This window comes from Gracilinanus agilis, chromosome 3, assembly GCF_016433145.1.
Source record: "Gracilinanus agilis isolate LMUSP501 chromosome 3, AgileGrace, whole genome shotgun sequence".
In the NCBI taxonomy this organism is placed as follows: Eukaryota; Metazoa; Chordata; class Mammalia; order Didelphimorphia; family Didelphidae; genus Gracilinanus; species Gracilinanus agilis.
The window spans coordinates 501,043,111-501,111,097 of record NC_058132.1 but is presented as its reverse complement, the minus strand read 5'-3'; the positions used below and the strand labels follow the sequence as shown (position 1 = coordinate 501,111,097).

Sequence of the window (67,987 nt, the reverse complement as noted above, 5' to 3'; positions counted from 1 at the left end):
TCTTAAGTCTGTACTATGTGTCAGGGGGATATGGGATGTTCTGTCAGGACTAGCATCTCCAGTGTGAGGGCTTGCTGAGTGCTTTTAAGGGTGATTCATTTACCTTTGGTGTTCACCTTTCAGTCAGCTCTCACCTGTGGCTCCAAAAAGCTCTAGCAGATGCAGTGTTCACACCCTGGGAAATTGTTTCACAGATGGGCTAAACCAGGTTGAGGGTAACTGGCAGGCCTCAAACTCATTGCTGAATTAAGAGAATTTTTACCTCAAGCACATGAAGACTTCTCTGTTGGAATGGGATGAGATGAGAACAATTTATTCCAGTGCCCCTGGAAGCAGCTGAAGCAGGTGCCACAGAGCACTTGGTCAAGGCTCTGAAATCACCAAGATCATCCACTGCATCTGAGGTCATTACCAGTCACCCTGACTTTTGTCTCACCAGTGGATTTTGATGACTATGGAAAGAGGGAAGCTAATGACTCTTTGCAACTCTGCCTCAATTAAATCCATTTCATGCACAATAATTCAAACCATCACCCCATTATGCCATTGGTTCTCTTTGAAAATGAAGGATGAATGACTATGTCTCCAGCATGGTGCTAGGTATTGGAATGATTCAGTAATATTACTGTTGTAGTTTAGCAACAGCATGGTTTTAATTGATTCTAAAAATGCTAATGTGATTTTAGACTACGTTAAGAAGTACATAGCTTCTAGAAATAGGGAGGTGATAGTTCCACCCTTCTCCATGTTCTTTTGACACCTTCTGGAATGTTGTATTCAGTTCTGGCTACCATTGTTTGAAAAGTATTGTATAAGCTGGTGAGTGTACAGAGGTAGACAATCAGGATGGTCAAGGCCTTGAGTCCATGACAAAAGAGCACCAGTTGAAAGAAACAGGAATGTTTAGTCTGGAGAAGAGAAGACTCTGGTGAGAGAAACTGTCTTCAAGCATTTGAAAGGCTATCATATGTAGAAGGGATTGGACATGTTTGATTTGGCCTAAAAGGGCAAAACCAGGAGCCATGAATGGAAGTCCCAAAGAGGCCAATTTAGACTTGAAAAATTTCCCAACAATTAGATCTTTTCATAAGTGGAATGGGCCGCCTTGAGGGGCAGTAGGCTCCCCTTCATTGATGTTCTTCCAACAACAGAGGATAGATTCCTTTGGTGTATGAGTTGTACTAGATGACCATTGGGATTCTCTTTAACTCTCAAATTCTGATATTGTGGACCCTTGAGCAGGGTTTTTAGGGAACTTAATCTTCTACTTATATTGTTTTTTTTAAGGGAAATATATTCCGAATTCTAAACAACAAATATATGAACAAACTTTGTTTACAAATTTTATGAAGCTAAGATAATCAACATTGCTATTGTTTATAATAGCAGGAAAAGTTAATTAGCTAAATGCATAAATTGCACTAGACCATATAGTTAATTTTTTGTAGTTAATTAGTTTAAAAAATTATGGTCTCTTCATTATTATGATTAGTAAATTAAAATCTTTCTGTATTTCCACAAGTATGCTTGAAGTAACAGAATCACTGAATTTTAGAGCTGAAATTTTTGTGAAAGAGCAAATACTTTTATGTAATTAAACTATTGATAAAACAAGGATAGTTAACGAAGAGATTTCTAAAAATTTTTAATGATAACTTTACTTTTCATGCCTTAAGTATTTCTGAATATTCTGAATGCCCCTTTCCTCACAAGACTTTCTCTTATGACAAAGAAAAAATCAGTTCAATCAACATAACAACCATGTCACAGTATATGCAATATTTCAAGCCCCAAATCTCCTATCTATGTGAAGAATGGAAGAAAATAAGTTCCCTCAATTCTTCTCCAGTATCAAACTTAGTTGTTATAATTACATAATACTTACTTTTGGTTTTGTTGTTATTTCTGTGTACATATCTATTTTCTTCTTTAGAAAATAAATTTTTATTGATATCTTTTTTCTGTTGTTTGCATTTACTTTTATATTACTATCCTCTCTTCTCAGAGTGCCATTCCTTGTGATAAAGAATTTTTTTAAAAAAAGAAAAAAAGAGGAAGAAGAGAGACCAATTCACCAGAATTTATCAACTGATGCTGGTTTTAATGTTCCACACTCCTATAAGGCTCTTACTATTGCAAAGGGCTAAGGGGAAGGAGAGAAATAGACTCTATAGCTAAAAAAATTTTTTTAAAACTGATATCCTTATATCACAAAATTTCCTCTAGTGCTACTCTTTTATGCTTCCCACAGAGCCATCTGTAGTAACAAATAATATTAAAAAAAAGTGAAGAAATCCAGCAAAATTGACCAAAAATAAAATTCTGAAAATGAATAGAAAGTATCACATCTCTGCAAAGAGTGAGGAGGGGTGTCTTCCTTAATTTCATTCAAGTCATGCTTGTTCTTTGTAATATCAAAAAATACTCTTTTAATTATTTTGTTGTTCTTTCATGGCATCTACTTTGTTTTCACTTCTTTTCTATCACAAAAAGCACTGCTATAAATATTTTGGTATGTATAGAAGCTTTCTTTTTGTCAGTGACTTCTTTTGGGAATTAGCCTAGTAGCAGAGTCTCTGGGTTAAAAATGTGTGGAAATTTTACTCATTTCATAGCACAGAGTTTCAATAACTATCAGTTATTAGACACCTATTATGTTAGACCCAGGGAAGAAATAGTTAGATATGAAACAGCAACTGTTCTCAAGGAGCTTCTAATCAAACAGAGGTAAAGATGGAGACATAAAGAATGAGTGCAGAGGACACTAAGGTGAATATGAAGGGAAAATGCTATGAGAAATAGAAAGAAATAGAGATTTCTATCGAGATAGGAGTGGAAGGAAGGGGAGAGATGGAAGAGATGGAAAGAGTTCAGTGAAGGCTGAGTGGTATCTCAAGGATAGATGTTCCTGAATGGATGGAGGTAGGTGGGGCAAGTCTCTTCCAAGGGATAGGGAGTTAATGTGGAAAAAAAAAGCCCAATGAAATCACAGATATAGGAGAAGAAAGGTCAGGAAAGTAGATTAGAGAATAGCTCAGTTACGCTGGAATGTAGAGTTTTTAAATGAAGTCACAAGATGGTCATTGCTTCCAGCATCAAATAAATACAAAATACTATATTTGTCATTCAAAATCTTTCATAACCTGGTTCTCTTCTTCCTTTTCAGTCTTCTCACACTGAACCCTCTGCCATGTACTCTCACCCAATGACACAGGCCTTCAGACCATTCCATTAACAAGATATTCCACCATGGTTCTATGTATTTTCTCTGACTGTATCCCATTCCTAGAATACTCTTATTCCTCAACTATGCCTGCTAACTTTCTTTAAGTCTCATCTAAAATCTGACCTCTTACTAAAAGTCTTTCTCAATCCCTCTTAATTCTAATGCCTTCCCTTTGTTAATTTTCTATTTTTAATTAAATTAAATTAATTTAATAAATTAATTTATTTTTAATATAATTTTAAATAGAAATTTAATAGAAATTAAAAAGAAAAAGAAAAAATGGAATTTAATAGAAATATTTATTTTCTATTTTTCCTCTAGATAGCTTGCTTTCTCTATATTTGCTTGTATGTTTTCTCATCCATTAGACTATAAGCTGCTTGAGGGTAAGAGCTTATAATCTTTTGCTTCTTTTGGGGTCTCCAGTGCTTAGCAAAATGCCTGACATAAAAGGAACTTAATGTTTATTGATTGATATACTGGTAAAGTGGCTTGGAGATTTTATAATGTAAGGATTAGGAGGTAATATTTTATTTGGAAGGCAATGACTAGTTACTATACCATTTCTAAATATAGGATGTGATACCATTTGGAGGATTATTACTTTGGTAGTTATGTGAAGGATAGATTTAAGTAAGAATAGCCTGGAAATGGGCATTTATGGAAGGAAGTGTGATACTGTACAAAGGACACTGGGCTTTGACTCATGAGTCTGAAAATTTGGGTTTGAGTCCTGGCTTTGCCTGCTCCTAACTAAATAATCGTGGGCAAATAAACTTTTCTTTTCTGAGCTTTAGTTTCTTTACATGTAAAATGACTAGAGTTGTGGGGCAGGTAGGTGGCTCAGTGGATAGAGAGCCAGGCTTGGACATAGGAGGTCCTGGATTAAAATCTGACCTCAAATACTTCCTAGCTGTGTGATCTAAGCAACCTAAGTAACCTACTTAGGGTTAATCACTTAACCCTAAGCCTAGCCCTTACTACTCTTCTATTTTAGAATTAACACTGATTCTAAAACAGGAGGTAAATGTTAAAAAAAAATAAAATGACTAGAGCTTGACTAGCTTTTAGTAGGTCCCATTTAGGTGTAATATTTGCGATTCTTTATGACAGTTAAATAGGTAGGAAGAAATGAGAGACTGAGTTAAGGTGGTTGTAGTGGAAAAGAAGAAGAGCAGAAAGATGGAAAAGACATTGATTGTGGAAGTCAGTTTCATACTAGATATATAAAGAGAATTAAATAAATCACTATATCATCCTTCATTCTTCCTTTCCTAGTGACTCCTATTGGATACTCAGGTACCATATTTACATGGTATGTATGCCAAGAGATAGCCATGGTATAGTGAACAGAAATAAGACTTAAGAGCCAGTAGGACCTGGGTTCATTTTCTGCCTCGGATAGACTTGCTATGGAATGCTGGGCAAAGCATTTAACCTCTCAATGTTCTAGGCAGATTTCAAAGATCAAGTTGCAGAACAAGTTGCAGAGAGTTCTCCTATATCAATGAAACCACAGTTTCAATCCTTATCCCTATATATGTCTAAGTGAAGTGCATTCATTAGAGGGGTAGGAGGTGACAAGAATGCAGTGTGACTCAAACCCAGAAAGTATAAGATTGAACAAAAATATCTTTCCCTCCCATTTATTCAGGAAGTGCCAAGGAAGAAGTAAAATTTTAGTCACAATTTGAATGTTGAAAGGATTCCTTTGAGGGCTTGGGTGGAAAAAGAGCTCAAGGAATGTGATACAACTAGGAAAAAGGCAAAAAAAAAAAAGTTTCATTGGATGAAACTTTTACCTAAGGTAAAAAGAATGCATTTGTAGGGAAGAGGTGGGGTGAGAAAGGAGAGAAACAAGGGAAGAGAACTATTTGGGGTCAATTTATTGAAGGACAGTTTAATTTTAGACAACCCTGGGATTTTGGTTAGTATAGGTGTAACACGGATTTTTTTTTTGAGGGAAAACCATAAAAAAATTAGACATTAGGAAAGGCCCTGGAAGAATCTGACTGAATTTGACATCATTATCGATGATAGGTCAACAGGAATTATATATGGGCACCCTGTGCATTTTAGGTAAGAGCAATGGACATCAAGAAAATCTTAGTTCAAATCTAGTTTCAGACTAGTTGTATGACCTTGGAGAGGAAACTTAATCTATGTGTATTTTTCTAACAGTAAAAGAGAAATGACCATATATATGAATTATTTTATTGTTCTGTATTTGATAAATAGTAAATTGAATTTTTGGCTGTCATATTTCAGCTAAGTTACCTATGCCCTGTACAGAAAGGACTGAGTTCTCCTTCCTATAAATATTAAAAATGATAAAGGCTGGTATAAATATATATATTAGTAATTTAATTAAAGCCATGCTGATAGATAATTAGACCACGCACTTGTAAGCATTCAAAACTGCCGCTCCCATTTTGTTACCTCTCTCCTCCCCAGTCTGCTGGCCAAGAGGCCACTCCCTCCTAACCCAGGAGATTTTAAACCCTCTCTGCATCGACGTAGACCTCCCCATGTGCCCAAAAACCTGGAAACGGAAACCAGTTGGACTATGTTGGATCACGGGAAATGTAGTTTTGATACATTTCCCATGTCCATAGAAATATATACACTTTTAGATGGCATTTTCCAAATTTCACTTTTACATTCCTGATATATCAGAAACATCTGGAGAAGGAAAACTATATGGAGATTTTAGTTTTTAGCTCATTATGATTGGTAGCATATGGTAGCCCTCAAAGCTAATTCAGTTGTGGGCTTGGTTAAGAGAGGCATAGTTTCTAAGAAAATGGAGTTAGTTATCTTCAGTCCTAGTTGGTCAACATCTGGACTATTATGTACATTTTTAGACATACAATTTTAGTAATAACCTTGATAAGCTGGAGAGTATTCAAATAAATCAACCATAATGGTTAATAGCCATAAGTCCATGTTGTATGAAGATCCATTGAAGTAGATGGTGATATCTTACCTGGAGAGGGGTTATAATTCCTTTTTTTCCCCCTAATTTGTTGGAAGGTTGTCATGTAGAATGGGGAATAGATTGTTATTGGCCTCAGAAGGCAGAATTAGGAATGAGTGGCAAAAGTGAAGGTGTAATTTAGACTAGATATTAGTAAGAACTTTCTAATAAGTGATGTTAAGTGGAATGAACTGCCTCAAGAGGCTGAAGGTCTTTAAGTAGGAACTGAATAATTCTGTGCCAGGTAGTTTGTAGTGTGGAAAAGAATTCACTTTGGGGTACATATTAATTTTGAAACCATATTGCTGCTCAAGATCCTTCCAACTTCGAAATTCTGTGATTCTATGTTTTATTCCTCAAGTTAACTTTGGTGGAAAGTTAAATGAAATCAATATCCTTAAGAAAAAGATGAATTAGTCTATATATTTTTTGCAACATAGGGAACTAAGGAATCTCAAATTTCCAGTCTCCAAAATTTGGCAAATTTAATTTGGCAAAGTAATTCTGCTTTGAACCAGGAGAACATTGCACGCGGAGACAGAGACATTATGGCACAATTGAATGTAGTGGACTTTTCTACTAGCTGCAAAGCAACGATCCAGGACAATGCAGAGGAACTAATGAGAAAGAACCCTATCCACATCCAGAGAAAGAACTGTGGGGGACAGATACACAGAAGAAAAACACAGGATCGATCATGTAGGTCGATCAGTATGTGATTGGGGTTTTAATTAAATTAAAATTAAAATTAAATTAAAATATCACTCTACTGCAAATAAGAATAATAGGAAATAGGTTTTGAACAATGATACATGTATAGCCCAGTGGAATTGCTTGTCAGCTCCTGGTGTAGGGAAAATCCTGAATCATATAACCATTGAAAAATATTCTAAATAAATCTTGTGAGTCTATAGCTACAATATGTAATATATGGATTTTGTGGACTGTAAATTATGGTGGCATAATCAAATAGAAGAGCAAGATAAATACAAATGAATATATATCAACACAGATGCCAGACATATACTAAATTCATTTTATTATGAGTAGCATCATGGAAATGCAACTATATTAAATATATATGGAGAAAGGCATGAAAAAAATAGGATAGTTCCTGAGATAGAAGGAGCCAGTGGAGAAAAATTTAAAAAGAGTTTCAAAAAGTGAACCTAAAATTTTTCCTATTTTTCAGCCATTGTTGTGAGAATTTTTTATAGTTAGTGATAAATTGCTTTAACTTTAGAGTTTGGGTGAGTTCAGAATTCTTCCTCATTTTGCCTCAATCCCAGATTTTCCTTCTTAGTAGTCCATGGAGAAAGAGAGTGTAGTATCAGCCATTTTCGCCTTATAGATTTCATTAAATCTCTCATTCTGAGCTACTGTGAAATAATTTTTCCAATCTCCAACAGTGCCTAAAATACAACGATGGAATATTAGTAAGCATATTTAATAAAAAAATAGATGACACCAGATTCACATGCTATTGGAGATAACGCTACCTTGATATCAGGAAGACAAAGGTTCAAATCCTATCTCTAACACTAGGTGTGTGATGATGAACAGGTTTTGTAAACTCTCAGACTCAGTTTCCTTGTTTATAAAATAAGAATAATAAGAGTGAATCTATATATTGTGAAGATGGGATTAACTCTCTCCTGCCCGTTTTTAGATTTAATCAACAGAACTGTATACACTCCACCCCAATCTATTAAGTGGGGTGTATACATGTATATATACTAGCTGGTAGTGTCCTGAGCAAACTATCTTACATTTATTTAGTGCATTTTTTATTTACTTATATGTACACTGCCATACCAGAGGGTAAATTCCTTGAAGGCAGGGATAATTTTGTTTTTATCATTGGTTCCTCAGCATCTATCACAGTATAGGATTCCTATCATAGATTATAATATTAATCATACAGTAGGTGCTTAATAAATGCTTGCTGGTTGTTTGAATGGTTGAAAATAATCAAGTGTGGTGAACTGACAAAATTGTATATGGGATAAAAAACATCTTTGGGCACATAAAAACTAGCTCATAAGCTCTTCATTGGCTTCACTCTCACTGGTCAGTGTTATTGCTTCTCTCTAGTTTCATTACAGCCCATAATGTTAATATAAAAACACAAGATATCACTATTAACTACTAAATAGCTTTCATTAATACCAAGAGCCCAGCATACTAGGATTTAATTTGAAATATGATGATTGTATTGTAGGAGAGGGAAGGGAACAAAATTCATTAAGCACCTACTATGTGCCAGTCACTGTGCTAAGCATTTTATAAAAATTAATTCATTTGATCTTTATAAGAGCACTAGGAGGTATGTGTTTTATTATTCCCATTTTATACTTAAGGAAATGGAAGCACATGGAAGTTTAGTGACTTGCTCAGGGTCACATAGTCAATAAATAGCTAAATCTGGATTTGAACTCAGGTTTTCCTTACTCAAGGTTCTGCCACTTACTTGCCTCTATTTTAAAATTTAGTTCATTCAAAAGTTCAGAATCTTGTTTGAGGGATGTCAACATTTTTTTTCACAAGTAGAATTTTACCAGTTTTCCTATGGAAAATTCATGCAGAAAATTATTCTATGGATGTGTACATAACAAAGATGTTTTATTTTTCACTCAACATGAGTGATATGTTATGATAACAATTAATTAAAGCATGAGAAAAGCAGTCGAGTGGCACAGAAATACTACGATTTGATTTGGGAATAGCAAACTTATTACTGAGTAACTAAATATCTTAAGGAACGTAGTGAAAAGGACTTGTACTTTCTGGATCTGATTCCTTGTACATACAAAATATTTTAAAATAAAATTAGGCTGGTCTATCTGTGGGAGGTCTTTATGTTAGTTAGAGGAAAGGAAAGGATTATTTTTCTACCTAGTGGCTAATTAAGAATAATTTACTTCACACTCTATACTTTGCTTTTTGCTGTTATAACTCTCTCCCTATGTTGGTTCCTTGGGGAAGAAGAGGAAATGAACCATGAACTCTTTGTCTCGGATTAGCACTTATAAAATTTTTGAAGTTGTTGTTATTAAGTCATGTCTGACTCTTCATGACCTCATTTGTGGTTTTCTTGGCAAAGATACTGGAGTGGTTTGCCATTTCCTTCTCCAGCTCATTTTACAGATAAGGAAACTGAGGCAAACAGGATTAAGTGACTTGCCCAGAGTCACACAGTTATTAAATATCCAAGGCCAGATTTGAACTCATGAAAACGAGTCTTTCTGATTCCAAGCCCAGTGCTCTCTCAACTGTACCACCCAGCTATCCTATTTGAACCTTCCCCAAATAACATAGGCTGTACAAAGTGGCTGCATGGAAGGGACCTCAAAGGTCATTTGATCCAAACTTTTCATTTTACAAAAGAGGAAACAGAGGCATAGAGAGGAGAAATGAGGTGCCCAAGGTTACAGAATGTATCTAGAATAGGATAGGAAAAGCAGGTCTTCTGACTACAGACACAATGCTCTTTCCTTTGAACAATGCCACCTCCTCAGTGTTTAGACATAGAAAAACCGAAGGGCTCAAGAGTAGGGTATCTGAATTGTCCTGATGGGGAAGGGTGGAAAATAACAAAAATTCTGTAGCCATTTTCCTGTGATAAGGTGCCATTGATGAGGGTTTTTATACCTTCTGAGGGGAGTACATCAAGGAGGTCAATGGTGAGGCAGGAGAGGCTAGAAACAAGATGGGAGCAGAGAACTAGCAAGAGGGAAATGTGACCACAGAAGGAGTTATGGTTGCCACCCTTTTGAATGAACCAGAGGTGAGGAGAGGCGCCTCTGTTTTCTGAATTCCTCATCTGACTTAATTGTGACCCTTTGGTAGTCCCCGAGAAAGCTGATGAGAGACAAGCCCTTTTCTAAATTAAACACTGAGGATACTTGGGTGAGAGTTCCTTAATACAGGTACCTGAATGAGGTCAGTCAGGTAATTTCTGGGTTTGGGGCATACTTATACATAGGCTGTATTTGATGGATTTGAAAAAAGTTATAGGTGAATAGCCTATGTAATAGTCATTTTAATCTATTTTGAGTATATTTCCTTTTTAATTTTGGCACAGAAAATGTTATAAAATTAAGTCATATTTATTTGTAAGAGAATTAATTTTTGATCCTATATTTTATATTTGATTTTATTTTGTAAGTGATTGTTCTGTAACCATATTCTATATTCTGTGTAACAAACCTAAAGAATCTTCTCTATCTCTGAGTGAAGAAGCTTGTGTATGCAAAAGTTCAGTCTCCTTTCCGTATAAATAGAAATTTTGTACCTTTGAACTACATCTCCCAGCATCCCTTTACTCCTTCATCCCTACCTTGCATGCTTACGTTGTTTGTGTATAGTTGGTGTAACTATACCAACTATCTCTTTGAAGATAGACACCAAACAGCTATAAAATTTTGATCCAGGAATATCACTTACTAGGTCTATCTCCCAAAGAGATAATAAAAAAGGGGAAAGGACCTATTCATAGAAAAATATTTATAGCCTCTCTTTTCGTGGTGGCAAAGAACTGGAAATTAAGGGGTTGTCCATCAATTGGGGAATGGCTGAACAAATTGTGGTATGTGATGGTGATGGAATATTATTGTGCTATAAGGAATGATGAGCAGGATGATTTAAGAAAAAACTCAAGAGACCTATATGAACTGGTGCAGGATGAAATAAGCAGAACCATGAGAATATTGTACAGAGTGACAACAATATTGTATGATGATCAACTGTGAAAGGCAGCTACTCTCAGTAATACAAGGATCCAGGATGGTTCTGAAGGACTTATGACAAAGAATGCTATTTACTTCCAGAGAAAGAACTGTTGGGAGTCAGAATGTAGATCAAAGATTGATTTTTCACAGATCAATTTTTTCACATTAGTATATTTATGTATTATGGGGTTTTGGTTGTATATGATTATTCCCTTAAAACAATGACTAATATGGAATTATGTTTTACATGATAATACCTGTATAACCCAGATCAACTTGATTACCATCTCCAGGAAGGGGAAGGGAAGGGAAGGAAGAGAGGCAATTTGGATCTTATTTCAGAAAAACATATGTTGAAAATTATTACATATAATTGGGAAAACAAAATATATTTAATAAGATAAATACCTAAGATGTAAACTTTCTCACAACCACTGTTAATGAAAAACTTTGTTCCCAATATTTAAAAAGCTGGACTAACTGACCTTGTCCCATCTTTAGCAATTAAGGTGGACTTATCTAATCTCCAGGTACCAGTGAGTCTGTATCCCTGGACCCCTGTCTTTAACTTCAGGATACAGTTGGAACCCATAAAATTCACAAAAGCATTCCTTTAGAGATAAAGATTGTCTCTATTTCACGTGGGGGACTATCCTCATGTTCTTGGATGTACCCAATCATGATCTCTCATCTCTGTGATGCTGCCTGATAATATTCTTTGTTCTATGCTTATAAAAATGAGTTGCATCTTCAATTTGAGGTCATCTGTGCAGAGGCAGTGTCATTTGACCTCTTCTTTATTATCAGGTCACATGCTCCTCTTAATAAATTATATCTTGCTTGAAGAATTGCCTCAGTTTACTCCTTTGTTAAATTTTTCACATGACATGGTTCTAATATGCCATATTCCCATGATAAATGTTCATTGTTACACAATAGACTAGGGATGATAGATAGTGCAGTTTCCCATGTGAGTTGGAGCCAAGAATCTAATTGGATAAATTTATATTTACCCCTACTTTCCCTAGAATAATGCACTGAGCATCTACCACACAGAAAAGTGCCAGAACTGGGGAATAGAGGCAGTTCTATGTAAAACAGAACTTAGTACTCTCCCTAAGTACCCTATGACTGGTACTGGCTGAAGCATTCAACTGCTAGAGTGAACCTGACATATCCAGCACTTAATTAAGTGGCATAGTGAATAGAATGCCAGACCTGGGGTCAGGAGGACTCATTTTCCTGAGTTCAGATCTGCTTCAGATACTAGCTGTGTTACCCTGGGGAAGTCATTTAAAGCTGTTTCCCTCAGTTTCCTCATCTGTAAAATGAGCAAGAGAAGGAAATAGCAAAGCACTACAGTATATTTGCCAAGAAAAAGTACAAATGGGGTCATGAAGAGTGGAACATGACTACAACAACTGAACAACAACTGAAATGTTGAGTAATTGGCCACTCTAGTGGCTAAACTCCATTCAACTCTTTGTAATTTTTTATTTATAAATTATATAATTTATTAATAAATGTTTTAATGTTCAGTGTTTTAATATTAATAAGAAATGTTTTAATCCACCCTTCTGAGATTTATTTCTAATATTGTATCTTTTTGATTTCTAAGTAATCATTTCAAATTGAGGTTTGGTGTCTTTCCTCTTCCTTTGTCCTGACATGCTCTTACATTCCCTGCCTCAGAGCATCTTCTAAACTGAAGAGACTGAAGTGAAGTTTGTGAGTTCCATCTTGCCCAGAAAACAAAAACTAGTTCAAACCGAGTATGCCTGTGGGCAGCAGGGCAATATCCTTGGATTCCCCCCTTTGAAGTGAATTGGAGTGAATGGGACAATGTCACTCTTAACTAGCCATAACTTGATTTCTTCTTCTAGACAATGGAATCCTAGGATTGGGCATGTGATCTTCCATTCTCATGAAATAAATGAGGGAGAGACTGCAAAAAAACCATTTATTCCGCTTCCTTGTTAGGAATTCACCAATTGGAGATGTTTAGGGATAGATAAATAATGAGCTTCCAAAATTGTATTTGATGACTCAAGATACTGAATGTCTGTTTTTTATCACTGAGATTACTGATCGATTAATTTATTGATTATTGCTAGCCTGATCAATAAATGGATTTTTTAAAACTTGAACCCAGTCTCTTAGAATTCTTAATCATCTTACTTTCCTGAGTTGAAAAAGAAGTATCTATCCTAAGTTCAGGATCCTCATTTATCCCATTAGATAGTATTCACAGATGCATTATTAAGCATCCTTTTTTTTCAATGTCCTACATGACTGATAATTCTAGTGTAATGTTTTCATGGAAGGAAAGCCATATTTTATACATACCATCTCTATCTAGATTGAAAGACAGAAAAGTGATTATGAATTAATATTGGTATTTAAAATATTGAGTACTCTAATGGGATAGATAGTTGGTCTCAAGAGAAAGAGACCTGAGTTCAAGTCCTTCTTGTGACACATACTGGCTGTGAGATGTAGGGTACTCTAAACAACTCTCTGAGACTCTGAGAAAGTGGTGAATTACATTGCTGGAGGGGATTCTTTCAGCGGATAGTTTTCTGTCAATGAAATTGCCAGTGTAGCACTTAGTACAGTTCTTTGCACATAGCATTTACTATCGATGGCACAGTGGATAGAGCTCTGGGGCTAGAGTTAGGAAGACCTAAGTTCAAATCTTAGGTGTGATCCTGGCTGTCACTTAACCCGTTTGCCTCATTTTCTCATTTGTAAAATGGGTATAATAATAGCACCTACCTCCCAGGGTTGTTGTGAGAATTAAATGAGATAATAAAGTGTTTAGCCTTGTGCCTCACACTTAGTAAATGCCATAAACATGTTCATTATTATTATTATTATTATTATTATTATTATTATTATTATTATTATTATTATGGCAGCTAGGAGACACAGTGGATAGAGTGCCAGCCTTGGAGTCAGGAGGACCTAAGTTCAAATCCAGCCTCAGACATTTATTAACTATGTGGCTATGGGCCAGTAAATGCAAACTATTTGCCTTAGTTTCCTCATCTGTAAAATGAGCTGGAGAAGGAAATGGAAAACCACTTCATTAGCTTTGTCAAGAGGACGCCAAATGGGGTCATGAAATGTCATACATAACTAATCAACTAAACAAATTCTTTGTGTTTATTCCCTTCCCCATCCCAACTTAAAGCATTGACACTAATGAAGAAACAGTTTTCTTAGTGAAAGAACATATACATTACCTTTCCTCATGAATGGGGAAACATTATGATTCATTTCTGGAACAAATGTGTAGTTTGCCATGGGATTCTTCTTCATTACATTAAATGAAGTGTAATGGACAATTTTGGCTAAAATATTTTCATCCAGGTTCTTCCCCAGGAACTGCATCACCTTCTCAATTTCGTGTTTGGGGTTCTGCAGGGAGAGTGGAAGGAGAAACGAGAACTAGTAAATTCTATGTCAATATTGAGTGTCCTTGTGGGCACAACAGCAGAGCAGTTAGCATGGGGATTGTGACGCAATCTGTTTACAAACCTGTGGGCTCTACTTAGATGTTTTTCAGAAGATGTAAGTCGATTCTGAGGGCAGCTGAGATTTGTAAGAGGAAATTCTATTGAAAAAGTCCCAGGTAATGCCAATCCCATCGGTGGCAAGATTCTGATTCTCAGTTAGTGCTTAATTTGTAAACTCTACAATTTTATTTAGACTTAGATCCTATTTCAAGTGGCTTATTAGTACTAAAGGAAGGGGTTCATATTACTGACATATAGTTAAAAGGCTTCTATTTGATGGACAATCTTGTTTTTTCTGTGTTGAAAAGAAGAAGCAATCCTTAAGATTTTAAAGCAGAGACGTTTGTTTGGACTTTTCAGAGGTACCAATTAGGTGGCAAAGTAGATAGAATGCTAATTGGAATAATAATAATAATGATGATAATAAACATTTATATAGTACAATGTTCTAGGCTCTATGCTTAGTGCATTCCAATTATTATTACATATGATTCTCACAACCACTTCTGGAGGTAGGTGCTATTATTATTTTCATTTTACAGATGAGGAAACTGAGGCAAATAGAGATTAAATGACTTGCTCACAATCAAACAGTAAGTATGCACCTGAGTTTGGACTAGAAGTCAGGTCTTCCTGACTCTAGTTTTGGTGCTCTATCCATTTCATCACCTATGTTTAAATTCAGTCCAAGAAATAGCAATAACTGTGCAATCCTGAACAAGTCACTTAGCCTCTGTCTGCCTCAGTTGCCTCATCTGCAAAATGAGGATCATAATAGCACTTATCTAATTGTGAGGATCAATCATGATAATATTTGTAATGTGCTTTGCAAACCTTGTTCAGTTATTTTAGTGGTGTCTCACTCTTTGTGCCCTCATTTGGGGTTTTCTTGGCAAAGATACTGGAGTGGTTTGCCATTTTCTTGTCCAGTTCATTTTACAGATGAGGAAACTGAGTCAAAGAGGGTTAAGTAATTTTTCTGGCATCACATAGCTAGGAAATCTGCCTGAGGTTGGATGTGAATTGAAGCAGATATGTTTTCCTGACTTCAGGACTAATGCTTTATCTATTGCATGACCTAGCTGCTTTAAAAGCTAACAAGAATACCAGCTAAATAATAATAATAATAATAATAATAATAATAATAACAACAACAACAATAATAATAGCAGCTTGTATTCTTGTTAGCTTTTAAAGCGGCTAGGTCATTAACAATAAGAATAAGAATAATAACAATAATAATCCCTTACTCCATTCCAGGCTTTACCTAATTTCCATTACCCTAAGGTAGCTAACCCTGTCTGTCCTATAGATCCAGGGTTAGCCATGCTTAGGAAGCCTTGGGATTCCCATGAATCTTAAGGTATCCTTGGCACTGGTACCTTTGGGCTGCCTCCTGACCTGCTTCCCATCTTTGGATTAATTTTAGTTACCTATTACTATTCTTTATTCTACAATGTAGGCAGACATGGGCTATAAAAACAACACTGAATCCCTGCCTGTTATTGGTTATCCATATTAGCTCATGAGTTACATTTCAGACCTAATAGCCTCCTGTGAATTTTCTGAGAACAGTTTATTGTAGGATTTAGTGATCTCAGCAGCATTTCCTCTTGGAGATCAGCTTCCTTATTCTTGGTATTGTAAGGCCTTTAATTTTTGCCCCAAAGGTTAAGGCACTTCCTAATGAATGAGTCTAGGGTGTGAAGCTTTATGGGGTTTTTTATTGAGATTCCTGTGTTCTTGGGAGAGAGAGAGAGAGCTTCATTGTGGATTAGGTGAGTGGAATGCCTGGGAATGAAAGGTGGCTTGCAAAGAAATTACTGCCAAGATTTCCCTTGGAGATAATATAATTTTGATTCCCTATACTCATTTACTAATAGGAAGGTTAATATCAGAATGCAGCCTTTTGATCAATAGAAGGAAGCACAGCCCTCCAATGAGAATGTTATAAAGTTATTTGGAGATGAAGGCAGCAGGAGCTGGGGACAGAGACAAGAAGGGAGGAAAGGAAAGAGGAAAGAGGAAAACTAAGGAGATAATAATGGAGAACAATGATTTAGGATATGGACAATTACTACATCATTCAAAAGTTACAGCAAAAGGTCACAGAAAAGGGTTTAAAGAGTCAAAAAAATTAGAACTAATCTAAACATGAAAGAAGACAGAGATGCTCATAAACCTCCAAACAGGAGACATGAAAATGCTGTGTTAGTTTACATGGACTGAGTTGAGAGTTCATAGGAAAGAACCAAGTAAATTTTCTCTCCCTAGAAGATATATAATGAAAGTAGTGGCAAAGGGGTAACTGTAGGCTACTTTGTTGTGAGTCACTAGTAACAATAAAGGCTCTTAAAAGGTTCAGAAATGTGGGTTTTTAGAACTTTTTTGTTTCTAGTTTTTGCTGTCCCTCTTTGAAGAAATCTTTTGTGGGTGCTAATTGACATGTAGACAACTAAAAATTTTTAGCAAGATACTGATTCAAAGCAATGCAAGCCGCTTTGAATATATGTCTAATTTATACTGATCTGTTTTTGGATAAGTTTTTTCACCTCAGAGCATCAGTTTCCTTATATGTAAAATGAGGAGATTTAGATTAGATCAGTGATGGGCAACTGATCTTGAACTGAGCTTGGTGTGTCAAAATTTGCCAAAAAACCAAGAATAACTTGGATGGTGTGTCACTTTGAGAAAAAGCCCATAATTTCATGATATTTATAGTTTAAGTAATAAAAATGTATAATTGTAATATATAACTATTTAAGACACCAAAATAGGTAAATTAATATAGGTAGAATAGGTCATCTATAGAGCACAGTGTCTATACTACACTATAGCAAATGTTTCATCCTCAGCCTATGGCCCCATACGTCTCTGTATGTGGCTGCATGCAGCCATGTGCCATCGAAATAGCTATGCATGTCAGTGCTGACACGTATGTCATAGGTTTGTCATCACCGGATTAGATCTTGGTTTTCAAAGTGTATCTGTGGACCCTTAGAGGTTCTCAAAACCCTATTAGGGGATTTGTGAGGCCAAAATTATTTTTATAATAATACTAAGATATTACTGACCTATGAAAATATTCTTCCCTTTTCCCATTACCTATCTGTGTGATGCCAGATTTTCTCCAACCAAATGTCAACCAAAACAACATATCATGACAGACTGAATGCAGAAACGACTATGAGAATCTAGCTGCTTTCTATTAACTGGACATTACTTTGATTTGAAAAGGTATGTAAAAGAATGCCATCCTTTTCACTACTTTTTTTGGTTTGGAAAATATTGTTTTTTTAAAAAGAAAACCATCTTATTTAAGTTAATGTGTAATGGTTTTGTTATTTTCAAATGCTTAAATTTCTTAAAATGTATCATTTATAATGTCTAAAATGTTGAATAACAGTAGATACTACTCATATTAAATAAAAAAGTTCTTTGAGGTCTTCAATAATTTTTAAGAATGTAAGGAGAGGGGCAACAAGGTGGCTTAGTAGACAGAGAGCCAGTTCTGGAGTCAGGTGGTCCTGAGTTCAAATCGGGCCTCAGACACTTCTTCGCCATGTGACCAAAGGCAAGTCACAACACTAATTTCCTAACTTTTACCATATTTCTGTCTTAGAACCAATACTTCGTATTGATTCCAAGATGGAAGGTAAAGGTTTGAAAAAAAAAAGAATGCAAAGAAAGAGTGCAACTCACCTATAACTTAGATAAATGTAAAAAATTTACTAAGGCTTAGAAAGGTTTCTTGACTTGTCCTTAATCATACATTTAAAATCAGAGGCAAGATTTGAACTCAGGCTTTCCTGACTCCAAGACCAGCACTCTATCCATTGTAATATGTTGCATCTTAGTCTTCTTCATAACTTTCATAAAATTAAAAGCTAGGTAAGATAGCTTTATGATAAAAATCACAATTATTTACTTTCTTAATGTCTTCGTAGAAGAGGTAGAGAATGGGATAAACATCTTTTGCTTCCCACCATCCTTTAACATGGCTAAACCAGGAGCCCCACAGACCTGAAAGAGAAGAACATGGTTGTCTTGATCACAAGAGTCAAAGACTGAATATCCCCTACTACTTTCTGGGACAAAAGGTAAAAGAGTGCTTGGTGTAAGCAGACATAGTACAAAATCTGTTCCTGCCTCATCTGGGTACTGTCTTGTTTCAGCCTCCCTGTAATGGTCTTCTGAAGACTTGCCATTTGGCTTTGGGGACTCAGACTTTCTCATTTCAACATTGACCTTAATTCTGACCATCTTGTTGCTTTTTCCTTCTTTTTTCTTGCATCCCACTTCTGCTTCTGCTGTTTAATGTCCATCTAACTCCTACCACCTGGCAACTTTGATGGTTAAACTTTGCCTGTCTGACGTCAACTTACTGGGCTTGAAATTTGAAATATCTACATTGAGATAGAGTTGAGTCTAGATCAGGGGTCGGCAACCTTTTTGACCGTGAGAACCATAAACGCCACATTTTTTAAAATGTAATTTTGTGAGAGTCTTACAGTGCTCACAGTGCAAGCTCTTGTAACAGCATCTGAAAAAAAAATGACACTATGGCTTCTGCAAAAAGAGCCAGATATGGCTCGAGAGCCATACGGTGCCAACCCCTGGTCTAGAGCTTTAGCTGTAGAGCAAAAGATGTTTCATTTTGATCTCATCTCTTATTTCAGAGCATCTCACTATTTTCATGGAAGTACCCTGTGTTTGGTACAGATAATATGACTCCCCTATTAAAATGTCTGTTTTGTATCCTAGAGGGTCATTTTTTGTTCTGTCATATTAGAGAACAATACAATAGTGTTGTTCACACTAAGATATTAATGACCTCATCCCAGAGGAATTTGTATTTCAATGAGGGGGAAAACTAATGGGTCAGTCCACTTGCCTTCTCTCTGAGATTACCTTTAATTTGCCCTTCCTATATTTTGTAGGCACATAATTGTGTGCACGTTGTCTCCTCCTTTAGAATACAAGCACCATGAGGACAGAAATTGAGTTTTTGATTTTCTCTGTAGCTCCAGCATTTAGCAAAGTGCCTGTCATATAGCAAGTATTTAATAAAGGCTTGTTGGCTGGCTATAATGATTAGTGAGTCCTATGCCATCCCAAGGAGTGGGATGTTTTTGACCATGGGGACTCTGGCCACATCTCATAAATCACAATATGGAGGTGGTTACCTATTTCACCCAAATACAAGTTGGTCTTACATAACTGATATTTTTAACTCATTATGTCCAATAAAAATATATTTTTTGGGGTTGATACTGCTTGGTCACCAGCTTTCTGACCCTCTTCAAGGAAGTCATGGCAGTTCTAAAGGCATGGATGTGACTTAGGAAAGAACCAGGAAGTTCATCTTCTTCAAGACCTCAATGGATGGGTCTCTTCAATCTAAACAATCCCTTTAAAAAGGCACCTGGCAATTAACCTGTCCATCCCTGGACATACTTTTGTCTACGTCCTATAAACATGATACTAGGTGGTCTACTCAATGTACTGAGTAAAGGGGGTCTTTCCTTTCTATCTCTTTACATTTGATTATGGATCAATGAAGTATGTGGGCTGTTCATTAGTTTACCATTTCTCTTGTTGTGGATGGATCCACTTTATTTTTTTTTCTGGTCATACATTTTTCTCACGAACACCTCCTATGCAATTACTTATTTCCAGTGTTTTGTAGCCTGTAACCTATCATGTGTTCTTTCCCCCCCCCCCATTTGCAAATTGTAAAATTTACAAAATTTGTAAAAAGTTTCAAACCCTAAACCTCTGAAGAAATGCTAGCAATTATTATCCTTATTATAATTCTATTCTGATGGGTGAGTTTGTGGGTTGTCTATTTAAGTGCATATCATATACTGGACTTTGGACATTCTCTATCCTCTATCCTATGCCAGTGAGGATTATTAGGCTAATCTTTTGAATTATTAGGAATCATATTTCAGAGGCCCTGAATTATTCTAGAACTTGATGATAAACCGAAGGGAGAGAACATGGTGTAAGATTTTCAATTTGTAATATTAGTAATCAATAGCATTTATATAGGTCTTTAAAGTTTGCAAAACAACTTTTCAAATCTTATCTCATTTTATCCATGCAATGTCCCTGAGAGGTAGGTGCTATTATTTTTCCCATTTTATAGATGAGAAAACTGAGGCAGATAGGTTAAGTGACTTGCTCAGGAACATATAGCTAGCCCATTGTCTGAGACTGGACTAAAGTGAGGTCTTTCTGACTCCAGGACTAGTACTTAATCCATCCTGCCACAGAATTGTATTGGAATTGAACCCATGAGTGGAAACTTAGAATAGATAATAATCTTCTTTTGACTCATTTAGGAAACCTCACTCCAAATCTATTATGCCCTAAGATGTCCTTCCTCATATATGTTCACCTTGGTCACCTATTCAGGTTTTCTATAGTCAGAGTGATTTAATTAGCTTTACTGTTGTCACTAGCAGAAAGAAATTAAAATTTAAACTGTCATTAAATAGAGTATAGAGATGTTTTCTATCCCAGATGTATTGTATGAAAAACATTTTTATAATGCTAGGACATATTCATTATTATAGCAAAAGAAAAATAGGTAAGGATGGAGGAATGTTTCTATTCTTTATGCATGTGAGGGGCATCATTTTAGCAAATTCATTGATATCTGTCTTAGAGAAACGAAGTTTAAATACAGCTAAATGTGAAGTGGCAACATATATTAGTAGACTCAATATGAAAGCAAGAAAAAAGGTGTTCAGGTATGATTTTTGTATCTGAAAAGTAAAAAAATTAAATTCTAATGTGGCATTTCATTTTATTTGTTACACAAAGCTACAAATTTGATCTTATAATGCAGACAAAATTTGTCCTACATAACAGGTCACACTAGTTGTATTGACTAAATGATGGATTATCTTAAAAGTATTAAAATTACACATCTGGAAAAGTTAAAACAACTCAAATCATTGGTTAGTTGCAGACAAGAAAAAATGGATATAGCCAATGGTGCTGTGACAGCACAGTTGCATATTAAAAATTAATACCAACTGGAAAGTTGCTGATTTTAAATTAAGTATTGGCTTTTGCCACTGTCACATTTGTTTATACTAACTGATGTTGCTGGTTAAATACTTTCTTGTAGAGAAAACGAAAATGCCCCTCAAATTGCATCACGCATATACACATCCTTTTATTAAGAACCTAATGCCTTGGTGCTCCCATTGGTTGAGGTCCTGATCCCATCCTCTAGCAAGTTGCAGCATTCAGGTATGTTCACTTCAATGTAGGACTTCCTTTAAAACAGAAGTGTTGTTCCTGTGACCCAGGTGGAGAAATTGCTTTTGCTATACCTCACTTACCCTTCCCTGTCAAGAATGTTTCAAAATACTCTTCCCAAGTTCCTGGATCTGGAAGTGCTTTATTCATCCTTTGGAAATGGAAAAAAGACACCAGGTTATCCTTGGCATTTCTTGCCACGTAGATGATCTGGAGTAGGGAGAAGAAAGGAGAAAAAGAAAATGTAAGAGAGAAAGATAAGCCCAAAGTATTGCATTTAGCATTTTAACAACTGACTCTCTAGTTCTGAGTTTATTATGAGTTTAATTTGTATTAGCTATGTTTTCTACCACTTTATTGAGCCCGGACAATGTATAAAGTGATAAATCAAACCTCAGTTGTAGCTGTTGCTGATTTTTGAGGTACAAATGTCCACACTAAAAATTTAACAATCTTTTCTCATGAGTGGGTAAAATGAGGGATGCTATTTTTAATGTGCACTAGACAAGCAGGAAAAATTAGAAAAGGTCTCTGAAAACCTTAAAATTCCTTTGTAAATTATAAATTCAGTATCTCAACTTAGGTTTATTTGTTCAGCAATATCCATGGTTTGTCAAAATCAAATTTAAAGCTATTTATAGAATGCAGTCAATTGTGCTACAGACTATTTCTTGTATGTATTTTTTCTCATAAAAAAGCAGATAACTGACATAATTTCTAGGACATGAACTTGTTCATCAATGTTTTTACTTTAGGATTTGCTACAAATATTTAAATTTCCTAACTTTTATTTCTTTGAATCACAGGGCTAGAAGAATCTGAAAAGTGATATAATTTAACTCCCTGTGCCTAAATAGAACATCCTCCCCACAGAAAAATAATTGTTACCCTGACTTTGTAATGTCCAGAGACTCTTCATTAACTCTGACTTATGTTCCTTAGAATTGAATGTTTCAAATATCAAACTCAAATGCTATTTTTAAAACTTGTAACTTTTTTAGTGAAATAATTGATATTGCTATTTGAATATTAATATTTAGTTCTTGCTTTGCCTTCTTTGTTAATAAACCTGGGTTGGTTAATCAAAAAAAAAAAAAAAAGCTCTAGTACAATACTATGTGGAGCTATCCTTGAAGCTCGGTCTTTTGGATTTGGCATTATCTTGTAGCTCCAGCCTTATCTTCAATCCAACCTAACCTAAAGCAATCCAATAATCAATTCTCAAAGGTCTAATATGTGCATGGCCCTATGCCAGGGATACAAAGGTAAAATAAAAATTAGTTTCTGTACTCAAAAAAATTTACCAGAAGCTCCCAGATCAAGGAAGGGAGAGAGCACTCTCATCTAGGGGCATCAGGAGAGACTTCCCATAGGATGTGGTACCTGAGCTGAGCCTTAAAGGCATCTAGAGACTCTTAGAGGCAAAGATGAAGAGAGAAAGTACATTCCAGGAATGGGAGACAGCTTCTATAAAGGCATGGAGGTTGCCATGGAGGAGGCTACTTGACATTTGGAATGCTAAGTTTAGGGACTAGAGAGTCTGTCTACAATATAGATTTTATTAGGGAAAGTGATGTTTTCCGTTTGTAAAGGTAGGCTAGAATCATACTGTGAAAGACTTTAAATGCCAAGTTAAGGAGCTTGTTTTTCATCTTAGATGAAATAAGGAACCATTTAAATTTCTTGGATAGAAGAGTGTCATGGTCAGATCTTGTCCTTAGGATGGCTCTTTTGTCATCTGTGAAAGATGGACTGGAAAGAAAAGAGACTGGAAGTGCAGAGTATACTTGGGAGACGGTTTTAGTTGTCAAAAAAGGAGTGTGATAAAGTCTTGATCTAGAAAAGGTAGACATACAGTATCATGGAAAATAAAAGGACAGATATGAGAATTGTGAAAGGTAAAAATCTATAATTGTGATTATATATTAGAGATGAGAGGGCAAACAGAGTAGAGGACAGTGTTGAGGGTCTGATCATGGGTGCCTGGAAGGATGAATGCCTCTAAAAGAAATAGGAAACTTTGGTGGAAAGATTATGACAATGGATTCCATTTTGACCTATTGAATTTGAACATAGCGAATTTGAGCTATTGATAGAATATATAGTTGGATATATCCAAGTAGGATTTGATGATGGGGAACTGGATCTCAGGAGAAGATTAAGGCTGGACACACACACACACACACACACACACACACACACACACACACACACATACACACAGAGTTACCTTTTCCACATTACATGGATTAGGGAAATGGTGCCTTAGCTAACTAACACCTGGTAACAATAGAAGTTCTGGAAAGTCTGTGTAAAATTTTTTGCCCTTCATTTCATACCAGAGAAGTCTGAATGTTTTCTTTTTCTTTTATGAGGTGTTTATAGTATCTTACTGTAAATTTTGAGTTAAGTAGGCATTTTTAAGTTTCTAAACTTTTTCTGCGTTTTCTGCTGACTTTTATATGTCATTTGTAGCTTCCATGAGATTTCCCCCAAATTTCCATTTAGTTTCTAATGCTGACCAATTCATATATTGAAGCTGCAGTGGGGAAAGTCAGGTGGATGGGATAATCATATACCCAGGAGTTATTTGCATGGATATTATAATGAAAGCAACAGGAACTGAGTGAATGCAAGAGAAAGAGGATATAGACAGAGAATAGAGGACAGTTCTAGAATGAGTCTTATGGGGACATACTTATGCTTAGGAGGCAGGACAAGACTGATGACTGAACAAGGAGATTGAAAAGCAGGCAACGAGCTAGGAGAGATCAATGTTAGCAAAGCAAAATGAGGAGACTATCTGGAAGGACAGGATCTGAAATGCTATTGGATTCAGTAATTAAGAGATCTTTGGGAGCCTTAGAGAAAACAATTTTGTTTGTGAGATGGGAAGTCAGATTGCAAAAAGCTAAGGAGAGAGTGAGAAGTAGTAGAAGCAATGAATGCAGATTTCCTCTCCCCTTCCCACACTCCCAAGAGTTAGGTTGTAAAAGATAGAAGGAATATAGGATGATACCTTGACAATTGAACTTCTATTGTTAACTAGGTGCTAGTTAACTAAATTCTGCAGCCAGGAAAGGGATGAAGATCTTTTCCTCTGTGCCCCTTTCTCATCTAACCATCACCTTTCTCCCCTCCAGGCAAGAGTGACTAGGGAATTTTCTCATCCTTTTAGAGCTGGTGGTGGATGAAGCTTAGTTCCAGATAAAGAGGAGAAAATATGAGAGACTCTCTGAAAAGGAGCAAAGGCAGTAGGAGCTTGAGATTACCTGTTTATGTGAGTGCATATGTGTATTTGGTGTGTGTGTGTGTGTGTGTGTGTGTGTGTGTGTGTGTGTGTGTGTGGCAATGGAAGAATGGAGAGGATTATTCGTAGATGATGGGTTGAGAGTTTATAACACTAAAGCTTCCATGAATCCTCTCTCCAAAGTTCCTAGCATGTGCCCATGCTAGCACCTTAAAGGCAACCTTCAACTTCTCTTAAAACTTACTCTTATCTCTAGAATTCTACTATTACAGTTGTTCCTTCTGGTCTTGTACCTCTTCTAATGGGGTTGAGGAGAGGCCATGAATCTCTTTGAGATGGCTCTAGAACATTCCTATCTCAGTTTGGTACTCTCTAAATTCAGCCACACCTAGGCTAATATTCTACTTCCCCCATTCTGGTGATAGCTCAGCACAGAATGTTCCTGTAGACTGCAGAATCATAATTGCTCACCTTCCTGGTTACAGCAGCCCTCTAGACTCAAACCCATCTACCCTTGGAAGCTATGGCACAGTAGACTCTAATTGGACCAAGTTTTCTGCACAAGCAAACATAGACCCATCTGCAACACCTTCCTAACTTCCACTTCTTTCTTCTCACCATGTAGACACTTACCTTACTGTTTTCTTCCCAAAAGGATGGAGGTAGAAGTTGCACTGGAAGATGGGTTTTTAGGACTCTTGGTGAAGGCATATCATTAGCTCGGGTCACTCCTGAAAGACAGTTTATTTTCATTCTCTCATTGCTTTGCTTTTCTATTCCATTTTCCTTTTGTGAATAACTAGGAACTCAATTAAGGAGCTCAAAGCTAGTTTCTGACTTTCTGGTCCACTCTCTTTATACAAAGGGTACAACATTTTCTTTATGAGAGTTCAAGAGGAAGAGCATCAGCTATATTTATAATTTATAGCTATGTGTATATCTCATAAAACATAAAGCTTAGGGTTGAAAGGTACCTTAGAGGCTATCCAATCCAAATACCTCACAGGCAGATATGGGTGTGGAATAGAATAGAAGTCTGGACCTGGAGTCAGGAAGAGGTGAGTTCAGCTCCAACCTCAGGTCATTACTATATGTATGCCATTTAACCTCTGTTTGTCTTATCCATGACCCCATCTGGAGTTTTCTTGGCAGAGATACTGCAGTGGTTTGCCATTTCCTTCTCCAGTTCATTTTACAGATGGGGAAACTGATACAAACAAGGTTAAGTGACTTGCCCAGGGTCATATAACTAGTGAGCATCTGAGGCCATATTTGAACCCCGAAAGATGAATAGTCTTGGTCCCAGAACCCTATATACTGCACTACCTAGCTACTTCCTTAGCTATGAAATTGGAATAATAGCACTTACATTCTAGGCTTGTTTAAGGCTCAAATGCCTGGTTCATAGGAGATCCTCTACAAATGCTTATTCTCTTTCTCCATTCCCTTTCCCTTTGTCTATTTTAAAGTATTTGGAAATCAGAAGAGCTACTTGTACAGAACTGGAATTTTTCTAACCTAGCTAAATGAAGCTTATTACTTATTGAAACCCTAAGGAAAATAGATTGTGTGTTTTAGGCAAACAAGTAAACAGAAGTCAAATTTACTCTTTAGATTTCATTCTCAAAAGATAAAAAAAATGTGCTTAAGTAGATCTGCCTAGAGTGAGATTCCATAAAATCTGTTGCAGGTAGCCTTTGGCTCATAAATGAGGCGTGCTCATGGGCTCATAGATTCAGAACTAGAAGGAACCTTAGGGGATATGTCAGCCAATTCATCATTTTAGAGATGAGAAAACTGAGGTCTAGAGAGGCTCAGTGACTTGCTCAAGGCAGTAAGTTGCAGAGCTAGATTTCCAGATTTAGGTCCTCTCTGCTTTCCATTGCACCATGTTCCTCCAGAAGTTCATCTCTAAGTAAGGTGTTTGGAATTTGGAACTATTTTTTTTCCATAGAAATAATTTGGAAATGACAGTTATTATTAGGTCAACTTTCAAAAACTTATTCAGTCTAAAACATACCCAAAACATGGTACAAATATGATATTAAAGTGGCACGGTGGATAGAAAGCTGGTCTCAAGCCAGGAAGACCTGGGTTCAAGTCTTTTAATGACATTTACTGGGTATCTGACCCTGGGCAAGTGCTTAACCTTTCAATGTTCTAGACAACCCTCTCTGAGAGGGGGTTCTTAATCTTTCCTGTGTCATGTACCCTTTGGCAGTCTGTGGAAATTTCTAAACTTCTCAGAATATTGTTTTTAAATGCAAAAAATAAAATATATAGGATTACAAAGGAAATACTGAAACACAATGAGATTGCAGACAAAAAGAGTTATACTGAAATATAATGAGATTATAGAGGAAAAATTATACTGGAATGCAACTAGATTACAGAGGAAAACAATTATATTGAAACACAATGATTAAAATTAAAAAGAAAAAGCCTATGTTCTTATAAAGGTTAAGAATCCCCATATCTAGGACTATAAAGAGATCTGTGATGAAAGCCATTGTTTAGATTGTCATAGTTTGTTTTTATAGGTCTTGGACTATTATTTAACACCAATGATTAAAAACCAAATGTTCAGAGTAGATTAACTAATAAGTTAAATTCAAATACAAAGTCCAAGTATTTTATTGATCCTATATTATATCTTCTGATTCAATGCATCATAATGAATCTAGGAAGAGACTTAAAAATAAATCAGTCGCCTCTCTGGGTCATAGAATCTGAGGATCCTGTTATTGATGTGAATTTTTATAAAAGCAAATACTACTACTAATAAATTCTATGTTCTGCAAATGACTCAATGATTGTTTCTGTTATCTTTATCTAGAATCAGGATTCAGTCAAGTTGTGTACTTAACATTCCAAGGTTGATAACAGAAGCTCTTAAGCTAACTAATCTATCAGTTAATGAACAATTGGGACTAAGGATTATAGGAGATCAATTGATGTTGTAATAAATGATATAAAAGCAATAAATTCAATTTTTTCATTATTTAATAAATATTTCTTATACAGACATACCTAGGCATACATAGACACTTTAAGACTTTTCTTTTTCTTTTTCAATCCCTTACATTTCATCTTAGAATAAATCCTGTGTATTGGTTCCAAGGCAGATAGTGTGGTAAGGGTAGGCAATGGGGGTTAAGTTTCTTGCACAGGGTCACACAGCTAAGAAGTGTCTGAGGTCAGATTTGAACCCAGGACCTCCTGTCTCTAGGCCTGGCTCTTAATCCACTGGACTTTATGACTTTTATCAGAGCTACTAGCATCACTACTCTTATACTTTGGGTCCATTATTAATAAACTGAAAGCACATTAATGAAACAAAGAGAAACACTGCTCTGGTCAGAACATGACTTCCCACAAGTGAGAACTCTGGGCAAAATTTGATGGAGGAGTTAAATGTGTGGTGCAAAACAATGTAATGACTCATTCTAATTTTTCAGAGTGAAAATGAGTATGAAAGGTGAACTGCTACAAGTCTTTATGCCTTTTGGGAAAATGGTGAGGATTTAGCATGTATTTAATATTTTTATTTTATGTGTTTTTCTGCCTTTATTTTTTTCAGTTGCCGATCAAGTATACTTGAATTCATATGTGTCAAATATACTTGCTGGGGATTTTATATACTGATGGTTGTTCAGTTGTGTTTGACTCTTCATATTTGGGGTTTGTGGTTCTGAGGTTTTCTTGGCCAAGATACTCTAATGGTTTTGCCATTTCCTTCTTCAGCTTATTTTACAGATGAGGAAACTGAGGCCAATAGGGCTAAATGTCTCACTCAGAAACGCACAGCTAATAAGTGTTTGAGGCCAGATTTGAACGCAGACCTTCCTGATTTCAGGCCAGAAGTTCTATTCACTACGTCATCTAGCTACCTCAAATTCTATTTGACTTTGATACCAACAAAATAGAGAAGTTATGAAGAACAGAGGAGGGAAGGCAGGGTTTGAGCCTTACTAAAATGTCCTCAGTCTTTGCAATGGAGCGCTACGTTGTTAAATGTAAACAAGGGGATGAGGGTATGGTTGGGGGTAAGAAAAAGGAGAAAAGATTTGTTACAATTGCTAATGTAAATGAATTAAGGAGTTTATAAATTTAGTTTAGGGAGAGTGTAGAACTGCATAAAGTGCCTTGATGAGTTTATGTACTATAAATTTGAAGTTGGTGAAATTTTTTCCATATTGTGAATTTCTATAGAAGACCAAGAACAAAGTAATCAGAAGGTGGGGTAACAGAGGGAAGAGTATTTAGGGTTGGGAACTTCAGGGTTGCAAAGACATGGTGCAATGTTCAGGACAATATTTGGAGGCAAATGATCTGCTTTCATTTTTGTCCTTACTACTTTATGCCTTTGTGCCCTTTGGTATTTTATCAATTTGGGCCTCATTTATAAAAATCTAAGGTTTGGACTAGATCATTTTTCTGAAGTTTCTTTGTGCTTGAAGTCCTATGATTTATGATCGGAGGGTAGTTGTTCATAAATTATTTAAGTGAAAAACATGAGGTTAAGGTTTAGTTTCAAGAGCAGTGAAGCCAGACAGGTAGTATAGAGATGGGTCATGGAATATAAAGTTGTGGATGGAGAGGGGAATTTCAAATTTCCAAATCTTGAACATGGTACAAATCTGAGATGATATGATCAAAATTGTGATAATATTAGTGTTTGATTAATTATTTAAGGGTAGTTAATATTTATGGGTAACTTGTGGGTTGTATTCTTAGATTGGCTACTGTCCACATTAGACTTACCAACATAGGGTAGGTTTATTCTTTCAAGGAAAGGATTTCGTACGTTAATAGGAGCCCTTCTTGTTTTTTCAACATCTCCGTTATTCCGTATCATATCTACAATCTCTTGCAGCCATGTTGTTCCTGGTAGAAAACAAACAAACATTAAGAGCCAGGCATTGTATTTCTATAAAAAATAGTATTTAGAAGAGTGGAAAAATGAATCTGTATATGTTTGTAGGCAATGGTAAAATAAAGAAAAAGTCAGAGAGAGATATTTGATCCTGAGATAATAGAAAGCTATTAGAACTTATTGAGGGGCAACTGGGTGACTGAATGGATAGAGAACTAGGTCTAGAGACAGGAATTCCTTGGTTGAAATCTGGCCTCAGACACTTCCTAGCTCTGTGATCCTGGCAAAGTCACTTGTCCCCAATGCCTAACCCTTACCACTCTTCTGCCTTGGCACTGATACTTAGTGTTAATTTTAAGACAGAGTAAGGGTTAAAAAAAAAGAACTTATTGAGAAAGGAGTGCCATAATCTAAAACACCTATGTTTTAGGAATATTAATTGACAATTATATAATTGGATTGGATCAGGGAGAGATGAGTCAGGGAGACAAATTTCGAGGCTATTGTAATAGTTCTAATGAGAGATGATGGGGGACTGAACAAAGATTGTGCTTTTTTGAAAAATATTATAGAGGTGGAAACTACAAGGTTTGGCAGCTGAATGGATGTATAGGGTGAATGGTAGTAAGGGGTCAAGGATGATACCAACGTTGTAAACCTGACATGCCAGAAGGTCAGAGGTGTTCTTGATAGTAATAAGGACATTTGGAAGGGGTTTGGATTTTTGGGAAAAGACACTGAATTCAGTTTTGGACATGTTGCACCGGGATATCTTTGGGACACACAGTTTATATATAATACCAATAAGAATTTGGCGAAGTAAGTCTGGTGTTTAGAAGATTAGGACTAGAATATGATAATAGGATAGAATCCTGAAGCTGGACATTTCTGGCCAGGCTGGCTGCCTGAGCAGAAGGGTCAGCCTTCCCAACTCCTGTAGCCCTACTCCAGAAAAACAAACAACAATTAAAAATAATATTAGATTGAATAATGATCACGAAATCCAATGAATAACTATAGTGAGTTCATCCATGCCAGAACTATTGAAAAAGTCAATCAGAACTTACAGTCAACAGGAAAGAGGACTCACTAGAAAAATCATCATTTAAACTTAGGCAAATAAACCAGCACACAAGAAAAGATCCAGAGACCTATGTAGACTGCCAGGCTCAGTATTCAAACACAACAAGAGTAGAGGGTTCCCTTAAGAAGTTCCATAGTGAACAAGCCCTTCCTGGCTCAGTCTTGTTTTTTTTAAACCCTTAACTTTTGTTTTAGTATCTATTTTTTTTAAAAAACCTTAACTTCTGACTTAGTGTCAATTTTAAGACAGAAGAGTGAAAAGGGCCAGGAAATTGGAATTAAGTGACTTTCCCAGGATCGCACAGCTAGGAAGTGACTAAGGTCAGATTAGAACCCCTGATTGCAAGCCTGGCATTTTATTTACTCTGCTACTGAGCTTTCCCCAGAGTCTGATGTCTTTACCTCCATCTCAGGCTCAGAAAGTGGAAGCTTTATTAACCAGCCTAGCGCGAGGTCTGTCCTACTTCACTTAGTGCAGGAGGTGGGAAGTAGCCAGTGCTGCTTTTATCGGGGTCACCATGAGTAGGATGCAACGGAAAGGACTGAACAACAACAATAATATACTTTATCTGTTGTGTGGGGTGAGATTCAGGGTGTAATTCTCAGAGTAGCATTTGCTTTGTAACCCTAATTCTCAAGACCCCTTAGTGTTGCTATTTCTTAGACTAAAACTGCCTGCTCCCCCGTCCCACCCCATAAAACTTCTAATTTTCCTCAGCTATTTTCAGAGACCTTGAGAAGAGTTTATCTGTATCTCGGGAAGAAAGCCAAACTATAGGATAAGCTGAAGGAAGGAAAGTACAGGGAGTTTCAAAAGCATCATTATGGTCCCAGCCTAAGAATCCCACGATAGTCATGAGGTTGTCTGGATCTGGGGGTCTTTAGGGGCACTTAATGTTGAAAATCACATGCTCAAGACTGTAAATGTCACAACAGCCCCTTCTGTGGGATTGGACAGAAAGGAGGAGGAGAATCTTGCATCAGGATTATTATAAAAATCTGTGATTGTACCTAGAAAAAGAGAGGACATTTTTGCCCTGAGCGAGCTGCTTATGCGGGTAGAATCCCTTTTCCTCCCCTTCCTCCTCCCCTTCCCCACTCCTCCCTGCTTTCTGCTGTTTTCTCCAAATAAAGGAGCTTTTCTCTGCCAGCATCTTATCAAGTCTCCTGTCTGCTCATCAGAGTGATTTTTGGGGGTATGAGCCCCACCAGAATTTCACTCCACAAATCTGTGAAATAAATTTTATGATTATTTCTTCCATTTTAGGGTAGGAAACTGAAAGATAAGTGACTTGCCCAGGGCCACAAAAATAGCAAGTGTCTGAGGCCAGATTTGAACACGGGAAGAGGAATTTTCCTATTTCCAGGCCAGGAATATTCCAATTATACTATTCCAACTAACTGCCTCAGAGAGTATATAAGAAACATTATAGTTCCTTTGAATCTTATTGTTAGGAGTCAAATGAGATCATGTATATGAATTGCTTTGAAGACTTTACAGTGCCATATAAATGCTAGGTATTATTCTTATTGCTATTTTAATGATTATTATGAGGACATCATGATGACTCTCCTAAATCACTTTCAGATACAGTAACTGAACCTAGTCTTATATTCTTCTTTCAAGCCAAATTTAATGCCCCTGAGCAGAGGAAAATTCATTTCTGAAAGTTATTTCCTCTCACAGATTCAGTTGAATAGAAATGATTGATCTATTAAGTTAGAACAATTGTTTGTAAACCTTTTCAGGCTGTTTTTTTTTTTTAATTTCAGTGAGAGTAGAAAGAAGGCACCAACTCCTATCTGTCTCATGATGTTGCTGTTTTCTTTTTACTCCCATGGCCTTCAGCAAGACATTTTCAGGAAGAATGCAAAAGTGGAATTTGCGTCATGTTTTATACTATATAACATGATCTTGTTTTTTGATATTTGCTCATCAATTGATAGGATATGATTCATTAATTCCAGAAACAAAAGTCACATTATTGCATATATCGATATTTTATATCACATTATTGCATATATCTCTATAAAACATATAGATCTATGTGTATATGTAATTAAATATAAACTACATATTTGTATATATGGATTTGTGTGTATGTAAATACACACATACATATAAATATATGCATATATGTACACACACATATATATAAAGGCTGGAAAAACAAAATTTAGGCCATTCTCAAAGACCACAACTATTCTTAGAGGAATATTATTTTAGGTGATGACAAATCATAGTTTGTGAGGTTCCTTCTTTCCTTCTTGAATATTTTAAATGGGTCATTGTAAATAAAATAAAATAAATAAATAAATAGGTAAATGATATTTAAAATGGACATTTAAGGATAGATGTAAAGGGAAAAAGAAGTCATGAAAGAGTCAGTGACCTGTGTTCAGCAGTGCAGAAGTCAACTGAATTTGTGTTAGCATTTACCAGAAAGGCTACGGAAAATTACAGACTGATTACATGGAATTGAGTCTTGGGGATTTTTTAAAATAGAAACTAGTAAAATAACCTTATTTTTCTTCTTGTGGGTCATCCCTCAAAGTGTCTGGTGGTGGTATCCAAAATGTGCAATCATTATATTTTAGAGACTACCTAACATTGAACTAGGAAGAAAAAGATCAGTGAAAAGCTCTTTGCATTGTAAAAACTGGCTCACAAAGCAAACATATTGCTTTTTTGTGTGTGGTTCCTTATTCCACAACCTTCTATGCAAATGATATTAAAGAATGTTTTCAATGTTTGTTGGTGTCAGATTGCTTAAAAGGTACATACTGTAAAGTTTAAATTCTTTTGAGAGTAATTTCAGGATAAGAGATTTGCCATTTCCCCAGAATCCAGACAATGAACTTGTTTGGAGAAGGCACCATGAAGATGCCTGCAGAAAACCTACATTGCATCAAGAAGATCCAGAATGAACTTTGAGGTACAGTTGATTGAACTATGGGGAATTGAATGCATTCGTTTTGAATATACACACTTTTGCCAAAGGGGACTGCCCCCAGTTGGCTTTTTGTCAATGCGTCTAGCAAAACATTGGCTTTGTTCTCTCTCTTCCATTTTCCTCTTATCTCTAACTATTGTAGTTAGAAGACCTTTGTGGGTACAAGATGATTATGTAAAGTGATCACTTGGGGTGACTAGGCATCCAAGGATCATCAGGGGGGAATGTGATATTGGAAATTTGGGAATCCTTGAACTAATTTTGAGGTCCCTGATCTAAACTTCCTGTGGACATTTAGGGTCCTTGAAACTACATTCCCCATGATTTCTGACTTACGTAAATGACGTAGACAATTACCTAATAATGTACACAGAAGGTTAAATAGTGAGTGCCTGGGTTGGTACTTTCTTTCTTTTGTGATGGTGGAGCAGGAGTGAGGATGGGAGGAACAGGTAATGGTGGGTCCCTTTAAAATAACTCAACAGGCACTTTTTCTTCATTTTTCTAAATGGCTTTGAAACCATGATATTTTTAATTCTATCCCTTTATATTAATTTTATTTCTTACAAGCTAAGGCAAATATTCAAATGGCAGAGCTCTGCTCCCTTCTCCCAAAACAAGGAAGTAATAGGATTATAGATTTATACCCAAGAAGGATCTTAGAGATAACTTGGTTCCATATTCTCAGTTTTACAGATAAAGAAAGTGAGATTCCTTGAGATAAAGCAACTTGTCCAAGATTACAGGTAGTAAGTAGATGAGATAAGATTTGAACCTCTGATTCATATTGCTGTGTACTTTGAATGAGGCATCATTGCAGAACATGAGCAGAAATCTACATAAAAGCTTCATTTCTATTTATAGCTGCGCTTTTTGTGGTGGCAACAAACTGGAAAAGGAAGGTATGTCCTTCAATTGGGGAATGGCTGAACAAACTGTGGTATATGCGGGTGATGGAATACTATTGTGCCAAAAGGAATAATAAACTGGAGGAGTTCCAGGCGAACTGGAGAGACCTCCGGGAACTGATGCAGAGCGAAAGGAGCAGAGCCAGAAGAACATTGTACACAGAGACTGATATACTGTGGTAAAATTGAATGTAATGGACCTCTGTACCAGCAGCAATACAATGACCCAGGACAATTCTGAGGGATTTATGGTAAAGATGCTACCCACATTCAGAGGAAGGACTGCAGGAGAGGAAACATATAAGAAAAACAACTGCTTGAATGCAAGGGTCTGGGTGGACATGATTGAGGGTGTGGACTCGAAACTACCACACCAATGCAACTACCAACAATTTGGAAATTGGTCTTGATCAAGGACACATGACAAAACTAGTGGAAATGCGCATCGGCCATGGGTGGGGGGAGTGTGAAGGGGATAGGAGGAGCATGAATCAGGTAACCATGTTAAAAATGTATATTAATAAATGTTAAAAAAAAAGCTTCATTTCTAGGGGCTTCTCTAGACAGCACAGAGTGAAGAAAAATTTTAATATCCATCTGGTAAATTTGACCAGAGTGAAATGTACAGTCAAATTATTTAGTCTCTGATATGGATGTGTGTAACTTTGACTTGGTCATTTATTCTGATCAGATTTATTCAACAAAGAAGGAAGTAACTAGTGTGTTGGGGATTGGGAATACAAAGATAAAAACGGAATAATCCTTGCCCTCAAGGAGTATACTTTTCCTCTGAGGATACTCTTGGCAAACAAATGAATAAACATTAAGTGATTTAAGGAGGGAAGAAAGGAGAGGCAATGGAGGAAACACTAAGTAGGGAATCTTCAAAGGAAGATAAATATTTAGAGAATGAAGTTGAGGAGGACTTGAGCTCCAGGTGTGGGGAATAGCTGAGTGAATGTAGGAAGATGGGAGACAGAATATCAAGTTGGGGAAATACTCTGGAATATAATTCATGAAAGGAGAATAATGTGAACTAAGTCTGGAAAGATAAACTAGAGCAACATTTTGGAGGGTCTTAAAAGCTCAAACAGTATTAAGTTTATAATGTCATTATTTTATAATAACATTATTACCTGACCACATACCCCTAAGAATTTCACTCTTCCTAACTTGTAAACACTCTTCCTTGAGTAATTGGTAGTATAGGACTAGCATTCAAGAGAAATAGTAAGACTGGATATATAGACCCAAGTGTCATTTGGTATAAAAATGATAATTGTAGCTATTGGAGTAGGTGAAATCACTAATAAAGTGCAAAGAAAGATGGCCCAGGATAGCCTTAGGGAGCATCTAGGCTTGGGGAATATTCATTGAGCAAAGAAACAGAGAGAGAGTAATCCAACAGGTAGGAGGGAAAATTAGGAGAGAGTAGTGTCATAGAAGCCAAGGAAAGAAAGAGTATTGGGGTTGGGGTGGGCAATAGAGTCAAAAGCTGCAGGAGGGAAGTGGATTGAAAAAAGGCCATTGGATTTAGCATTTTAGAGATCAATGGATAACCTTGGAGAATAGGTTGGTTAAAAATCAGATTGTAAATTTTTAAGAAGTGAACAGGTGGTGAGGGAATGGAGCTAGCAAGTATAGATGCTTTCCCCCTCTCTCCCCAGAGATGAGCAATGAAAGCAGAAAGGGATAAAGAAAGGTATTTGGAGGGAACAGTGAGGATTTTAAGTGAAATTTTAAGGATGGGGGAGACATGAGAGGCAGCAGAAAAAACAGCTAGTAAATAGGTTAGGATTGAAGATGAAAGAGAGGAGATGAATGGGTCAGGTTTCCAGAAGAGATAAGAAAGGATGGGATCAAAGGTGCAAGCTAGCCTCAGCAACATAAAAGGACCATCTCTTAGACATTGGAGCAAAGGAGGAAAGGATGGGTAAAGGTATAGAGGAATTTTTAAATATGGAATAGGGGAGATGGTGGATTTCACAATGGATAACGATTTTCTTAGTAAAAATAACACCTGAGGTCATCTTTTGAGACCGGAGAGTGGAGGTAGTTTGAAAACATTGAAGAAGGAAGAGGAGCTTTGGAACAACCATTAAAAGGAGAGTTATAAGTAATCAGGGAAGAATAATTATTAGTAATTAGATAATTGCTATTTCTCTTCCTTTCAAAGTTGTATAAACAGCTTAGTTCTACTCAAGTCCTATCTTATTATGGAAATATTCCCCTTTTCTTCCTTGGACTTTAGGATATGGACCTTCAGAAAAATTGATGAATTTTGTCTCCTATTTCTCATTTCCCGAATCCCAGACACTTACCTGCCTTAGGATAGGAAGAAATGAGTAGATCATCAGGTTTGGCTTGGAAGTCCCAGATTTTATTCCAAGTATCACAGGTACTCTTTAGCATAACAACTCCTCTTACTTCAGAAACTTCTTCTCTGGGCATCTGATTCCACTTTGCCTCCATTGTCTCTTTTTCCTTCTCTTTGGACATTGAGATGGAGAATCAGCAAAGGGAAATGTGCAAAATTAACTCAGGATTCACAGTTTTATGTGAGTTCTCAGAATATGAGATGATGCAAATCTTTGCTTGTTTAATGTCACCTAAGCAAATGAGAGAATAGGGATTTTGAAGGGAGAGTTGTATAATGAAGGAAAGAAAAAAACCAAATGAACGGCATTGTTATTATCATCATTTCTTGATGGGCCCTGGACCAAAAATTTTAAGCCCTGGGGTTGTTCTTTACCTTGCCAAGTGCCAGCGCCACACCAGGAGTTATGGGAAATCTGCTTCTAAGGTGACCAAGACCAAAGTGTCTGGTTTCTTTTAAAAGCAAGCAAATGAAGTGATTCTTTGCTCCATATGGGTACATAATTTTTTTGGACTCCAAGGGGGAAAACCTTAACAAAGATGATTTTTTTCTTTTCTTTTCTTTTTTTTTTTTTTTTTTTAAAAACCCTTACCTTCCGTCTTGGAGTCAATACTGTGTATTGGCTCCAAGGCAGAAGAGTGGTAAGAGTAGGTAATGGGGGTCAAGTGACTTGCCAAGTGTCACACGGCTGGTGTCTGAGGCCAGATTTGAACCTAGGATCTCCTGTCTCTAGGCCTGGCTCTCAATCCACTGAGCTACCCAGCTGCCCCCTGATTTTTTTTTTTTTCTTTTTTAAAAAAATACCTTCTGTCTTAGAATCGATACCCAGAATCGGTTCCAAGGCAGAAGAACAGTAAGGGCGAGGCAGTGGGGGTTAAGTGACTTGCCCAGGGTCACACAGCTAGGAAGTATCTGAGATCACATCTGAACCTAGGAACTTCCATCTCTAGGTCTGGCTCTCTCTCCACTGAGCTGTCTAGCTTCCCTACAAATGCGAATTTTATGATTTCTGCCATCATATATAATAATTCCAGAAAGATGTGGATGTCAAGAAGATCTGGTTCCAAATGTCATCTCAGTCATTTATTTTGTAACTCTGAGCAAATAATTTAATATCTCTGAATTCAATTTTCCCTTCTGTAAAATAGGAGGACTAAATAATGTATATGGGTAGCTAGATGGTACAGATCACTGGACCTAGATTCAGGAAGACTCATCTTCCTGAGTTCAAATCTGGCCTCAGACCCTTACTAGCTGTGTGACCCTGGGAAAGTCACTTAATCATATTAATTAATTATTTAAATTTAATTAATAAACCTTTGTACCTCATTCATTTCCTCATCTGTAAGAATGAACAGGAGAAGGATATGGCAAATTACTCTGGTGTCTTTGCCAAGAAAACCTCAAATGGGGCAATGAAGAGTTGGACACAATTGAAATGACTGACAAAATGATCTGTAAATTTGCTTTCTGTTCTAAATTGACAATCATGTGACTTTATAGTAATATTACTGGTAATTCTCATCCTATATTCCTCTGATAAAATCTAGAGTACATTTTAGGCAGGGCATGTAAGGATTACTAAGCCAGGAAAAAATAAGAAGATGTCTGGCTTTAGCAAATGTTTTCAGAGATTCTTTAACTTGATCTAGTGACATCCTCAGTGTAATGGAGTGTGGAAACATTCCTCCCTTTCACATCTGCTGAAGGAATTGTGTGTATAGTGAATAAAATCTCCATGTAGGGGATTGGGATTAGATTTGTGATTTCATTACTACAAGGAATTTATGGGTGAGAAAACCTCCTCTACCAATGCTGTGTGGTATCTTCGCTTATCACTTACATAATTAGAGAGTTGACTAATACACTGAGTAGTGAAGAAACTTGTCTATGGTCTCCTAACTAGTATGTGTTAGAGATGGAACTTAAGGGTCTCCATAAAAAGAAGAATGTCAAGTTTTCTGTGAGAGCTAGGGAAACTAGAGAGTAGAAAAGTGGAACTAATAATTCACACCTTTTTCCCTTAAGCCATATCAAATGTGTAATAATGATATTATAATTTTTGTTTTGAGTTTTAATATCAATGGTAAATCTCTTTCTATAATGATATTGATTGACACTTCCTGTGAAGCACCCCTGCCATCAAAGTGATTTAAGAGTAAAAAGTAAAAGGAAGGGAATGAAATGAGCCATTTTTTTAAAATTTCAGGCTCCTTTTCTGGATTTCATTCCCTGTGAGTTTCTTGGCATCTCAACTGCTGTTTGTCTTTGTACTTTATAGCTATTTTTTATGATTTCCAGCTTGATAGAGATATTTATTCCACTTTCTTCCTTCCTGTTCCTCTTTACTTATTGCTATTTATAGCCAGTTTCTATCTGGTTTCCACTCTCAAGCTTCAGAATTATATACCCTTCTAGTTTCTTATTTTGGGGCAGCTAGGTTATGCAGTAGTGTTGGTCTGGAGTCAGGAAGACTCAACTCCTTGAGTTCAAATACGGCCTTAGACTCTTACTGGTGGTGTAACCTTGGGTTCTGTTTGCCTCAGTTTCCTTATCTGTAAAATGAAGTGGAGGATGAAATGGCTAAGACACTCCAGTGTCTTTGCCAAGAAAACCCCAAATGGGGATATGAAGATTGACACAACTGAAATGACTGAACAAAAACAAATTTCTTACTGCCACCAGCTGTCTTTACTTTGTTCCTCAATGAGTTTCTCTTTTGTAGAAGATGCTGTCTCTTCCCTAGAATATTTCTTCGCCCTGGAACAAAACAACATTTTTTTAGTAGTTCCTTCTTCCCCACTCTCTATGCCTCAGGGTTTTACTACTAAACTTTATGAATAAAGAAATAGGTATTGGGAAGGAACTGAATAAAATGAGGAAGGGAAAATTTATAGCTATGTAATGGTTTAGTAGTTGTTCTTAGACAAATATTCCAAGAACTCCTTTTGTTCTTTTCTTGTTTCCTTTTCTCTTCCACACACATATTGATTTACACTTTTTATTTCTAGAACTATTGTTTACACAATTTTTTCCCCTCTCAAACTGTTATCCAGAAATTTTCTCCTTCTCTTGAAGAAGAAACAAGAAGAAAAGAATCTTCAAATCTCCTTTTTGTTCCCTTTCTCTCCCTTCAGATAGCATCCTAGGCCCTAGATCTACCTGCCTTCTCTTGCGCTCTCTAAAAGATCTAATTAAACTGTATAAATTGCACCTATCTAAGCCTAGGAAGAATTTCTACCTCAGAGGGACTTCTAGCCTGTCTCTCTCCATATTTATCACCCCCCACCCCCTTAGGTAAAGCTAACCTAAAGGAAAGCTAACCAGTCAAACTCACCTGTCAAGGGGAAGATTCACTGTCTTTAGAAGTACAATGACACAGTAAGTCATAAAGTCATAGAACTTTAAGTGGAAGAATCATCAAACCAACATTCCACACCATTTACATTTACATTTACATATAAAACTACAGGCCATTTCCAGCAGTAAAGAGCACATCTGGCAAATATACCATCAAAAATAACCAGTAAAAATATTGGAGTATAAACCCTTATCTGGAGGATTTTGTTGTTGTTGTAGAGTGACTCTTAGTAAGGGTGACAAATGCTCCTGCCTTGGGAGTAATACACAGTATTGATTCTAAGTTGGAAGGTCAGGGTTAAAAAAAAGAAGAACTAGATACACAAATGCAGAATGTATGGGTAGCAAGTATCTTTTATTCCACAGAAAAAGGAGACCTGGGGGAGACTAGTTGATTTCAGAGATGAGCTTTGAATCCAGTTCCTTTCCAACTCCAGAGCTAGCACTTTCCAGAGAAGGGAGCAGACATGTAGAACAAAAGTATTTTTTTCTGTGACTTTCAGGAAGTGTGCTGTTTTTATTCCTGTCAACATCAATCAAAAGTAACATATTCACAAAATGCAAATTCATTTCCTTAATAAGTATGAGAAAAAGCTAGAGGAGTATTTTGCCCTGTTCTAATATATTATGGAGGCTTTTTGAAGTGGGAAGACTAGTAAAAGACAGCTGCTCACTTTTGCTTTGAAAAAATAAACATGCTTGTCCACGAGTAAGGTGAAGAGAGGATTTTAGCACTGAAGATTGGAAAAAGGTAGCTGTTGACACTCATTTTTTTTTCCCTCAGAGACTACCAAAATCATTGTCACAAGAAGTCCAACAGATACTTAAAGTTTCTCCACAATATAGTTATTTTAATTCAAATTTAAATTCAATTTAAATTCAAATGATTCTTTTCTCAGCTAGCTGCTAGGAAGATGGCTTGCAAGGACAATGGTTCTCTCTCTTTTAAAGAAGACTGAAGGAAAATGATATTCTTTTGAATGAAATTGTGTTGACTCCACTTTTGGTTCTTTGCACATTATTACCATATCATTTTCCTTCTCACCCTGGAAATCCCTTCCTTCTCCTACAGCCTCCTTCTCTCACTGGTGAGTTCCTTTTAGAACCTCCATTTGAGAGTGAGCCCTGATCAACTATCCTTTTTATTTCTCCCAGCTCTGTTTCTTACTCTTTGGACTTTGCCTTCATGCCCCCACACTCAGATTTTCAGCTCCTTTTTATGTGTTTACTCTACCATTAAAAGAAAAATGCTTTGAAAGGTATAAAGTCCAATGTAGATGTGAACTATGTGTGGCTATCTTTTTTTTTTTAACCCTTCCCTTCCACTTTAGAATCAATTAAGGCCAAAGAGTGGCCTTTTAAAGAAGACTGAAGGAAAATGATATTCTTTTGAATGAAATTGTGTTGACTCCTCTTTTGGTTCTTTGCACATTATTACCATATCATTTTCCTTCTCACCCTGGAAATCCCTTCCTTCTCCTACAGCCTCCTTCTCTCACTGGTGAGTTCCTTTTAGAACCTCCATTTGAGAGTGAGCCCTAATCAACTATCCTTTTTATTTCTCCCAGCTCTGTTTCTTACTCTTTGGACTTTGCCTTCATGCCCCCACACTCAGATTTTCAGCTCCTTTTTATGTGTTTACTCTACCATTAAAAGGAAAATGCTTTGAAAGGTATAAAGTCCAATGTAGAAGTGAACTATGTGTGTGGCTAGCTTTTTTTTTTTTTAACCCTTCCCTTCCACTTTAGAATCAATTAAGGCCAAAGAGTGGTAAGGGCTAGACAATGAGGGTTAAGTGACTTGCCCGGGGTCAAACTGCTAGGAAGTATCTGAGGTCACATTTGAACCTAAGACCGCCTGTCTCTAGACCTGGCTTTTAATCCATTGAGCCACCAGCTGGACAGCCAGTTCAAACTTATACCAGACCAACAAGCCATCTCCCTTGCAAACTACCTTCCTATCAGCTAGCTAAGGAAAGTGTCATTTGAATTTAAACATGAATATATTATACAGAAACTTACAATAATAGTCATGGATGGCATTTATATAGCACTTTAAGGTTTGAAAAGCCCTTCACACATATTATCTCATTTGCTCCTCCTCACAACCCAGTGATGCTGGTGCTATTATTGTCTTGATATTACAAAAAAAAAAAAGGCTAAAAGACTCAACCAGAATCACACAACAAACAAGTGTCTGGGTGGAAGACTTAAGCTTGTCTATGATGATCCCTTCTTTGGATGCCTCAGCCTTGGCTTTCTTCCACATTTTTGTCTCTCTCATAACTGGTAGATTTGGGGCACATGACCTTCGCACTGTCTTCATAGAGTTTTTCTTATATGAGGAAAATATAAGAAATATAAGAAACTATCTAAACAACTGGAAAAATATTAATGGCTCCTGAGTAGGAGGAGCTAATGTAATAAAAATGACAATCCCACCCACATAAATCTACTTATTCAGGGCCATACCTATCAAACTACCAAAAAAACTTTTTTATAGAATTAGAAAAAAGTATAACAAAGTTCATCTGGAAGAACAAAAGATCAAGAATATCAAGGGAAATAGAGCATGTTTTTAACTCTCAAGACTAGGTCATTTGTTTTCATTTTCTTCTGTGATTCTTTTGGTTGCTTTTATCTATCATGTCTGGAAGGTGAATTTCCCTGTTTCACAGCAAAGAAGCCATGAACTGAACCAGTGAGAGGGGAGGGATGAGCCTAACCTTGATCCTTCTCTTTTACCTTGACTCTAAGAAATGGGTGGTAGATGCATGTGTGTGTGTGTGTGTGTGTGTGTGTGTGTGTGTGTGTGTGTGTGTATGTTTCTGTTTTGTGTTGTTTGTCCTCCTCAGTTTTAGTTGCCTGAAATGATTGTCGCTGGGAGTCCAAGCCATGGTCCCCCTGGAGCCAGGATTGCAGGTGGCATGGTATGCAGTGAGTCAGTTTGGTAAGGAAGCCTGAGAAGGCAAAGTGCCTGGAGTCCAAGCCTGAATGGGGTCTTAAACTTAGAACTGGGTATGTGCTCTCTAGAAATCAAGCTAAGCTAGGAACCTAATAATCTTCCTGCCCTCCAGGGAGAGTCAGATGATGCAAGGTGGGATGAGGATCATGCCTCCATATGTGTATGTGTGCATAAATTTGTATATTTGTTATTATGCTTTTTGAGGTTAAAAAAAAGAAAATACTAGTATAGTTTATAGTTGTAAAAAAAAAAAGGATGAGTTAATTCAATGTCAAGAAAAACTATAAATCAGAACTCTGGACAAGCCCTGGATTTTTAGAGGTCATTTTTAGCTGGAATCAAGTTGAGTGGAAGGTATTCCTTCTCCATAGTTCTGTGCAGTTTGATAGTGGCCAGGGCTAATACCTACATATGTAGCAATCACTCATCTCTGGGTAGCAAAGGGGTAGCATAGCCTAGTGTCCTGGAGTTAGAGAAGGAAAGACTAAGGTTTCTTTTCAAAGATGGAAAAGAGTCAAAAACTTCTCTTTTTGAAACCAAAATAGGGAAAGGAGAGGAAGGAATAGAAATTAAATAAATAACAGGAATGACTCACAGAGAAGTCACATAAATATTGTACCTAATGTTTTATTTCATTTTCCTTAAGATTTACTTTGTAAGACTATAATAGTTTCCTATTTATTATCCAAGTTTAAATGTTTTAATAAAGAATTGTATTTTTATTTAATGAAATAGATAAGTCTTATCTATGGAAAAAATTCTCATATGTGAGTCATAGATATATTATTTTTATTTAAATGAATTGTCTATTTATGGAAAAGTGCCCACTTGTTCATCTATCACTTTTCAAATAGGGCCAGTATCTTCCTTCAAGGAGATTTGTGGAAGCAGTTTGTAACCTTTTAAAAAGGAAAGTAAAAAATGATATAGAAAAATAGCAATATTGCCATCACTTTTAACTCTCTGGACATTACTATCATGCCAGCTGCCTTCTTATTCTGGAAGTTCCCAACTATCTTCTCTTCAGGAGATAGTAGAGGATCTTGGGAGCCATTCGTAACTGCCACTATCTATCTGGAAGAACAAAGTGGATGGAACTAATGTCACATAACCCAACTTACAAAACTATTTGTGACATCTGACAATTATAAAAGATCTTTAATTAAGTTCAAATCACATTCTTTTGATTTTTGCTTGATACCATTTGTTGCTGACTCTTACACATCTATACATGTATGTATATATGTATATGTATATATATATACTTTTTTTTTGCCTTGGACTTAAAATTCTAACTGATTTCTAGGATCCCATGAAAAGAATACAGTATCATGGATTTAGATATTGTAAATCATTTCATCTAACAATCCCATGTTAGATAAGGAAACTGAGGCACGGGGACAATATAAGATGACAGATCTAGAATACTTGCCTAGGGTGTACAAAGAACATTGCACTGGCACAGAAGGGAACAGAGAGTTGAAATGATATACTATCCCCATATTCAAAGGACATAAAGTCTAATGAATGGAAAAGGCAAGAATGATGATAATGATAATTTATAATATTAAGATCATGGGGTAAGAACTAGAACAAAACTTAGAGTTCATCTTACCTACTTCTTCATTTTGTAAATGAAGAAACTATGGGTCACCAAAATTTAGTGGCTTGCCCAAAGTTTTAATCCTCTGACTCTTGAATTCTTCCCATTGTTGTCAGTCATTCAATATACATTTATTAAGTATTTACTATATGCTGGGTGGGGCAGCTAGATGGTGCCATGAACAGAGAGCTCGGCTTGGAGTCAGAAAGATCTGAGTTCAAATTTGAACTCAGACAATTACTAGTTTTGTGATCCTGGGCAAGTCACGTAAGCATTATTTGCAACGGTTCTTATGAGTAAAATGGGGGTGCATAGTAGAAGGAAATTGGCAGACCAATCAATTATCTTTGCTAAGACAGTCTTATGGACAAAAAATCATGGGTTCACGTAGAGCTAGATACGACTAAATGATTGAACAACAGTAAATATGTCAGGTATTGTGCTAAGCACTGGGGAGACAAATAAGAAAAAATAAATCAGTCCTTGACTTCAAGGAGCTTACAATCTAATGAAGGAAGAAAATCTACAAAAGGAAGCAGAAGAAGGGTGGATATGAGACAGGGTACTGGAAAAGGGGCACAATAAGTGGCAGTATAATGTTTGGAAGTCAAAACCAAGCATAGTATCGGGTGGGAAAATGTAGAGTTTAGCTGAAAAGTTCTGAACCTCTATAAAGGAATGAGCCTTCTATGTTTCTTGCTCAGTCCACCAGCCTTTCCTGTTGCTAATTATGAAAGGTTCTATGGAAGAAGTGACAATTGAATTAAATTTTAAAGAAGGGGGAGGAATTTCACATGTGAAAAAGGAGAGAAATAATATCCAGGCATAGGGAGGAATAAGAGCAATGTTTCAGAGGCAAGAGGTAGGACAGCCTATTTCTGGAAGGCAGAATGTTGTTCCATTTGCCTGGAAAATTAAGTTTGTGGAATGGTGGTATATAAAACAAAGTGGGGAAGGTATCCTGGTGCTGGCTTGTGAATGATTTTGAATGAAAGGCAATGGAGTTTGAAATTTTTTCTTTAAATGAGAATAATTCAATGAAGGCTAAGGAAAATTCATATAGTTTGCTTATGACTAATTTAGAAAATGATCTAGAAACTTCAGTGACATAGGACACAACTGCATGGGTAAACAGGACAATAGGAAGCTAGCTTTAGAGTCTCTGGAATGTTGCTTTTCAGGACAGTGAACTTCAGTTTCTTCCTGCTACCTCAACACTGAAACAGGATGTGGACAACCTGCCCCAGGATGAGATGTGCCTTTAAACTGCCTTATTTGTATAAATAAAATAAATAAAACACCAGCCTATTCTAGGGGACAGGAATGTCCTTAATGACCAGTCAGTTCAAACTGCTTTATTTTACAGATGAGAAAACTGAGGCCAAGAAAGATTACATGATTGGCCAAAGTCACACAGGAAACTACCATGTCCTGCTAAATCTGTTTCACCTTCAGCATTTGTATGGTTGGTACAAAGTCCCTGCAAGTGGCCCACTCCAATCCCAGTTTACTCTAAGGAGTCTTCATTAATTGCTTTACCTATCTCTATCTCATTCCAGCTGAGATGTGTAACCTTAACCTTCTGCTTCCTATTTGCGGCTCTCCTGCTGCTTCTTCTAACAATAATAATAATAAATAATTAGCATTATAAAGCATCTATCATATGTCAGGTCCTGTGCTAAGCACTTTATAAATATTATATTGTTTGATGTTTACAGTAACCCAGGGAGGTACATGTTATTCTTATTTTCATTTTACAGTTGAGGAGACTGAGACAAATGAAGGTTAAGTTGATTTCCCAAGCTGGTGTCCGAGGCCAGATTTGAACTTAGTTCTTTCTGACTCCAGTCCCAGTGCTCTGTTCCTTGTACCTTATACTCTAATATTCAAATTGCCTAATACTCTACTCTGCATGATAATAGTTATAACCATTTTATATTAATTATAATTAGTAAATGTAATTATAATTAATGTAATAATACTTTTTAGGGCTTAAAAATTGCTTTACAGATATTATATAATTCTCTTCTTTTAATTACTCTGTGAAGTAGTTTCAAACATTATCTCTGTTTTTTAAACATTATCTCTGTTTTTCAGATGAGGAAATGGAGTCTCAGAAAATTTAAGTGACTTGCCCAGAGTCACCATTAAATGTCTGGGGAAGGATTCCTACCTGCTCTTTTTGACTTTAAATTCAAGGCTCTCTGCACTGTCATTTGCTACCTCTGATGAATGACAGGTACTTGTCTGCACTAGCTTGGGTCAGTTTTCTAGTACAGACCTCCTGGGAATAGTGGTGTCTCCATGAAAATACCATGGCACTTCCTCCCGGGCTTTACTGATCACCTTAAACCTAGAATATAAGCTAGAACATAATCTCGTCTTCATGCTAGGGAAAGGTGGTGAGTTGCTAAACTCTTGAGTTCCTTCTCTAGGAGCTCCTATGAGTAGGAAGGGCTTTTGAAATTTTGCTCATGTGATCTTTTCTCTTACCTAACCTTCATACACAGCATTCGCTAGTATTGGGATTTTATGTTCCTTTTCTTGGCCCATTAAAATCATCCAGTAGTCAGAAAGGCCACAGGCCAGTTCATCCTTACTTTCTCCTTCCTCTCTTGCCTTTAAACTGATCACTCCTTAGTCCTTCCTTAATTCTTAAAAGCTATACATCATGATTTCATTATCATCATTATTAGTATAGTCACAAAATTGAGAAAGTAAATATTGCCACATTATATAGTGTAGAAATAGACCACAAATTTAGAGCTAGAAGTGACCTCAGAGATTATCTAGTTCAAGCCCCATCATTTTATAGATGGCGAAATGAAGTCCAAAGAAGTTTAAATAATTGTCTAAGGTCACAGAGATAGTAAATTGTGACCTTGGTATTTGAATCAAGGCCCCCAAGTCCAAATCTAGCTTCCTTGCTATTTCATGAGGCTGACCATTGACATATCCAATGAAACACAATCTTTTGTCATTCTAAAACAGTTCCCAATGATGATTATGAAAAATAAGGGCATGGACTTTAAAGAATATTTTTGTACTTTGCTGGTATTACATACCCACTGGAAAAGTTCTTGGAAGTTTACTTTTATCCATTTAATGGTATAATGGGTATAGGAGGCTGGCCATAGAAGGTCCAGTTCTTAAAGCATGTGAAATATACGTCACCTGGTATTGACTCATGTGCTGTAGAATAACAATAACAACAGCTAAGATTTATTAAGTGTTTAGTGTTTTAACAGTTGCAAAGGGCTTTATAAATATTATCTCCTTTTATAACAACTCTGGGAGATAGGAGTTCTTATTATCTTTTTTTTTAAACCCTCCCTTCTCTCTTAGAATCACTACTGTGTATTAGTTCCAACACAGAAGAGTGGTAAAGGCTAGGCAATGGGGGTTAAGTGACTTTCCCAGGATCGCACAGCTAGTAAGTGTCTGAGGTCAGATTTGAACCCAGAACCTCCCATCTCTAGGCCTGGCTCTCAATCCACTGAGCCACCCAGTTAGCCCTGCTCTTATTATCTTTGTTTGACATATGAGGCAACAGACAGACCAGAGGCTAAAGGATGTGACAAGGGTAATATAACTTATTATCTCTGTCTAGTAACTTCAATCATATCCAGCTCTTTCTGACCCTATGGAATTTTCTTGGCAAAGATACTGGAATGGTTTGCCATCTCTTTCTCTAACTCATTCAACAAATAAGGAAATGAAGGCAAACAGGATTAAGTGGCTTACCCAGGGTCACATAGCTCGTGAGTATGTGAAATCAAATTTGAACTCAGAAAGATAAGTCTACTTGACTTCAGGCCAGGTGTTCTATCCACTGTGCCATCTATCTTCCCTGTAATGCAGCTACGACATATCTAATCTGGTTTGAACTCAAGCCTTCCCGATTCTATGTCTGGTACTCTCACCAGTGACCCTTAGCTGTGCAGATAACCAAGTCTGTTTCCCCTTTGGGGCATGTGCAGGTATTCTGTTTCTTATTGGTTTACTGCATGGTGTCAAAAAACTTTAATTGGCTGCTGAGTCTGAACTGAGGATCTAAGTCAATCAATCAACATTTATTAAGTGCCTTCCCTTCTATGTGCTAAATGCTAAATGCTATAAGCTAATGTAATCTCTCCCCAACCCCAGCTCTCTCTCTGTCTCTGCCTCTCTCTCTGTCTCTGTCTGTCTCTGTCTCCGTCTGTCTTTGTCTCCCTGCTTTTGAATGAGGAAGAAAAAATTTTACGGATTTCTAGGTCAGGAGAAAACTAGTAAAAGTGGAGAAAGCTGTCACGGCTGCCATATCCTCACCAGGACTACCTTGGCATCTATGTTTTTGTGATTCTGTTGTGTCTACTTTTTCTTGATTTTAGGTCTATATTGGAGATAAGAGTAGATAAGATTTCAATGTTAAGATCTTTGAAAAATTGAAAAGTCATCAGAAGACTATCAACTGGAGCCCATGGCAGAATCTGTTAGCTGCAGCAGCCAGTCCCAGTGAGGAGCCAGCCCTGAGTGATCATCTCAGCAATGGATCTACCTGGCAGGTGAGGCATTATGTCCTGCAAGCAAAGGAATGATTTGTCCATTAAGTAACTTTCCAGAAGTGAAGTGGAGAGGGGGAATGTTGGTATTTACCATTTTAAGTTCAAATCTACTCTTTCTATGGTGTGAGGTGGCAAAATAGAGTTGGCTTCTGTTTTGGGGAGTATTTGAACTTTAGATCTTGATATACTTTCTCTATAAATATTGCATTGAAAAAGTAATTTGATGTTAACTAGTTAATCAATATGGAGAAGAGATCAACTAGCCAATTGGTTACTTGATATTGTGGAATTGTTAACTGGTTAATTGATACTGGGGGGGCCTACAGTGGGTAGTGGCTTGTGTTGTGAGGAGAGATTATTTAGTATTTATGTAGGAGACTTAGCAGGAAGGGCTGGAGAATTCCACATGGAATGGGGAAGCAGGAAGTGGCTTGCTGTCTCTCTGAGAAGGCCTCCATGGTGCTTGGGACAAGCAGTAACTGACCCTGGGAGACCTCAGAGCTAGTGGAGTTGCACCCTGATTCCCTGGGATCTTGGAGTGTGGTGAAGGTTGGAAGCAGAGGACATCCATCCTGCATGACAGCACTGAGTAGGGAGTGATCTGCGGTCTGGTGGACAGCTTGCAGACTTCCTCTCCCTACTGGGCTACTTTGAATCAACAGTTCTGGTTCCTGGCATCCTGAAAACATCTCTGGACTCTACTGTGAGGATTCCCACTCCAGTCCTGTTATTCTCTGGGCCCTGCATGGCTTAGGTCTTAGATTAGTGTAGATAAGTCCCTCCCTTGACCCTGTGGTTTGCCCTTAGCTTGTAAGTGTAGAATCCCTTATTCCCGTCCTTTATTATTGTTTCCCTCAATTAAACTGTTATAAACTTTTGCCTTTTGCCTCCTGGTTCCATAGGCCCTTGCCTAGGTGGGCTGAGTGACTGTTGGAGCCTAACTGCCATTTTCTGTTAACAGTTACCTCCTAGTAGTTAAACCTGGTCTCCCTACTTTGTTTGGTCCTGTCATCTGTCATTCCTGTCACCCTCACACCCCATTGTGAAGCCACAGATAATATTTAATTAACTTCCCTGGTAATTCACCATTACACTTGTGAGCTATAGAATTAGAGACAGCTCCTACAACTCCTCAGAAGACTGTGGGATAGAGGGATAGCTGGACTCTGGGGACCTGACCTGTCAGGACAAGTTGTGGTTGGGAGAGTGAGCCCAGAGCCTATATGTGCTACAATAGGAATATAGATTGGCCTTGATTATCACAGCTTATGAAAGTTTCACAGAAAGTTTTATAATACAAAGCATAGGATGCCATAAGGAGGCCCCAAAGTCCACTGAGAGGCCTCCTCTGGAATAGAAGTGCTATCTTTTCATGGAGATTATAGAAGCTGATTTCTCTGTAATTCACTCACCTTTGTCTGACAGAAAGATGTCTTTAAAAATTATATTGTTACATTTAAAAATTTTTCATTTTAAAAATATTTTTTCATGTTTACATGATTCATTTTCCCCCTTCCCCTCTTCCTTCTCCACTCCCAGAGCTGACAAGTAATTCCACTGGGTTGTACAAATGTTATCACTTGATACCTATTTCCATATTATTCATTTTTGTAATAGAGCAATCTTTTAAAATCCAAACCCCAAATCATATACCCACATAAACAAGTGATAACTCATATGTTTTTCTTTTGCATTTTTCCTTCCACAGTTCTTTCTTTTAATGTGGATAGGTTCTTTCTCAAAGTCCCTTCAGATTGTCCTGGGTTTCTGCATTGCTACTAGTAATAAAGTCCATTACATTGGATCATTCCACAATGTTTCACTTTCTTTGTATAATGTTCTCCTGGTTCTCCTCATTTCACTCCATATTAGTTCATGGAAGTTCTTTCAGTTCAGGTAGAAATCCTCCAGTTCATCATTTCTTACAGCTCAATAGAATCCATAACCATCATATACCACAATTTGTTCAGCCTTTCCTCAAATGAGGGACACCCCCTCATTTTCCAAATTTTTGTCACCACAAAAAGTGTGGCTATGAATATTTTTGTATAACCTTTTTTTTTATTATCTTTTTGGGGATACAAACCTAGTAGTGGTATTGCTGGATCAAAGGGCAAGCATTCTTTTAAAGTCCTTTGGGCATAATTCCAAATTGCCTTCCAGAATGGTTGGATCAATTCATAACTCTATCAGCAATGCATTAGTGTCCCAATTTTGCCACATCCCCTCCAACATTTATTATTTTCTGGGCAATCTGTTAGATGTGCGGTGGTACCTCAGAGTTATTTTGATTTGTATTTCTCTAATCAGGAGGGATTTGGAAGACTTTTTCATGTGATTATTGATAATTTTGATTTCTTTGCCTGAAAACTATCTATTCAAGTCCCTTGACCATTTGTTAATTGGGGAATGGCTTGAGTTCTTGTACATTTGACTTAGTTCCTTATAAATATGAGAAATTAGACCTTTGTCAGAGATTTTTGTTATAAATCCACCCCCTCCCCGTTTGTTGCTTCCCTTCTAATTTTACTTGCATTTGTTTTGTTTGTACAAAACCCTTTTAATTTAATGTAATTGAAATTATTCATTTACATTCAGTAATGTTCTCAATCTCTTATTTGATTTTAAATTCTTTCCTTTCCTATAGATCTGACAGGTATACTATTCTATGTTCACCTAATTTACTTATAATTTCCCTCTTTATACTTATGTCATTTACCCATTTTGAATTTATCTTGGTATAGGGTGTGAGATGTTGATCTAAACCTAATTTTTCCCATACTATTTTTCAATTTTCCTGACAGTTTTTGTCAAATAGTGGGTTCTTGTCCCCAAAGCTGGGATCTTTGTGTTTATCAAACACTAGCTTGCTGAGTTCATTTACCCTAAATCCATTCCATTGATCTTCTATCTCTCATATTCTTATACCATGAATTATTCATTCATTCCTCAGTTGGTGGGCATCTTCTTAGTTTTTCAACTTTTTGCCACCACAAAAGGAGCTGTGATGAATATTTTTGTATGGTGAAGCCCTTTTTCTCTTTTTTGGATCTCTTTTATGTAGAGATCTAGAAATGGTATAGTGGGACCAAATGTTATGCACTATTTAGTAAATTTTGTGTATATTTCCAAATTATTTTTGAGAATGATTGTACTTATTCTCAGATACACCAAAAGTATAACAATGTATTCTTTTGTCCCAACCCTTCCAACATTTATAATTTTTTTTTGCAATTTTTGCCACTCTGATTGATGTGCAATAAAATCTCATAATTGGCTTAATTTGAACTTCTCTAATTAGTAGTGATTTGGAGTATTTTAAAACATGGCTATGGATAACTTGTTTTTTTTCCCCCTTGAAAATACCTGTTCATATCCTTAAACCATTATTGATTAAGAAATGGCTCTTTTTATTATAAACTTGAGTGAATTCCTTATATATCTTGGAAATTGATACCTATAGTAGAGAAACTTATTGCAAAGATCACCCCTCCATTGTTTCTTTTTAATTTTATTAAATTTGTTTGAAATCATTTTAATTTTACATAATCAAAATGATAAATTTTATCTTCTATAATTCTTTCTATTCATTTTTTTTTATTTTTGTTTATGAACTTTTCTATCAGGGATGTACTAGAATCACTTTCTACTGGATCTCTGAGCTGATTGTTAAATTTTCAGTGTGAACATATATGCATTGGAAATTGGCGAATGCTATAGATTAGAGCTTGATTTATTGTTTTTGTTGATTCTCTAGTCTTAATGTGATAGCAAAAAGTTAATAATGAAGATTAAAATAAAAAAATTTGTCATGTAGACATTGTTTTCCTGAAGAGTGGCCTGTTAAACATTTATCAGCATACTCCTATTTTCTATCCAGTGTCCTGATTGTTATTTCCACCTTGTTTCTCTAATTTATTTACTATGTGACCTTTTATATCCAGGTCATGTACCCATTTGGACCATATCTTTTTATAAGGTGTGAGGTGCTGGTCTAAATCTAATTTGACCCATATTGCTATCTAATTTTCCTCACAGTTTACATCAAATGTTGTGTCTTTATACCAATAGCTAGGGTCTTAGTATTTGTAGAACACTAGGGTATTATTAACTCATTCTTCTAAGTTGTGTGTTTAATCTGTTCTACTAATTGATCTCTTTTTAAAAAACCAATACCAAATTATTTTAAAGGATTACTACCTTCTAGTTAAGAAATCTGATACTATTAGGCCCCCTTATTCCCATTTCTTTTGATTATTTTTCTTGAGATTCTTAATCTTATTTCCCTTCCTATGAATTTTATTCTTATTTTTTCTAATTCTAAAAGTAATCTTTTGGAGGTTTGATATTGAATCTAAATACATCTTTTAACAAAAAAGAGAAAACAGAATTGTGTTTGCAACTAACAATACTAGAAAACTTAAGGAAATATCAAAATAGAAATCCTGAATATTAAGGAAGAAATAAACAGTATTGAAAAGAATCATTGAGTTAATTGAATTAAAACTAAAGTAGGAGTTACTTTTAAAAATCAATAAAAGGAGAAATATATTGTCTAATTTATTATTTACCTAAAATCTAATAAATTAGCTAATTTTATTAAATATTTTTATTTAATATTGTAGTGCAGAGGTGCAATCAACCCTGCAAAATCCTATTGCACCCTCCTTTCCCACCTACTGACCTAGGGACCCACAAAACCCACCCACTTGCTTTATTCCCTTATTACAATATTTGTTAGCCAATTTCAATAGTTCATAATAATAAGTTAATAACCTGCTAATTTTATTATGATATACCTTATAAATGACTGATTACAAAGAAAGATAAAAATAAATTAGCAATATAAAAACAAAAAGGGAGAATTCACAACAAATGAAGACATGACTCAGACACTGAAAACACTAAAAAGCAATTAGAAATCATTTTGCCTTTTATATACCATCTAAACCAACAATTCAAATGAAATAAATACAGGAATGTTGCAAAATATTCTTCTCAGATTCCTGGATCAAATACTGTTTTATGTATCTTTTGGAGACAGAAAAAAGACACTGTTATCCTTGTCTCTTCTCACCACATAGATTATCTGAAGAGAAAACTTGTAGCTCCTAGTAGTGAGAGTGGATCCCAGTAAAATCAAAGCCAAGGTCTGGCCAGAATCAGTCACATAGCACTCCTTGCATGAGCTCCCTCCCCTAAACATCTCCTTTCCAATTTCCCCCCAACTGTACTTGGTATTAACTGACTGTTCTTGACAAACCCACTGAAGTATCTGGACTAGATGGTTACATATATTTACTTTTGATTTATCATTCTATAGAAAACTCTGAGCTTTGGTGAAGTAAACTAGTCATTGTACTAAAATTGTAAATCATTACTAACCATCATCCATGTAAAAAGATCACCTAAACCTTTAGTTTATGTAGCATTGCCCTATATAACACTAGCTGTGATCTCTAAATTTGCCATCAGCCCTCCTGAGTCCATCTACATTCTTATCCTTTGGGACCCCCAGCCAGGTGGTTCTTGGTCATCTCTGACAAAAACTCATAAAATTAAGAATATTTAAGTACCAACTATGTGCCAGAGATCTTACTAAGAACTCCAGATATCCCTGCTTTCAATGATTTAATAGTCTAATGGAAGAGACACTATGTAAACAACTATATACAAGTAAGATATAAACAAGAAAAATTAGAGATAATCCAAGAAGAAAAGAATTAGCATTAAGATGCATCAGAAAAGACTTTTTGCAGAAAATGGGCTTTTATCTGAGACTAAAATAAAGCCAGAGAAGCCAGAAAGCTGAGGTGAAGAGGGACAAAATTCTAGGCAGTGAAAATGCATGGCATTGGGAGATGATGTATAGCATGACAAGAAATGTAAGGAGGCCAAGGCCCCTGAAATTAAAAACAAGAGGAGGGAACACGAAAGACAGAAAGACAAAAACCAGACATTTGTTTATTGTGCTTTGTTTTGTCATTTTGTATGACTCTTTGTGTCCCCTTTTGTTTCCTTGGCAGATACTGGAATGGTTTGCCATTTCCTTCTCCAGTTCATTTTATAGATGAAGAAACTGAGGCAAACAGGTGAAGTGACTTTCCCAGGGTCATATAGCTAGTAAGTATCTGGAGTAAACTCAGGAAGATGTCTTAATTCTATGTATCATCTAACATAGAGAGTTCATTACTATAAGATCACATTAATTGGCTTTGGAAAGTCAATTCATGAGGACTAGATCAGTACAAGTATTAAGGACAATTACAGATGTTTTATGTTACATTCTCAATATTTGGAGAGTAATGACATAGAGGAAAACACACACTGAATTGGATGGGCTAGGTGGATAGGCAATGGATTACACCACCATGGCAATTCTACTCTTCTCATGAGGGGACTGTAACTCAATGAAAAGTCTAAACTAACATCTTACTTTACAATTTTGCTTCCAAATGGATGATTGTAATTATATAGGAAAAATGACTATTCAGGGTCTATCATGAAGTCATTGCATGAATCTGGTCAAGTCCTGAAAAATTCTTCTCATTCATTTCTGTAAGTTCTCTTTTTTCCTACTAATACTTAGTCAGCTAACAAGTGTAAGAAGGGGGTGGTGGTGGCAGATAGATGGGGTGTGCCCTGGTAACTCCCTCTGCCTGAATGGATGTGGGCCAAAGCTAATCGCCACCCTTCCCTTACTGGGAAAACTCTTAGGGGTGTAACTTGCGAGGGGGTTCCCCAAAATGGATGTGTTGGGGTTTAGAGGATAGAGGGAGATGTTGGGAGTTGAATGAGACCCCACTGAACCCTGACAATGGCTCAGAGCCAGGTGACTTGAACAGAAACTTCCCCCTACCCCACACAAGCTTCCCACCAATATGAAGTTTTGTGCTCCTTCCTCCTTCTGACCACAAGATAAAACCTCCCTTCTAGAAGTCACTATTTCAACTCTGTCTAATAACTTCACAGGGGTTTATTTAGGTATAAACAATTCAAAGGATAAGGGAAAGGATTGAAGGAAAGGATATTCAGGGATGAAGATAGGATAAAAGCTACTCTAGACTATTTCAATTTCTCTCAGGGCTGAGCAGATACTGGATCTCTTCTGTAGCTTCAATCACAGTAACTGTCCCACCCGCAGTAAATTCTTATCCTATAAATTATAACTAGACTAGGGGGAATATAAGGTTCAAGAAGATTTGGTTGGCCCTCAAGGATTCTCTCTTCCTGGGAGTCCCGGCTCCTTGGTCAAACTGAGTAACTGCTATATCTGTATCTTCAAAAATGTATGTTGAAGTTGGAAGATCAGTTATGTTGATTGGCCAATTGTAGCAGATGAAAATCTCAGGAAAATCCTCAGATTTCAGGTTTGAAGTGCACCAGGTTCCCCCAGGACCACACCTCCCACCACCCTGTCCCTTGCAAGTTCAAAGAACTGTGTCTGAGTGACCATTGGGGGTTTTCCCCCATCATCCTCAGCTTCACTCTGCTTTTCCCACAACTGTCATTCCTCAAAGTTCTTCCTGGGACCCACTGAATTCCACCTCAGAGTTTTCAAAATGCATGCTCAGGTTTGACTTCTTTTCCAAATCTTACCTAGCCCGTTACACAAGCATTTATTAACTACCATTATGGGTACATATAATGTGCATATATAAAAATATGCAGACTACAGTGATTTAGAATTAATATATAAGTATCCTGTTGTTGATATTTTAGAAGGTAATCAATTGGTTCAAAAACCGCCTTTTATAGATATCCTTATCACATTATTTCTCTGCTTAGTGTGAGGCATTTACATTGCCAGATTTCAAGTTGAAAAGCAGAGACCACAAAAGAAACAAGGTATTTTGAAAACATCCATTTGACTCATAGGATTGCTTGAAGTATCTTAGAGAGAGAAAAAGATTTAGCTTCTTTCTATCCTGGCCAAATGTATGTATACATGACAACTAGACTCTTAGAGAAATTATTAGTGTTTCAAAAAAGATACCAGTATGCTCTTTATAGCAGGGGTTTTGAATCTGGAACCCTTGTGTTTCAGGGGTTAGAATATGTGAATGTGAGTGGAAAAAATGACATCTTTATTTTAATTCAGTGATAGGTTTCCTTTGTAATCATCTATATTTTATTTTATGTATTTAAAAGCACAATTCTCAGACAGGAGTCAGTGAGAGTTTTTTTCTTTTCTTTAATTTCTAAGAATCAATGAGATAAATTTGGAGAAGACAGAGATAAGGAGAACCTTCTTTCTTGTGAGAACTGTTTTAACTATTATGCTATGGAGAAACATAAAGAGAATTCCATGAAGAGTTTGAGAGGAATGGTTGGCTCCCAGGGCATTCTGCAAAGACTATTTCCAGTGCTAACTGAAGATATTAGAAAGGGGAAAAAATCCATAAAATTTCTTTTCTTTTAAAAAAAATAATTAATTTTATTTACTAATCACATGTAATAATAAATTTTTACATAAATTTTCCCATTACATGATCCAAATTGTCTCCTTCTCTCCTTCCTTCCCTCCTTCCAGAGTTGGCAAGCAATTCAAACTGGGTTATACATGTATTATCATGTAAAACATATTTCCACATTGTTCATTTTAGTAAGTGAATAATCTTATAAAACCAAAACCATGAAACATATAACCAAATAAACAGGTGACAAATCATATATTTTTTTTAAAAAAATTTTAAATAAAACATTTATTAATATTCATTTTTGACCTATTTACATGCTTCATATACCTACTTTCCCCTTCACCCCCCGCTCTCCCCCCACCCATGGCCAACGCACATTTCCACTGGTTGTAACATGTGTCCTTGTTCAGGGCCCATTTCCATATTGTTGTTAGTTGCATTGGTGTGGTTGTTTCGAGTCCACATCCCCAATCATGTCCGCCTCAGCCCATGCATTCAAGAAGGTGTTTATCTTTTATGTTTCCTCTCCTGCAGATCTTCCTCTGAATGTGGGCAGCGTCTTTACCATAAATCCTTCAGAGCTGTCTTGTGTCATTGTATTGCTGCTAGTACAGAAGTCCATTACATTCGATTTTACCACAGTATATCAGTCTCTGTGTACAGTGTTCTTCTGGCTCTGCTCCTTTCGCTCTGCATCAGATCCCGGAGGTCTCTCCAGTTCCCCTGGAACTCCTCCAGTTTATTATTCCTTTTAGCACAATAGTATTCCATCACCAGCATATACCACAATTTTATGCCTACCCTTTGATCCAGCCATACCATTGCTGGGTTTGTACCCCAAAGAGATCATAGATAAACAGACTTGTATGAAAATATTTATAGCTGTGCTTTTTGTAGTGGCAAAAAACTGGAAAATGAGGGGATGCCCTTCAATTGGGGAATGGCTGAACAAATCTTATACTTTTATCTGCATTTCCTACTCCAATAATTCTTTCTCTGGATGTGTATAGGATTCTTTTTCTTAAGTCCCTCAGAATTGTCCTAGATTCCACAAGATTGCTGTTACTGTGTACAATGATTTCCTGGTTCTGTTTATTTCACTCTGCCTCAGTTTATGCATGTCTTTCCAGCTCTTTCTAAAATAATTCTGCTCATTATTCCTTATAGCATAATAGCATTTCATCACCATCCTATACCACAATTTGTTCAGCTATTCCACAATTAATGGACATCTCTTTAGTTTCTAATTCTTTGCCACCCCAAAAAATGCAGGTATAAATATTTTTGTATGAGCTAGTCCTTTCTCATTTTATAAAATCTTTTTGGGATACAGATAGTACTATTATTACTGGATCAAAAGGTATGTATTGTTTTATAGTACTTTGGGCATAAATGCAAATTGCCCTCCAAAATGGTTGGTTCAGTTCACAGCTCCACCAGCAATGCGTTAGTGTCCCAATTTTGCCACATCCCCTCCAACATTTATCATTTTCCTTTACTGACGTAATGGCCAATCTGATAGGTGTGAGGCGGTACCTCAGCATTGTTTTGATTTTCATTTCTCTAATCGAGAAGAATTTAGAACAATTTAAATATAATTATTGATAACTTTGATTTCTTCATCTGAAAACAGCTTATTTATATACTTTGACCATTTGTCAATTGGGGAATGACTTGTGTTCTAATAAATTTAACTTAATTCTTTATACATTTGAGAAATGAGATCCATAAAATTTCTGTAGGAGAAATATATAGTGGATTCCTTAAATTTAATTTGTTATATTTAAACTCCTTCCCTCCTTTCCTCTCCTCTCCCCTCATTATAGAAGATATTGTTGGAATAAAAGATATATGAATATACATAAATACACACCCACCGGGTGGGTGTGTATTTATGTATATTTATATTATATATGTATATTTATAACTACGTCTTATTTCTATTTATAAATTCTTTCTTTGGAGGTGGATATATACAAGTCATTTTGCAAACAATTTCCATTCCTATATATAGTATTCTCCTGGTTCTACTCATTTCTCTTCATAATTTCATGTAGATCTTCTCATGTTTTTTCAAAATGAATCTGTTCATAATTTCTTGTGGTACAGTAGTATTCCATCACAATCATATGCCACAATTTGTTCAGCCATCTCCCAGCTGATGGGCATCCCTTCTATTTCCAGTTCTTTGCCACCACAAAGAAGGTGGCTATATTTTAGAATATATAGTTTCTTTTACTTTTTCCTTGATTAACTTAGGAAAATGAATCTAATGGTGATATTGTTGGGTCAGAAGGTATACAGAGTTTTGTAACTTTCTGAGCATAATTCCTGATTGCTCTCCAAAATGACTGGATCAGTTCATAGTTTAATGAACAATGTATTAGTGTCTCTATTTTTCCATATCCATGCCAACATTTTTCATTTTGCCCTTTTATTATTTTTATTTTATTTTTTTAAACCCTTACCTTCTGTTTTAGAATCAATACTGTGTATTGGTTCCAAGGCAGAAGAGTGGGAAGGTTTAGGCAATGGGGGTTAAGTGACTTGCCCAGGGTCACACAGCTAGGAAATGTCCGAGGCCAGATTTGTACCTAGAACCTCCCGTCTCTAGGCTTGGCTCTCAATCCACTGAGCCATTTAGCTATGCACCCTTTTATCTTTTAGTCAGCCTGATAGGTGTGAGATGATATCTTAGATTTCTTTGATTTACATTTCTCTAATCAATAATTATTTAGAGCATTTTTCATATTATATATGTCATCCCCAAACTGTTCATGTCCTTTGACCATTTGTCAACTTGGAATGGCTCATATTCTTATATATTTGATAAAGTTCTCTCTATGTTTTAGATATGAGACCTTTAACCAAGAAGCTGTCTATAAAATATCTTTTTCAAACTTACTGCTTTCCTTCTAATTTTTGTTATATTAGCTTTATTTGCACAAAATCTTTTCAGTTTTATGCATTCAAAATTATCCATTTTATACCTCAAAATGCTTTCTTTTATTTATTCACAAATTTTTCTCATTCTTAAATTTGATTATGAAGGTGTTCTCTATTTTAATTTGGTTTATATTTTTGAGATTCTTGAGAGACTTTAATCAATATCTGTAAGGAAAGGGATGTTGAAATTGAATAGTGACAAATGAATTTCTTTGATGTTACACTGAGAGGCAGTTACATGGCGCCATCAATAATATGTTGGACTTGAAGTCAGGAAGACTTGAGTTCAAATGCTGCTTCAGATACTTTGCTGTGTTACCTGGACAAATAATTTAATTTAGTGTATATGTTTAATACTTTTAATATTTAATAATAAGATATTAAGGAATTTACTATTTAGAGAAATAGAAGTAATTATTATTGGGAAAGGAATGTTTTTCATTTATTACTATTTAGTGAAATGGAGTGGAGGCTTGAGAATTAATTAATGAGAAAATAGTAGCAATTTTATTAATCCAAAAGATGTTCCAGCATATCTCTGGATTTCTCTAGAACTGAAGATGATATGGTTATATACGGAAACAAGTTAAATAACAGGTTGGGGGGTGACCTACAAATGAGGTTGACAGACTAGGGTAACCCTATCATATTCTATCTTCTTGTTTTAGAGATGGCTTCCTAGAACATAAAAAATTTTAGTTTATTAATATGCCAAGATTATGTTCTAAGATATAAATTAATCATAATACATAAAGTTTTTCTATACAAGCATTTATGTCCAGAAGTGAAAAAGGCAATTTCTGCATATCTGTAAAAATGGAAGATATGATCATTCTAGATAACTTTTTGGGAATATTTACAGAAACACAATCTTTATTTTGATATAACTTCTTATGAGTAGCCAGGTTTTTGAAATCTTTCTTGCTTTTTCTTTTCTTGCTCTTCTCTTCTAGTTTAATGCAATGACTAAAATCCTGGTACTAGAAAAGAGAAGTTAAAATCTTTGATAGTTTAAAAACTGGGAAATACTCAAGACTTTCTTGCCATTGGCAATCATCCCACTAGTACAGATTGAAATCCATCCATGCTTTCTCAGCCTGAACTCTGTCCATGTCCATCTATAAATTCTCTATAGAGTTTCTTCCCAACATGCTAGAGATCTTATGTTAGTTATATTTTGACAAGTGAACCACTTAGCCAAGCTCTCAATCCACTATATTTCTATATGAAGTGGAGATAATGCATATTCAAGGCCATCAAATTGCAGCAATTTATCAAATGAATTCAATAAATTCTCCATCTCCTTTCTAGCTCTTAATTCCATGCTTTTACCCTAATAAACATTCACAATCAAGTCCAGTCTCTTTGACCCAGTCTTTAATATGCTCTACAAACTTATCTAACTGCTTTCCTAACATAATCTTTCACTGGTTTCCTTGCATAATACCTTTTGTTTGAGCAAAATTTTCTGCTAGTTAATCTCCAATTAGTCCTTGGGAAATCTAGGGCAGATACTACAAAAATTAGGACAATAGTAGGATTAAGACAAGGAATAGATATCAGTACTTTGTGGAAATGAAAATTTGTGTTCTATAGGCACAGTGGAAGTTTTCTCTAACACCTATTTTGTAAAACAAACCTTTTACAAACACCTGTTTTGTAAAACAAGCACACATTGTTCTCTCTGTGCTTGGGCTATCATATGTAAACTTGAGAGAGGCAGACCAATCCTCTTGTTCTCATTTCCTGTTCTATAGGCCTCCCTCACACACTTGGAGGAATGAATGACCAGAACATAAGGCTTAGCTTTCAAATCCCAGATTTGATCCTAGTAATCATAAATAAAATTTGTCATGGTAATTCCCTTCACTTGAGAAATTTCAGGAAATGTCTATATGAACTCCATTTCAGATTTTCCATTTTCCTCCTCTTATTCCTGACCATTGAGATAGAGAAGTGACAACAGAAAGAGTTGTGAAAAGAAAGCCCAAGACTAACACAGATTCATATAGACTCGTAGAACATGAGAAGACATTAGAAAGAGAAATTCACTATATTTTTGATTTCTTATTTTATGTTCTAGGTTAGCCTAATAAGGAAAGATTAGAGTTTTGGAAAAGAGAACAGGATTTCTGATAAATTTCCAAATTTCTAAACCAAACAATCAATAAATATTGCCTTGTCTTGCATAGCTCTGTGTCTACTCAAAGCAGACTAGAAATGATTCTTGGGTATGCTGTTAATTATGGTAGATGTCTTACCTGGCATGCCAGCTTGAAGATTCTGAAAAGAGCTGGGGATTGTCTTACTAGAGTAGCGATGGACAACCTTTTGAGCTTTGCATGTCAAAATTTGCCAAAAAACTGAGCATAACTTGGGTGGTGTGTCACTTTGAGAGAAAACCTATAATTTCATGATATTTATAGTTTAAATAACAAAATATATAATTGTAATATATAACTATAATATTTAATAAACCAAAATAGGTAAACTAATATAGGTAGAATTGTCATCTATAGTGCACAGAGTGTCTACACTACACTACAGCAAACGTTTCATCCTCGGCATGCAGCCCCATACTTCTCTGTATGTGGCCGCATGCGGTCGCATGTCATTGAAAATGGCTATGAGTGTCAGTGCTGCCACTTGTGTCATAGGTTTGCCATCATTGTACTAGAAGATGAAGCCTTTTTCTTAGGTGCATGGCTCATATGGATACTTGGTTCCAAAGATAATTTTCCTTTTCCACCCCCAAATAAATACTTGTCTTTTGATTGAGATATTATAGCATATCGGGGCAATGATAAAAAAGTTATTTAAAAAGGGATGACCTAAGAAAGAATATTACTTCTCAAATCTCTAAGGCCTGCCTTCCATAGTGATTTCTTCTTCATTCTTCACCTTTCTCTATTTGTCAAAGGGAAATAAACACAATGAGATGGTTTGTCATAAGTTCTTGGCATTGTTTCTTGGCCACTTGGGGATCTTTTTCAGGAATACTCGAGTATAATATGAATATAATTGAACCTAATTTGGGAAGTCAGTAGTGTTCATTTTTGGTTTCTTAACTCTCCTTTCAGTCCCTTTTTCTGAATCACTTTCTAATTCCCCTTGCATATTTTCCATAATCCAATTTATCTACCCTTTGTTATATTTCCAAAAAATACTCAGTGGTACACTAAAATGTTGGCTTATAGTTACTTAATTGTTAATCCATTCACTAAATTTTAATTGGTGATTCCTTAAGATTGAAAAACTTAGAGATTCAAAGGAATCTTTGGATTCCAACTAATGTAATTTCAAGAACCATGGTGGAAGATGAGACATTTTGGAAGGGGAATAAGAAGGTAATTTTCCCAATCCTGCTTGAAGTATAACTTACTATAGCCTTCTAATCAGCCAGGTTAAAAGGTTATTTATTATTCATGGCTAAAATCTGCTGTTTTGAAAAATGGAGGTTTTTAAAATTTATTTAGGGGTTCTTAGCTTAGGGTCTGTGAATATGTCCTAAAAAATATTTTGGTACCTGTATTTCAAAATTATTGATTGACTTTATAATCCTATGTATTTTATTTTATGCATTTAAAAACATTATTCTGAGATGAGACCATAGGCAACTATGAACTGCCTGAGGATTCCATGATGCCATCAAAGCCAAGTTTGCTTTTATGCCTTTTTGTATTCTTGAGTAGTTGAAATATGGAATCTGAGTGGCCTGAAAACATCATGTCTCCAAAGTTAGATACCAGAAGCAAACTGGATTTCCTGTTCTTTAAGCCCTACATTATTAGAATGTCCATAACATTGTTCTACCAGAGAGTAAAAACATAGTATTCTCAAAACACCACATGAATTGCATGGGTGCTGCTTATCCTTTAGAGGTCCCCAATATCATGATAGCGAACATAATCTAAATGTGATATCACAAACTATATCATACCTCCTAGGAAGGGGAGGAAAGGATAGGATTTAGAAGGAGATGGGACAATATTAGCACACGGTAGGGTAATTATATTGTGAGATTAAGGCAGTAGCTGTTGCCAGTCCCTCATGAAGGCACTAACCTCTCTTTTGCTCTGAAGCTGCCCACTCTGGTCTAGAATTTAATAAATGAACATAGTTTAACTGTGACTTGAGTTGAATGTGTGGTCAGAGGAGAGATGTGGAGAGCTTCATTTTTGTACTGGAATACAGCTCTGGAAGTCTGGTTATTTGGTTGTTTTTTCTCTGTGTTTCTATTTGTATGTATATATTGTCTGTGTTCCTGGTGAAAGTATTATGCACTGGCCTGTGCTATAAACCTTCTTGTGGCATTAGGTGCCAGGGATTGTTTGATTCTGATTTCTAATCTCCTGAGTTTCTTCTTCTTCATTATTCTTATACTCCTCTTCCTCTTAGTTTGAGATGACTTACTTCACCTTTCTACTTCTTCCCCTATTTCATCTAATTTATTTTGCTTATTCAATTTCTTCTTTTAATTTTTTCAGTGTGTCTATCAACCATTTGATTACATCTTGAATAACTGTATTGTTTTTCCTATAGAGAATGACATCTACACTGTAAATGACAGAAAAAAATGACTAATAGGGAGTTGATATCCAACTTAATTAAGAGAACTCTTCATTGCCCTTGATGGATTCAAATTAACTGGCTAAAAGGAACCACATACTGGGGTCCTGAAAGCACTGGCAGAAATGATTGCTGAAACACAGTCAGTGATTATGTGAAAGTTCATGGAAAACTGGAGAGGTTCTTCAATTTTCAAGAAGGGCAAATATTATTCTAGTTTTGAAAAGCAAAATCCAAAAAACCAAGAAAATAGAGTCAGCAAACTATAGGTCAGTGAGCTTGACTTTGATTGCTGGGAAAATACTAGAATGGATCAATAAGGAAATGATTGATAAGTATGTATAAAGGAAGAGTCTTAATTGAAGCCTTCTGAGGATTGATTTGGGGGAGAAGAAACAGACCCCATTCTCCCTTTCTGAACTTTATAGCATCATAAGCATTGTGGTGCCAAAGGTGCAAATCCACCCTGCAAAGCCTTACTGCAGAATTTCTGACAGTTGAAAAGGGTTTAGAATCCTGAAGAGGGGCAGTTGATCCTGGAGACTCAATGAGAGTAGGAGGGTCAACTGTGCTCTGTCTTTGGACTGAAAACCTGGCCTTTATTCTGCAGCTTTTCTCTTAAGATTTGTTAGCTTAGTTATTTCCTTTGGATTTCCCTGACCTTCCCTTTCCCAATCATCATTTTCCCTTCCTAAATTTCTGTAGGTTTTTGAAAGGAGGGTGGATCTGGGTGGTAGCTTTCAAATTTTGTAGATTTAGTTTCCCCTTAGTCAAGTAGGGCTTCCCTTAATACAAATTATCTTTTGAATCATTAATGGTATACAACTTTCCTACCCCTTTTAGGCAACAAAACCTCTCTGGACTGAGTTAGGCAGGTCCTTTCTCAGTCTCACATTCCTGTCTCCCCCACCTGAAGCTTTCCCTAGGCAGCTGTTAGAGTTACCTTGTATCCCTCTGTCCTTTACAATCAACCCTGAAAACTCAATAAACCCTGTTTGTCACTTAATCAAACCTTTGGCTAATTCATTAGTTGATTGATAAGAGAGGGAGAAGGGGAGAAAGGAAAATATTCTCTCTGGGTCCTGAGGGAATTGGAGGCATTCATTTTGAGAGGAAGTGCTAATCCCTTTACTTCCTCTGGACTTTTCCTTTGTGAACCTGAGAAACTGACTAGAAAGCCCTCTAGTCAGTTTCAAGCCATTTCTAGCTGGCCCTAACCTTTGTCTGTAGCAGTGCCCTTCCTAACTGAAGGGTTCAGTTTGTTTCCCTTCAGTGTCTCTGTCTTAAACCCGTGTACCCAGTCTGTGTTTCCCTGTTGCAGCTGCCTGCCCAAAATACCTCATCCTCTCCCTTTGCTCCACTATTGTATCCTCTTTAACCTCTTTACTGCCTTAGGGATCCACAAAACCCCTATCCACACTGCCTTATCCCCTATTACAACTACCTTATCTCCCTACCTGCCTTTAGTCCCATACCTGCCTTCATTCCCTTATTACCTCCAGCCTTCGATCCCATATTACCCTACTTGCTTAATCCTTTATCACAACTATTACTATTACCTCTGGCCTTAATTCCTATTACAACTTAATTCCCCTATTACATCTGGTGAGCATAGTTAATAAAAAAAAAACCTACAGGGGCAGCTGGGTAGCTCAGTGGAGTGAGAGTCAGGCCTAGAGATGGGAGGTCCTAGGTTCAAACCTGGCCTCAGCCACTTCCCAGCTGTGTGACCCTGGGCAAGTCACTTGACCCCCATTGCCCACCCTTACCAATCTTCCACCTATGATACAATACACCGAAGTACAAGGGTTTAAAAAAAAATGAAAAAAAAAACCTACAAATCTTCTGAAACAACAAAAATGAATCTGGCAAGAATTACATTTATTTTAGGCAGTGTCTCCATAATGGCTTGGTCGTTCATGCAAGGTCTGTGCAACTTTTGGTTTGTAAAAGTCCCAAATCTAGTGCAACAAATGCTAGAAATATATGATTACTATAAATGGTTTGCCTTTACTCTTGCTGAGTGCATATGTTTCATCCCCATGGCTATTGCAATAATCCTATCTCTTTGGCAATTCCTTGTAATCTCTAAGGCAGTTTTGACTCACCTGTGTAATTACTTTAAGACAACTCCTACAAAAATTGATGCTGACTCTGGGGAACTAGTAGAGAACATCAAGCTACTATTCCAAGTGTTAAAACAAATTAGAGAGGGAAAGGAATTAGATAAGCACACAATCCTCCAATTGGAGATTGTGGAATCAAAATTTTTAGGACACAAACTGTCTATGTATGTGGTCAATGGTATCCTGGGCATGTGTATCTCTGAGACTAAGAATTGTCTCTGCAGCTTCGATTACCCTATCCAGAAAACTACTCAGGTGTTCTTCTTCCCCTTGTTTCAGCT

At 36.3% G+C, this 67,987-nt stretch overlaps 1 protein-coding gene across 1 annotated transcript; it reads right to left on the bottom strand.

Annotated features, from left to right (window-relative positions):
• Positions 1–7,502: 7,502 nt before the first annotated feature.
• LOC123239773 (sulfotransferase 1C4-like) lies at positions 7,503–37,296 on the bottom strand. Its single transcript, XM_044667067.1, has 7 exons — positions 37,119–37,296; positions 29,741–29,863; positions 25,610–25,707; positions 21,810–21,936; positions 18,380–18,474; positions 14,179–14,353; positions 7,503–7,615 (listed from the first exon to the last, which is right to left on the bottom strand). The coding sequence occupies exons 1-7, from the start codon at positions 37,294–37,296 to the stop codon at positions 7,503–7,505; spliced, it is 909 nt and encodes a 302-aa protein (XP_044523002.1).
• Positions 37,297–67,987: the final 30,691 nt, after the last annotated feature.

Coding starts and splice junctions, on each gene's coding strand:
- LOC123239773 (XM_044667067.1), bottom strand. CDS start 37,296: ATGTCCAAAGAGAAGGAAAAAGAGACAATGGAGGCAAAGTGGAATCAG. Junction 21,937..25,609: donor TTTGGGAAGAAAACAGTAAG/GTAAGTGTCTAC, acceptor TCCCTACTCCAG/ATCATCTACGTGGCAAGAAA. Junction 18,475..21,809: donor AACATTCTTGACAGGGAAGG/GTAAGTGAGGTA, acceptor CTTCTCTTTCAG/GTCTGTGGGGCTCCTGGTTT.